Source organism: Simochromis diagramma, unplaced genomic scaffold (assembly GCF_900408965.1).
Source record: "Simochromis diagramma unplaced genomic scaffold, fSimDia1.1 OVJJ01000302.1, whole genome shotgun sequence".
Taxonomy (NCBI): Eukaryota; Metazoa; Chordata; class Actinopteri; order Cichliformes; family Cichlidae; genus Simochromis; species Simochromis diagramma.
This window is the reverse complement of record NW_024386792.1, coordinates 12029310-12092445: the sequence shown is the minus strand read 5'-3', so window position 1 is coordinate 12092445 and position 63136 is coordinate 12029310. Positions and strand designations below refer to the sequence as shown.

The window sequence follows — 63136 nt, the reverse complement described above, 5'->3', positions numbered from 1 at the left end:
GGTCATAGCTGTCGCCTCCACCATGCCCTCCAGGATGACCACAATCTCAAAGTCCTCCTTCTGCAAGTCATTGCGGTTCAGGTTATACAGAGGACTGTTCTTGTTGATCTCGTGGACCACCACCAGCGGCGACACCAGAAACAGCCGATCCAGTCCGTCATCATAGCCGACATCGATGTCCGTTTGCTCCAAGGGGAGGTATTCGCCCTCTGCAGTCACGTAGGGCTTTATGAGCTGAGCACGGACGTGGGCCTCTACAATGTGGCTTTTGCGCATGTTCCCCAGCCGCCACATGAGGCACAGCTTCCCGTCTCGCAGAGCGATGACAGCGTGATGCGAGAACAGCAAGGTCTGCGCCCGCTTTTTGGGCCGCACCATCTTTGCCATGATGGTCCCTATCATGAAGGAGTCAATAATGCAGCCCACAATGGACTGCACCACAACGGTCACCACTGCAAACGGACACTCTTCGGTGACACACCGGAAACCGTATCCAATGGTGGTCTGGGTCTCTATGGAGAAGAGGAATGCCCCAATGAAACCCTGGATGTGGAGAATACATGGCCGCCACTCGGTTTTTCCTTCCTCTGCGCTACTTCGAGCATCTCCGTCCTTATCAGGGATGCGAATGTCAAAGTCTCCATGAGCGTATGCCACTCCCCAGAAGATCAGGCCAAACAGCAGCCAAGACAGAAGGAAGGTGGTGGTGAAGATGAGCAGGAGGTAGCGCCAGCGTATGTCCACACAAGTGGTGAAGATGTCAGCCAGGTATCGTCGTGGTTTATCCTCCATGTTGTTGAAAACCACGTTGCACTGGCCGTTCTTCTTCACAAAGCGACTGCGCACACGCCCGAGGCCCAGATCCAGGCCCAGGCGGCATGAAGGTGAAGCTCGGCAGCTGTTGTGGACAATCGGATCATTTGTCACCCTCAGAGACAGAGCCCCTCTTCCGTCATCGCTTCCGGGACACTCTCCTCCTCCCCCTCCTCCTTCCTCACCTCGCATGCAGGCCCCGGATAGCGTTTGCTGGCTCAGAGGACTGTGTCCGTTGTGGAGGCCCAGGCTGGAGATCTTCAGGGCATCTTCATCTGTGGAAACGATGCTGTATCTGGAAGAAAAATGAAGGAAAGAATGAAAAAAAAAGAGTCAAACTAAATTCTTAATTAGTAGTTTATGGAGCCTAAAATGAAAACTGCTGTTTTAGATTTTATCATCCACCTGTATCAATAGTATGAATGGTTGCATCAAGCTAACTTTGACTGATAATGACTGATTACATTTGTTCGAACAAATATGAATAAACCCACATGACACAGACAGGAATTAAAAAACTCTCTGATGTGTCCAGAAAACTAGTACTCTCTGTAACTAGTATTCTCTGAGTTTCAGCTTAGCTCTAATTTTTTCAGAACTATAAATCCTTATGTGTATGTTGACATCTTCACTATCGGTATGGTATATAAGTGTGTGTGTGTTTATAATATTTTTTTCTAAGATATTATTTTCTATAAGCCAATCAAAAGCAAACCCTTTATATTTATCTTAATAATCTCCAAGCTGCCTCAACAAATCCTGACAGACCTGCAGCTCTAACAGCTCTATGTACTTGGGATTGAAATATGGCAACAAGTAAGTACAATTATTTTTCTTTTTTCTTTTTTAAAACTACTTTTTTAAATGTTACACTTTTTTAGGAATTTCACAAACAGTAACTCATTTGCAGATCAGTGATATAAAGAAGCACGTCGTGAGTTTTTAATAAGCTGTCAATCAGATATTAGTATGACTAGGTTATATAAAAGCAGATATAAATACAGGCTGTCAACTTTAATCTATATTCGGCAGCCGTACTAATCCTTGCATCATTAAGCCTCTGAGTTTCTTGGCCAAAGTTACATGTTTGCATGGCATCAGCGATGTCTTTTGTAATTATCTTTTGTTACTTGTTGTAAATATCAGTGCGTAGATGGAAAAAAATAAAGAAAGTTTTGGGGCTCACTAAAAACAATGTTCTAAAATCTGATAGCCCAGTGATCTAGTAAGACTCAGTTAAACTATAGTTAAATCCTGTAATTCAATTTTTTAAAACTTGGAGTAAAGCTGTGCATCTGTTTCAATCTAACGCTTTGATTTTGTGGTTTACTTTTAATATATCTATGTTTAAAAGGCTACTAATGAATGGACATACTTTGCCAAATTGAAAGGAAGAAGAAATGTTCTAAAAGCTGCATCCACTGACATAGTTTCAGTCCCATTGCCTCTTACCTGTTGACCCGCACCGCTCCCATGGCACCGGTGATCATCAGGCTGTATCTGCGGGGGCAGTAATGTAGGTTGGGGCGGGTAGTTCCAACCATTAACGTACTGTTGCTGAACAGGGAGGCAGTATGAGCTCAGGTGTGACTTGCGTTTGTTATCAGCACTGTGCTCTCTTGGTGCATTTTCTGTGAATGTAGAGGACAAAGAGGAGCCGTGCTAAAGTTTTTTAGAATATGAGAATACATCAAAATTTGAGCGTAGATCACAGCATATAAAATGCAACAACTTATGGAGGGGAAACTGAACATAGCTCATTCCTGGGAATTCCTAGGAATATGATAGCCCCCCGAGGGTCCAGGAATTAACCATCTTCAGTTTCCCCTCCATCATTTCCATCGTTATATATAGATATATAAAAGGCACTGATGTACAACACCTACACATCATACAACACATCAATAAATCCATAATTAATGATAGAATGATATTATTCACACGATTATGATTCCCACTGCCCCTTCCCATGTCATTCCATCACATTATAGAAAATTCTGTCAGCAGTAAAATGGACAGTCCTGTCTTCTTCAGTAACATTCATGAACATTATTGCAGATTATTCAGTTGATTTACTGTAAACCTTCTGCACCATTCCTCTGGCAAATCTAGAGGACTGCTGCATTACATTTTAATGGACCAATTTAAATTCCTGAGAATTTCTTTAACACTGAACATTCGGATAATTTTCACCTGTCTGTTTATCACTCGCAGTCTACATTATCACTCACTGGACACTTTATTAGGTACACCTGCATAGTTGGTCATTAAACAATGAACCAATCTCCAGCATCTTCAGTTCACAGCCAAATCCATGCCACGAAGAATAAGGGCAGATCCGGAGTCAAGTGAATATATATTCATTCACCACACAAATATGTTCTGATGTGATAAAATAAAGATTGAAAAAGCAGCAACATTAAAAATAACAATTTCGCTAGTTTAGACTTTTTAATGGAGAATAACAACCTAAAGCAATCTCAAAGACACTGAAGATAGTACGACTGATTCTCACTGGACCGTGAATATTTGTAATAAAGTAATGACATCTCGTCAAATGGGGGCTAACACACAAACAGAAGACAAGAATCTCCCACAGCCCACCATCCATAGATCCATAAAAAAGGTCAAAAATTCACAATCAAAAATCCCTCACAAACTTTGGCCTTTCCTAATGCATGGAGCAGACCAGACAGTTTTGTATAATGACAGCACATTGATTAGGTCCTTGCTAGTGATTAGCCTTAGGGACCTTCAGGCCAAACCAGGGGTGGAAAACCAGACAGGCTGTGGAAGGGACAAAGGTTTTAAGAGATGAATCAGTGGTAATCTACTGTTAGAGGAACAATTGATTCGCTGTTTTGGCCTGATGACAGGGTTATGTCAGCAAACCGGGAACCGGGATGAACAAAAACCACAGGGTTGCATAACCAGTAGAGGGCCAGTCACACGCAACACAACAGGGCGTTAGTGGTTTATGTTTTATTGTACATGAATCACTTTGGCTGATGTGAATTAGGCGACAGGCCTGCATTAATGAAAGAGCAGAAATGGATTGTCTTGGGAAAACTTTTGACAACTGTAGTTTAAAAGCCTCCGTTCGATATCGCCGTTACGTCAATAACAAGCACATGCCCCGCTACACATTTTAACACACATGAGCACACACACGCAAGCAGATTTTGATGGGATTGGATGTCGTGTAATGAACCCTTGTATGCAACGGTTCCACGCTCGTGTTACACCAAGGACAGATGTTACGAACTGGCTGCTCAGTGGCTGGATAAAGGATGATCTTCTATTGGATAATCCCAATAGGGCAGATGATTACATCATCTTAACTCTCACAGCTGGAGGAGGGAACCTTTACTTATGGAGTTCTTAAAGACGTCAGGCAGTATGCCATGCCACATGGGTCAGACCCGTGTGAGTGTCAACGAGTTCATTTGTTGGCTAAGGCGAGCAAGACACAGTTCACAGACTGGTCTGTTTGGCCTGCATTTATAATGGGAAAATTACTCTTTCTTGTTGCCCTGACTTATTGTAGATTTGTTATATTTTGACTAAATTTTGTTTAGAATTGTCAGCAGAAACATGTCATTAATAACGCTATTATATTTGCTTCTTTAGGCTTTGCAGTTTTACATGACATGCAGTTTTGTTTCGCTTCTCAAGATAAAGTTTGTTTTGTTTTTTGATGATTTACAGTTTTTCCAAATATCAATAATTTCATCTTAAATTGTAAATTGACTAGTACTGACATTCACACACACACACACAATGCCATACTGACATGATAACTTCACACAAATGCTGTTGATTTGTCGTTCATCTCTCATTCCAACACATCACAGAGGTGCTCTGTTGGTTTGAGCGGGCCATTTAAGTAAAGGGAACTCATTGCCATTTTCAAGAAACCAGTTTGAGGTGATTTAAACTTTGCGACATGGTGCGTTATCCTGCTGGAAGCAGCCAACAGAATGACATGGTCAGCAAAAATACTTAGGTAAGCTTTGCCATTTAAACGATGCTAAGTTTGTACTAAGACGCCTAAAGTGTCCCAGATATTCCCCCCACACCATTGATAGCAGCCTGAGCTACTGATGCAAGGCAAGACACAGCTATGTTGTTGACACCAAATTCTGACCTGCAATCTAAATTAAGACTCATTGGACGAGGCAACATTTTTCCAGACTTCTTCAGGTTTCATTTATTTTGTGTTCAGAGATGCTCTTCTGCATACCTTGATTTTAATGACTGTTATTTAACTTACTACCTTTCTTTCAGCTCAAAGCAGCCTGGCCATTCTCCTCTGACATCTGACATCAGCATAGCATTTTCAACCAGAGAACTGCCGCTCACCAGATATTTTCTCTTTTTTGAAACCAATGCTGTTCTCTCTTTTGAACAGCAGCCACAACCATACCATGCTGAACTTCTGCAGGGCATCTAGATCGTGTCTGCATACCCAAATGCAAGGACTTGCTGCCATGTATTTGGATGATTAGATATTTGGATTGAACAAGCACATGTAGTTAAATTATCTGTGAGTGCATATACCCTTGTGCTTTTCACATTTAAGCGAGCACTCAGAATGCTTTTAACTCCACACCACATTCATGAAGCATGTTATTCTATACGTTTAAGGATATTTCTTACTTTCATGCACACATTTACTCCGATGGATACATCAGGACTAATCTGGGGTTCAACATCTTGCCCAAGGACACCTTGAAAAACAAATTCACCCTTTCCACCTCCCTTATATTTGTGCTTCAGCCACATTCACAAAATCCATTTATTACTTCTGTTTTCTTGACTTCTTCGACAGCAGATTAAACTGAACTGCCTATCCTTAGTGGTTAAAGATTGTTTCTTTTTATTACAATGGTGGAAATTAAAATTATAAGTTTATTATGCTTTATTTCGTTTGTTTTTAAGTTTTAGTCAATGTCAGAAATAAAGAAGATTTTAGTTTTTAAAGAGCGGACAACACTACTCAAAAATATAAATAAATAATTAAAAATCAATTTACAACAAGGTTTGAAGATATGAATGGGCATGGATATAATAAAATAAAAAAAATGATAACTCTCAAACTATTAGCCCCCCAACAAAACTTTTTTTTTTTTTGTAGTTGTAGTTAAGCCTTTGAAGCCTATGTTGGCTGATCTGTTCGCTCACAGTGTCCAAAATAAGGGAAATACCTTGCAGTATTTATAGTACAGCACAGCAGTATAGTGTTGTTGCCATGGTGATCATCATTTTGACAAAGCCATAGACACATCTTTCAGTGAACGCAGTTAAATACAATTTAATGTATTTAATGATTATAGAAGTAGTGGTTTCACAAAATCAAGTTCACCTTCTAGGAGTGCAGGCGAAACTCCTGATGCTTCAGAAAATGCTGTCACTTTATTGGGCTGTTAGAAAAATATTCTGCTCTATGACAATAAAAACATAAAAGAACATTACAAGTTTCATAAAACAGGCTTTGTTCTTACTAAAACACGAACAAAACAGCTATGGAGGTAAACATCATGAAATACAGGCCCATTTTTGTTTCCACCAGTTACGAAATAAGTAAAAATAAAATAAGGTAGTTTGAACAACCCCTTTACTTTAAATACGAGCCTTTACCATCATGTAACACATGTTAAATTGCATCCATCAGCTACGAATATGAAACACTTCCTGTGTGGTGTCTCTTCAGGCTGCCTAAATGTGACACAAACTACTTAAAATTCCTTCCAGCTTTAGTCAAAATGCTGAACTGTGGTGCTAAAACCTGAACCTAAACCACATGTACATAAAATATACAGCATGTACATGTGGATTCAAATAATCCTAGCAATTTGAAATTCACTGCAATTCTTCGCTGAATTAATGTCTCCTCAAGGTATGTCCACATATCACTTCTCATGTATCGCTTTGAACCTGACCGTTTGTCACTAATGGACATTCAAGGCCCCTGTTGCCTAGGTAACCATCTATTACACTGCTATATGTCATTCAGTGGTTTGCTTCCCCTCGAAGTTGAGAAAAGTTGACCACAGACCCGCTCACTACCTTTTCCTGTGTCCTCTAAGTAAAACAACGAACTGTAGCGCGATGTCACTTTTGGATATTTGTACTTTCTCTTCTATTTTCTTATTCCTCATCATTAGTCAGTTACTGTTTTTTATGCATGCTGGTCCCTTTTCCCCAGCTGACAGTAGTCCAGGGAGAGAGCTACAGTAATTGATGATCATAGTTAGTGTATTAGCGGTCGCCATAGGAACATCTCTCCTCTCAAAGGGACTGACTTGCTGTGCTCTGTGTGTTTCTGTGTGATGATGATTTATCCTGTGAGACAGGACGAGATAAACTGACAGAGAGGAGAGAGCCATCCACAGAATCGCACCGAAACTCAACAGGGATACAGCACAGTGCATGACAAAGCTCTACAAGATTAATATTATTATTAAATACTGTGTCAAAGACTCTGAGAGGGATGCTCATGCGTGACGTAGCCAAACTTTCATATTCCAACATAATAATCCCATGCAGAGGAGAGGATGGAGGAAGCCCTCTTCAAATAACAGATTACTACTTCTCTTAATCCCTCGATCCAAACAACAATACGAGAGGTGGATGGCAGTAGCTTTATGACCTGGCTTAAGCCCTTTTGTGTAATCTGATCATGTAATCTGACATCTGATCATATGAGAAGAAGGGAATGAGAAAAAAGAAACACACAGATAAAGAAATAGGGAAAGAAACAAAGAAATAAAGGTTTACAGGTGCAAGGTCACTTGAGGTGGCCAAAGAGTGGGAAAAAATACAGATTAAGATGAAGAGATTATAACATCAGAGGATGTTACTATAAAGTGTAATGCCATTTGCATAAAATTAGAAGATTTACACACACACACACACACACACACACACACACACACACACACACACACACACACACGTGTATTCTGCACCCTGTTTTTGTATTTCTTCCTTCTGCCTGTGTAAAGGCTTTTTTATAAAGAAATGTGCGAGAGAACTGGCACACTTTTGGGTGTGACTTTTTTTTTTTGTTGTCCTCTATTTTTCTGTATTTCTGTACAAGATGTTCTTAAGTGAGAAGGACCTACATATCCCTGAGGACAGCACTGGCTCTACACTCTGTCCAAGTTAAAAAAAAATAGGATCTTGATCACTCAGCAGACCTGACCACACGCACACACACACACACACACACACACACACACACACACACACACACACACACACACACACACACACACACACACACACACACAAAAGAATTATAGTCTTCTACATATACAAGCCAGTGGATAAAGTAAGTGCTGGTAACAGCTGCTGGACTAGCATACTGCTAGTATTACATTGCCCAGCACCACTGTATGACCAAATACTGCACTTTCTACTTCACACAATTTATTGTAAAGATAATAAAAAATAATCAACAGCTCCAACACTAAAGTGATCAACAGCAATGAATCATTCATTATTATCCAATAAGAATATATATGTGATTTTGAAATGTGCAACATAATGAGTATGTTTGCTTTATTTAATTAAAATATTTTTGTTTGTATAACTTTTTGTGCACTATTAAGCGATTGAAGTACAGTGCAGAAAGTTCCATAAAAAAATCTGTATTATGAACCATCTTAAAGTGAAGGAATTTTCTGAATACAATTTTTCTGAATGTTTTTTTGTATTTTTAACCAGACCTTGAATTTGATTATTTACAGAGATGCACATAAACCTTAATAAATAGATCATGTCCCATCAGAAGATTATTAGGGTATTCTCCTTTTTCTTACTTTTGTTTTTGTTTTTTGTTTTTGTTTTTTAAACATATAGGAATATAACTTTTACTTAAATAAAAATGTACATACTTTTTTTTTTACACTTTTAAAACAATTACTGTGTCCAACATGCAAAAAAATAAAAACATCAACAGGACATGCAACATCAAACATCAACAGGCTGTGCATGAAGCAGAGAATCTTGCCCAGTTTTTCTACACTTACTTTTAAATCTCATTAAGTATTTGGATTTCCTGTGCCCCACCCCTGCCCCTGTTCCTCATGGCCCCGTGTGTCACCCCAATTGCAAAACCCTGGAAACGTCCCTGCACTTACCAGACTCATGGCTTTATGGACCTCACGATAATGAACACAGGCAAATCAGCTCAAGTAAATGAAAAAAAAGGGAAGAATGGTTTCCTTTCTAAGGATGCAGCTGCTGTGATAGTTGGTGGATGGTTGTTCAGTGTATCAGTAATCTGTATCATAAAAGCACTTTTATAATGGACACTATGTTGTGATTTTCACTGTTCAATTTGGAGAATGAACAATGAACAGTCTGTCTGTAAATTTTAATTACACGCAGTGGTGGAATCTAATCTTTATTTTTAAACTTCTGTTCTTTTCAGTTTCTGCTTCAATTTTGTACATTCCAGAAAAATATTACTCTTCTCACTTCACTTTTACTTCCCTTTAGAGTGCATTAGATAAACATACTGGTTTATATGACCTCACACCTGTATTTTTGCTCTGTAATAGAGATGTGGATGAAGCCAAACTCTAGTCATTAATCTTGAGACCTTTGACTTGACAGGAAAACAAAAACTGGCAACTGGACTTTGATTTTATTACCACTGACTTCTGACTTCACTTGAACATTTGCCTTTGATTGACTTGATATCCTGCTGATAATGAACAGGGACTGAAACTCAAGGGAATGAATTTTGCTGGTATTTGAGTGACAACTGAACTATGGCATCAGCACTTTCAATATTAAAAACATTAAAACATTAAAAACATATAAGATTAAGTTTCCATCTCTGCTCCATCCATCCCTGCAGGAGAAGGTCTAACAAGCCGATCAATGGTTCACACAGTGCACGCAAAAGTTATGACGGGGCAGTTTTCAAACAAAGCTGCAGCTATGACGTGTGTCCGTTTCATTGAGGCCACAGGAGCTGTCCAGTGCTGAAAATCAATCCAAAGCCTGCAGGAATAATTGACAGCTGGGAGGTGGAGGAGGAGGAGGGTGGTGAGAGCGGGATACTATCCTAACCTTGAAAATGATGTAGTCCTTTGAAATCTTTTCCTCTATCTGTTTGCCCTGCCCACATTTATTACAGTTGACTTATTCAGTAGCGTCAGGGTTTCGTTTAAGTATTGATTACATTTTCTCGGTAGTTAATTCGTTAGTTAGAACAGGGAAAGAAGAACTGCAGCAGAGCCTACGAAGGTGGCAGCTCCATATAATGCACTTTTAAAGAGATCTAGACTTGGGTGAGGAAAGGAAATACGCTGGGCTAAAAGCTTACATGTCATTGTTCCATCATTATAAACTTAAAACACTTCTTATGACTAAGTCCTTTCCTGTGGGGGAACAAACATAAAGATGGAGCTTTAAACACTCACCTTTGTGTTATTGCAGACTGAATTAGTAGTTTCATCCTCCAAAAAAAAAAAGAAACTTGAGTGGATTTACAGTCTCTGCCGCTCTCCCCTCTTTTTCTTCCTTGCTTCCCTTTAATAGAGAAACACCTATGTCATGAATACGCTCCAAGAGTTGTTTTGCACAAACTTGCACATGCCTCCATCCTGAGCTTGGGCTTGTTGCTCCATAGTAGCTGATGAGAGCCGCTCCAGCCTGGTGGTTGTGCATCTGCCCTGATCCCTGCTAGCATGAGTGTGTGGGAGAGAGGGAGAGAGAGAGAGAGAGAGAGAGAGGGAGAGAGAGAGCTCTGATTATGATCCTATTTATATGTGCTATTGTTTTCCCCAGAGAGTGGAGATGTGGACTGTATAATTTAGACTTTAGCCCACTCAGGCAGATACTGAGACTCACATCCAAAAAAAAAAAAAAGAAAACAAAAGATAAACACCAGTGAATACTTTTGTAATCCTGACAAAATCCTGTAGAAATAGAAGAAGTGTCTGTGAAGCATTTTAGTGTGTGTTTATATGGAATAAGGACACAACATGACTTTTCTTGTGTAATATCAAAGATATTCCTTAAATGCTTCAGTGGAAATCATCCCCACTTTAGATGCATGTTTGGAACATCTACAGTTTCATCTTCTTACTGGGAAAACTGATAAATTTATTCTGTATGATTACACTGATTTGCCTATTTATTAGGAACACATATCTATGGCTAATACATACGATAACACATACAATCAGTCCTGCTCAGGTTCTGTTTTGACCTGAGTGAAAACAAAAGAAAAGAAAATCACAAATTTTATGTGTAATATTGATTCTAATTACAAAAACCTTGTCAGAGATTATTTCCAATTAGGATATTAAGAAGCTCTGGTGTTGCCAGGACACTTTGTCTGCTTGATTGAAAGTATTATTATGCTCAATATGTCTTTCTGGTATGATAACCTGACTGAAAAAAAAGGAAGAGACCAGACAGGATTGTCAGAAGTGCAGAAATATTTATAGGTTCACAGCAAACCTTGATCTGTAATCATCTGTAGCATTGTGCCATTTTCAAGGAAGCCCATTGTTGCTAATCAAGGACACGTCTTTATTCTGATTTTGAATTAATACTCTAGAGGATGGCATTATAGGGTTAATAGCAGGACTGTCATATTACTCTGCATCACATATAACAAAGTGGTGTACATGCAAAGAGGAGCCCACGGTATTCTTCAGTTACACTGGTGTGGGTCTCAGTCGTCAATCTGGCTATTGAAAGGACAACAAAAAAAAAAGACTTGCAGCTTTACTTTGACATATGACATCTGGCTTAGCTGACTTCATGTTAATCAGGTTTCATATTAAAAAGAAAATCCTGCTATGGTTGATGGTAATGTTATGAGTTTTACTGAAATGTATTCATAAATCAGTTTGAGTCTGAAATTTTAATTAAAAAAAATCAGAGATTACTAAATTTAATGCAGCTTATGTTGAGGAAATATAAAGGTGTACTATTTTACTGGATGTGTGAAAATTTTCCTTTTTTTAATGCAGTCATTAGGATTCTCAGCTGCTAGAGCAAGAATAAGAATGCAGGGTACACAGTGGATAGCGCACCTATCACTGGAGGGGGACCAAAGTCTCTGCACAAAACTTTTTGGCCATTAAATCTCTGTGCGTGGACTCTCCATGCTCGCCTCTGCAGATAGCCTCTATGTCCAGGTTTTGGTTCTGCAGAGTTCTCGTGCTCTTCAAATCAGTGTTGTCACTTCATGCCAGCTTACAGTCAGCAATCGATGCCTCATATTAACACATGTGGATATAAAAAGTCTTCAGTAGTCAACAAAAATATACATAGCAACATGCTGGACGCTCAGCTATTTACAGGCATAGCACACCGACACACAGGATCTGACTGGTTTTGAATCATTTAAAGCTTCTTTAAAGGTAGACAACAAGAGGATACTGTAAATGGCACATGCTTTACAACCAAGTTGACACACAAAACGAATCTCTTCCATCTTTTTGTCTATTTTTGCAGGATACAAATGGCTTGCACTGTCAACCCTGATGACTGAACAACCAGTCTTTTGACAAGAAGAGTGGTGGAAGAGAGTAATCACTACAAACCTTCCACCGGTTCAGTTCTTCCTCCTCTAAGAATCCACCATAAATTATGTGAGACTAAATAAAATGGAACTTTTGTTGCTGCTCCCAACTCATTTGTATTTTTCATTTGATTAAGTGTTATTCAAGTGAGATTAACATCTGGTTTAACAGGTTACATAACAATGTTTGTGTCAACATCCTGGAAACTTCAACTGAAAAATTGGAAATAAAAATCTAAAGCCTCTAAGTTGCAGATAAATTAAACTCGACACTTAAAAGAAAATTGAGCTGCAGCTGTTATGACCACAGGATTTTTTTTTTTAATTTCTCACCAAATTTAAGACAAATCACATTTTGTCCATTCACGCACTTTCACATGCACGTTTGCATGTGTGTGTGTGGGTGAGGGGGGTGGGGGGTATGCTGAATAAACAGAGCACCTGTCTGCCAAAATAATCTCTCCTTCTTTGGTTTCTTATAAGCGTCCATCCCAGAAATAGACAGAACGGGCTGCTACAGTGGCCAAAACCATGTTGTGCTTGTTCTGCACAGATTGAACTATCAATCTGTGTAAATAAATAAAGCATTAATAATAAATCAAAACAAGCAGTGTTGATTGTACGTTGTCATTCATTTCCAAACGACTGCGCGAGGCCAGCTTTATGGCCTTTTATTTCAGACCTCTTTGAAGTGTTATTGCCAATTAGACACAATTCTTTAGTTTCCATGGAAACCTTATTTTTCCCTTCTTTCTTTTGCACATAAATACACAAACGCGCTCGCCACATGGTTTATTTTTAAAAACTCCTTACTTTCTAGTCATGAGACAGCAGGTGGGCGTTACATCGCATGAGGAGGTGTTGGGTTGCAGTGAAATAGGACTAAGTAGTGTAGGCACAGAGGTCAGAGGTCAGAGAATCAAGTAAGTGAGTACACAGAGGGACAAAGTGGGCCGACAATAACTCGAAGGAACAGCGTGTGCTGCCTCTAAGAAGTCTGAATGAAAGTAAACTTGTTATTACTGTTTTGCCCATTAAAGGCAGGAGTGTGATGATTCACAAAGTTTCACAATCAAAAACAAGGTGGCATTTACATTTGAATGTGGGTTACACATGAAAGCAGTATAATAATAATCACGTGACAGATCTTTATTGTACACTGTAAAAAATTTGTCTGTTAAATTTGCACTGAGAATGGCCAGAATTAATCTAGGAGGCTATACTATACTTAAGTACTCATGAAGAAGTTATTTAATGTATTGCAATTTGTATGATTTTGATTACATTTTGTGTTATGTTTCTGAGTTTCTTCTCTTCTTGCACTAAGGTGTGTTGCATTTCTCCTACCCACTTTAGATCATACTGTTAAGGGAATGTTACTCTACTTACCCATTCAGCCATGAATACACCTGACTAACATTCAAGTGACTGAGTCGGGTCATTTATGGGGTATATTTATTTTCCCCTTTTGTCATTTTTTATTTTTTATTGTCATTGGGGCGATCGTGGTTCAGGGGGTTGGGAAGCTCATCTTGTAACCGGAAGGTTGCCGGTTCGATCCCCAGCTCTGTCTGGCTTGGTCATTGTGTTCCTGGGCAAGACACTTCACCTACTTGTTGGCCAGAGGGGCCGATGGCGCGATATGGCAGCGTCCCAGCTGTCAGTAGCTGTGGCCACAAATTTAGCTTCCCTCCACAAGTGTGTGTGAGAGTGAATGAATAGTGGAATTGTAAAGTGCTTTGAGAGTCTTGAAAAGCGCTATATAAATGCAATCCATTATTATAAAACGTTTCCTAAATGTTCTCCTCCTAAATTTATTTATAGATTTTTTTTAAACGTTTGTATTAAGAAAATCCACTCAAAGTAATATATATATACGTATATATAGCTTGGTAGCTTTTGCAACCACAGCCCTTGCCCCTAGGTGGCCCTTACAAAGATGCAGGTTACAGTCACTTTATGCTGACTTTACTTTTTTCTGTTTTGGTTTTGCAGACACATGACCACTAGCCACACAACATTTACTAGTCCACAGTTTTTGGCTATGTGACAATCATTGTGACAACATTAAGTCACACACAGTGACCATCTGGCAACCATATGCTGCTGGGGGAAAAGTGTTTATGCCTAGCCAGCAATTAAAAACCTTTCTGTGATTGTTTTCTTCACTATCGCTACGGTCATAGTTTTGTTTTTGTTTTTTTTTTGAAGTGACAGACTTGTGTATCAGGGGCGATTCTAGGATCAGAGCTTTGGGGGTGATGAGCACCCAGAGAGCTGCCCAGCCAGGCAAGATAAACTTTACTTGTCACGATGAGACTTCTTCCCTGGCTCTGTCAGTCCCTGCATCCTTAAATGTCTCCAGTTGTCCCGAGTTCCCTGTGACTGTCTCCTTGGTGCATTTAAACCCCTGTTCCTCCCTGTCCTCATCGTCTTTTGTCTTCATCTCCGTTATCAGTCGTCATAATTTTACCATCTCTGTGCAAGTCTGCAAATTTCTTTATTAAATCATAAGATTCTTAAATTCATCAAGTCTCTCTGTGCCTGGGTCCTCGTCACAAAACATGACATCATTGTTTTGTACATTTTAACACAATTTAATCCCCACATTTGTGAAAGAAAAGCAAAACACTTTTTTAAAGTATGTAACAAAACCATCAAATCAGATAAAGGTTATTTAAATGCTGCAAATGAAGAATGGATTGGAATTAAAAAAAAAAAAACATATCCTAACCGTAATTACTGGGGGAAAATGATGCTAACAGTAAATGAGAAGTAAACTGAGTGCATTTTTTGGACAGAGATTCACTTTTAATGTGTATGTATAATACAATACAGATATATAAAAATACACTCCAAAAATAGAGTCCTTGAAATGTACAAATGTACAAAATATTGATAAACAAATATAAAAATGGAGGCAACTTTGCCTATGGTACAATGTATACTATGTATGAGAAGATCTTTACTGCAGATACTACTATGGCTCTGCAGATATTTTTATTTTATTTTAACCTATGTCACCTCACCTTGAGGTTGGCAAATCTGTCTATCACTTTTGGTGGTCAACTCTCTCAAGCAGTTTAACAGTTTCTGTTGTGCACGTCACTGTTCCCGGTCTGTTTTCTTACCTGGTTCTTCCTGACCTTGTACTTTCTCCTCACGTTCCCCTCTTTCCTCTCTCCCTCTTTGGACTGACAATCATACACAAATAGATTGTGTTCAATTAGATTAAAAAAAAAAATTTACATTAATATGAAAAAAAATATTATTAAGATCACTAATAAAAGTCCTCTCTCAGTGTACTTTCAACCAAAAGGCATATAACCAAATCACATGTACATCTAATAAAAGATATAAATATTGAAACACTGATCCAACATTATCCTTTATTGACGGATCATTTGTTCTTACACTTTTACCTGAATGTGGCTCCTGGGTTTAATATCGGCACATATGACAAAATAACCAGCTTCTCTCATTCCATTTCAAACAGGACAGTGGCAACAACAGTGGGCTACAGACAATTTTAAGTTTTAGATTTTAAATAGGCTGTATAAACTTCAATGGGAGCAACAGGACAGTCAAATGTCGCTGATTTTACTACAGAGCAGGACGGATTGTAGAGTAGCAAACATTGTCAGAAAACAAGTTTTCAACACTGCAGGTTACCTGGGTGTAATGTTTTTCAGCTAAAAAGAGTCATGGTCTGATAACTACCTAACAATATAGAGAGTAACTGAAGGTTAAATGCAGCTAATGTGTCCTGTTTTAAGCCAGGCACTTACACCTCTGCTCTGCTATGTCTCAGCCACCATCGCTCTGGCACCAAGGGTGCTAGAGCCAGAGTAGGGGAGAGGCGAGCTGGAACAAACCATTTTGGAAGGGGGGGGATCTGTACTTTTGTTGTTAAAATGTTACGTCTCAACCAAGTACTGTATGCTTTTTACATTTTTAGTAATGTGTCACACAAACAGCAAATATTTTCAGAGAAGTAAGAAATCTTTGGGGGTGCTTTGATTCATTTTGGGGGTGCTGAAGCACCCCTAAAAATGGGCTAAAATCGCCCCTGTTGTGTATAAATACTCACCAGCTACTCTCCAAACTTTAGAGAAACTGTGAAAAGTGTGACGCCTACTGGAAATGGAGACAAGTTGCCTTCAAAGTAAAAGTTCTGCCCTGCAGATGTTGCCTGCAGTTCTGACCCACAACTTTTACTTTGAAAGCGAGCATTCTCCATTTCCAGTTTGTGTTGAAGACCTTATTAAGACGTACTAGTACCTCCTAATTACTGGGCTAGTAGTTCACGAGTACATGAAAAACTGCAGGAAGCTGTGACAACCAAAGCATTCACTAAGAGCCTTTTGATGTTATATGTAAAGTTAGGGTATTAATAAAGACCTGGGTAGGGACAGAAATGATCTTGATCTTAAATCTTGTTTAAAACACAAGATTTAAGCTTTGGTTTCATGGTTGCCATGGTAATGTCTCTTAGCTTTCTCTCGACAAAATAGTGCTTCGTGCACAAAATATACTTCCTATTGAAATGCATTACTTACAAATTCATGCTTACTAACACACGTGAAAAAAGGGTGACAAGTTGCATTCATCAACACAAAATGGACATCACATCACAACAATCTAAAGACAAAATAACTAAAATAAACATCAAAGTATGTTTAAACAGATTCTTTTAGCTTAAATATAAAACTCTGTATTACACTAAAGTGTGTGGTAGGTTGCTGTTAATTATTTTTCTTTCTTTAGAGGACTAAGCATTCACAGTATTTAGTGGTTTTCACACTAAATTGTGCATTAAAGGACTTAATTTCTGGTATTTTACAGCAGTTTGTTACAGTGCAAAAGCCTGAAGCTGAAAACAGCTGGAGGATCCTCTTACAGCCATCCTATGAATACCAAATACTGTGTCTAACAGAAAGGCCTGTAATTAGTGAAGGGAAGACTGTCACTGCTGCCAACAGATCCACCTGTGTATAGATATAGCACCCATATAGGTGGCAGTGGGATATCAATTCATTTTAGTGACATGTTTTGCTGCAAGCAAGTCTCTGTTTCAGACATCACTTTTTCCCTTCAAAAGCACCCACACATTTTCCCACAGCAAACCTAATTGAGAAGGTCAACGATGGAAATTATCACCAAAAGCCCTCAACACCTTTTTAATAACTCATCTCTTTAGTCCTTTTTAAGTTTGATAAGCAGTTGATGGGAGCTATTTTCTGTAGTGCTGTTCGTCTCTGTGGCCCAGCTTGATGACTCCCCCTCGAATGCCACGAGAGCCAATTTACACAGAAGCAGGCGGCTGCCTCATTTCTCACTTTGAGAACCGATCCAGGTCAACATGTTTTTAGAAAAGCAGGCCGGGGGGGTGGGGGACAGGAGGCGGTTGAGGGCGGCCAGGATCGTTCCCAGTGCATGAATACATTTTATAAAAGGAAATTCCAAATAAGATCTGTACACAACGTTGTGATTAATAGCGGAAAAAGGCATTCACACGTCCCTGTTTAGCGTATTTTGTTTTCATCCGACTTCAAAACAAATTTAATGAGACTGAAACGAAAACAAGTACAAATAGAAACAAGTACTCTAAATCTCAGTCTCTCCAGTCTGTGATCTGTGAACTCAGTGGAGTCGAAAAGCTTTTTAGACTCTATTTTATTGTCTATTTCTTTTTTTGTTGGTTTTATTTGACGTGAAGCACTTTGTCTGAATTTGTATAAATTTACTTACTTACAAATGTAAATGTTATGTCAATGTTTCTCAAGCCCACTGTTTGCCCCCTTCCTGATTTCTTAATTTCTTTCCATATTTGTTACACACTAGTGTTTCAGATCATCAAACAAACCTTCCACACTCAGGCCTGACATCAACAGAGACATTTCTAAGCCCTCGGGTCTCCAGTAAACTGTGGCAAGAGGCATCTTCAACAAATGGAGAAACTTGGAACAGGAGTAAACCTTCCCAGTGGGAAGAGTGACCGACCTACCAAAATTACTCCAAGCACACACCAATGACTCATCCACAGTGTTGGGAAGGTTACTTTTAAAATGTATTCCACTACAGATTACAGAATACAAGCCCCAAAATGTATTTTGTAACGTATTCTGTTACGTTACTCAATGAGAGTAATGTATTCTGAATACTTTGGATTACTTAATATATTATAATTCCTTTTTACAACTACATGAATGTACTATTGCTTTGTGATTTATTACTATTACTGAAGGCTACTCGCCATACCAACACCAACTAGATTTTTAAATCTTAATATAAAATGAGTAACAGTAGGGTGGACATTAGGTAAGGCTGCACTTTTTGAGGCGATCTCACATATAGAAAACTATTCCACGTGTATATAAAACAGGTCTGCGGCTCCGAACCGTAGTAAAGGGACCTCTGGCTAATACATCGGGTTCCGTGTTGGGCTCGTAGCTGAAAACTAGCTTTACTTTGTTGTCTGGGTCAACTTTGCTAGCGAGAGACAGAGAGAGGCGTTGAAAGGCTGCTCCAACAGAACTTATTGTTTCGGAGGAAAACATGAACACGGTGTACAGTCGAGTCTTAATAGCTTACTTACAGCTGGGCTCGTCAGGCACTCTTTTCTCTTTGGCTGCAGTGGTTATTATTATATTTACATGCTTCCAGCCCCCGTTTCTGGTCAGTGACAGCTCGTACTTTTCGACTCTCCTTTTTCTCCCTCCCTGGCGCTCACGGACATAACGGGTATAGCAGTCCATCCTCCCTGCAGCACGGACTACACTACCCATCAGGCTACATTCTTTAGGGCAATGCCTGTAAGACTCTGCCTATTGCCTTGATATTAAATCATTTTTAAAAATATTTCTTCACGTCATTATAAGACACGAGATTGAGACACAGGCATTAGAGCCTCTTTTGTTTGGGTTTCCACCGGCATGGAATTACCAAAAATAGAGATAGCATAGCCTAAAATATGAAACAGGAAAAGACCGCCGTGTAATCCCTTTATTTCAACAAAGTAACTGTACTCTGAATACCACCTTTTTGAATGGTAACTGTTACTCATATTTTGTATTTTAAATACATAACGGCGGTGCATGTATTCTGTTACTCCCCAACACTGCTCATCCAGTAGATCGAAAAAGAACCCAGAACAACATCTAAAGAATTGCAGGCCTCGCTTAAGGTCAAGGTCAGAGTTCATGATTCAAAAATTAGAAAGAGACTGGGCAAAAATCGCATCCATGGGAGAATTGTACGGCCAAAATCACTGCTGATCAAAAAGAACTCAAAGGTTCGTCTAGCATTTGCCAAAAAAAAAAAAGATCTTGATGATCCCCAAGACTTTTATACTCTGTGGACTGACAAGAGAAAAAGTTTCACTCTTTGGAAGGTTTAAGTCAAGTTAAATCTGACATAAAAATAACAGAGCATTAAAAAAAAAAACTAAAAAAACATCATAGCAACAGTGAAACATGGTGGTGGTAGTGTGATGGTCTGAGGCTGCTTTGTATCTTCAGGACCTGGATGACTGCTGTAATTGATGGAACCATGAATTCTGCTAATACACCTATAAATGGTTCAATAAAGGAAAAAAAACAAATAAAGAACAAAACAAAGGTTTTAGAGAGGCCTAGTCCAGAATTTTGAAACACCTTAAACAGGATGTTCATGCTCGAAAACCTTCCAGTGCATTTGACAAAAGCATGAAGAGTTCCTCCACAGTGATTTCAGAAAAAATTATTTTACATAAACAGCTGGTAAATATGTTTTGACACATTGGACGGATTCATTGTTTTGCTTCATTATGAATAATATGGTATCCATGCAAGTATAGCGAGAGATATTAATTCATACACCAATTATGAATGTTAAACATAAGGGAAGAGTTAAAATGTGTTACAGTGTGAAGTAAATTATTGTTAAGGCTATTTATGAAGTATTTGCTATTTCACCATGGCAGATGGGTTTGGGAGACTAAAATAAAAGATAAAGTATTGAAAAAGGAGAAATTACAACCTTGGAGCTGCTTCATGTGTTAGACTTGTTGCTGCCCCATTGTTTTTAAAGATTTGTAAGACACCAGGGTAGCAGATGATGTCAACTAATGCCAGCAATGGTGCAGTAGAATAAGTTGGTAAATACTGTAGCATTTAAACTAAAGGTATGCAAGTCCAGCTGCTGTAAAACTCAAGCATGCGTGACGAACACCTAGACTGCTTTAAATAAAACATCAATTATAGATTTCTAAAATGTGTGGCCTTGTTGATCTGACAGTGAAAAAGAGGGTTAAAGTTGTTGAGTTCAGAAGGTTGTTCTGATCAGGAGCACTGGTCACGATCAATACTTGCCTTGGGTCAGGGATAGGATCCAGGATGAGAGCAATTTTTGCCCTCCATGCTGAGGTAATTAATGATGGTATGCAATTAATCATGTGTGATTGGTTACATTGTAACAGACTCTGCTGGAGAGGCCAGTTTCTTTGTCCATCATTTATTAGTGTTTTCACGTTGTTTCTGTTCTAACGGAGAGAGTGATGCAGAGATGCAGACCAAAGGAATCGATCACACGTGATGGCATTTGTAACTCTGACGTAAAAGCCACAATACTAAAAGCTGAGCACATGGCGAGTGGCCCCATGTCCAGAAGAGGGGTGAAGTAATGGAAACATTGACAAGTACAAAGCATGAAGCTGAAGTGAACACCAAGCAGTTCTTGGTCTGCTGTTAAAAGATAAGAGCCCAACATGCAAACAGTTGAACTACCCTTTAGATTGCATTTCTAGAGTAATGATTTAATTATTTATTTGAAATATGTCGCACCAGCAAATCACAACTACCATGCTGTACCCTGTGCTTGTCTGTTATGTGATGCAGGGAAAGTAGATCTTAACCCTGTCATATATGAATTATGACAACCACAATCAGGATTTTCAAGTATTTTTATTCATATTTAGGCATGAAAAGATGAATAAAAATACTTAAGAAAGAAATCCTGATTGAGGTTGTCATAATTCATGCATGACAAGGTTAAATTACAATAATTACAATGAAACACGTCATACATCTATAGTAACATTAAACAACCAGTGGGTGGAAGGGTATGGAGTGACACATCAGTGTCCAATGTAGTGATTTATGTGCAAGTATACCATCAACACTGACACAAATACAAGAAAACAGCCTTTGAATAGCTGTCCACTCTAGTGACCGCTATGCGTGAAAGGGTTGAACAATGTAATTTTTATTGTGAAAACTAGCTTTAAACTAACAATAAAAAAAAGTTTGTGTCCAAAATCACTTTCTATGTACTGTATAATGCTCTATTTGATCTCCAACACATGGAGTGTTACATTTATCCACCATACAGCTCCCAATCCATCAGTGAAAGGAAAAGGTGGACTTTAGAATAACAAATAATCAGGGAACTGAGTGATTTTCTTTTTACAGTGCTTTGTAAAAATAAGTATCACATAGTTCAATAGCCTGCATTAACAGCTTTTGCAGCAATAACTTGAAATAATCATTTTCTGTAAAACTTCATTGGTCTCTTATGTTGTTGCAAGCCCTCTATAGTTTTGCATTACTTGTTTATTCCATAAGATTTGAGGGCATTCTTTAGATTCCAGCACAGCATTTCAATCAGGTTGAGCTCTAGCTTTTGAATCGGCCATTCCAACAACTTGATTCTTTTGCTGCTGTGCTTGCTTTCATTGTCTATTTGCATTTTTAAGCCATGCAGAGAAGTTCATGGTCAACTCAGTGATGCTACACAGATGCTGTGGCTGTAAAACGAGCCCAAACTGCCACCCCTCCACCACCGTGCATGCTAGTATGAGTTTGTGCTGACATGTTGTGTTTTAATTAAGATAGTATGGTCAAACATTTCCACTTTGTTCTGTTATTTCTAAAGGACATTGTTCCAGGACAACTCTGCAAACTTGAGCAGTGCTGCCATGTTATTTTTATATAAAAGAGGCTTTCTCCTGGAAACTCTTCGAAACAAGCCATACGTTTTCAGCATTTTTCTAAATGTACAGTCATGTGTTTTAGCATTTAGCATGCTAACTGAGTCTGAGATGTAACTCATGAATTTTTGCATTTTCTCTGACCTTGTTAGGACATCCAAACCTAGAAAGCCTGACAGATAATGATAATGATTGATCAAGTGCATCTGAATATCAACACCTGGCTGGATGTACTTAGATGTACAACACCAGGAAAGGCGTACTTAGTTTTTCACAGGTCTGCAAAAATCTTAATTAAGGAGTCAATTCAGACCTTAGCTTCTAAGTGTGTTTATGAACAGTAGAGTCATCATCACTAATTATTCAGGAAAAACGGAACAATTGACAATCAGAGAGCACATCCCTCTCCACTGCCAAGGACACGTGCTTCTACTAACATTTGAAATGGATAGACCAACGTTGCAATTGTATAGTAGAAATGATCCAGATCCACACATTTTCCTTGCCTTTTTCTTTTTTCATGCTACACCTTTCCTCAAAGTTTATCAAAATTCAGTCAGCCAGTGTTTTTGAATAACCTTGCCAGAAAAAAAAACAGCAACAGAAAACCTGGACTACCTCAGTGCTCGACATGGGGGAGGAATAAAATCTCCATGTGGCCATGAAATAGCTTTAATCCAGTCATTAACATGTTTACCTTGGTGTTAGTTTTAACTTGTGTGAGGTGAACTTTTCCAACTGCATTTCCATGGATACTGGCTCCACTCTCTCATTACACCAACTGCTGCCAGAGCAGCTGAATGTAGCTACAGTACGCATGTGACACACAGCAAAGACAAAAATATCTCCCCTTAATTGTCATTTTACTTGCCAAAAATCTTTAATTATACTTCGTCTTGGGAGTTCATTTGATACCGCTGCTTGACAAAATGTAGGCTTACGAAACTGTAATTAATCATCACAAACTGTGAACATGTTCTAAAACGAGACACATGCGCACGCTCACAAGAAGCAAAGTGGGCCTGAGCGCTTCATTCTCAACTGTCATTTTATAACAAGAGGCAGATTAAAGTGCGTTTATAAATACACAGAACCTCTGCGGACGTTTGATGAGCAGTGTGGGGATCTACAAGCAGATGGTCCGTGGCCAGGCACTGTAGGGGGAGAAAACAGTAGAGAGTGATTGTGAGCATTTAATGTTTGTCCTCAGTTTGTGTACTGTACATCCCTGTTGAGACCAAAGGCCCCCTCTCGTGGCTTGCTCAAGCATAATAATCCCAGAAGAAAGCAGACTGAGTATTCCCGATAGAAATTAGCCAATGATGCCAGCAGCTCTCAGAGATTTGCTCACTTATAGGAGTTTGCTGCAAAAAAAATAAATGGCTGTGTTACTGAATTTGAATTAAATTAGTTGAGTTCATGTTCTGTATTACCTTAACTTTTTTTCTGTGGCCCATTTTGTTTAGGCTAACGTTGTTTGAATTCAATCCATCAAATAATTTGATATAAAGAAATATTAGATACACCATTAGAGATACAGGGCTGGGCCCCTTTTTGTCTTGAGAACTGTCTTAATATGAATATCACAGCAGAAACTTATACTCAGACCAGGCAATGTTTGAAGTATTGTGTCCGTTTGCTATTCTTAGCTGACAGGAGTGGCACCCGGTGTGGTCTTATGCTGCTGTTAAGGTGTTGTGCATTTAGATATGCTCTTCTGCATAGCTTGGTTGTATTTAAAGGTTATTTGAGTTACTGTTGCCTTCCTATGAGCTCAAAGCAGTGCAGCCATTCTCCTCTGACCTCTGGCATCAACAAGACATTTTTATCCATAGAACTGTTGCATTTTCATATATTTATTTGTTATGACTCAGGGAAAACATTTTCTTCTGCTTTTCCAATTCAGGGTTGTTGGGGACCAAGAGAGTACCCTGCAGAGAACCCACACAGACACAGGGAGAACAACCACCTTCTTGCTACAAAGCTGCTATGGCCTCCATCATTACAACTTTATAGACATTTAACACCCATATGAGCATCAGCGAGTAACACCACTAAGTGTTGCTAGATTAAAGTTTATGTACTGTGATTACCCTGGTATCAAGCCAATACTAATAACACAAAGGACTTATGGTGTTTATTTGCAGCCCCCATATTGTGTAGGTGCAGGAAAATGGCCTCAGACTCATCACTGAAATTTACTAAACTGTCTTATATACTTGATCATCTAAATGTGAGTGGACTGCATGTAAAAAATTACAAATCTGGAAACATTTTTACTCGATTGGCAGGCTTTAGGCAGAAAAATGAGAGGCCCTACAGTGTAAAACTGTGTGTTTGTTTTACTTTAATATAAAGACAGGAAATTGCAGTCAACCAGCAGACCAACCCTTGTGTGGAACTGCTGGTGTTCCCACTTGGTTAGTTATTTCCCAGTGTTACCAGTCTTTTTGCCAAGCTAAGCTATTAAGCTGCTTGATGTAGTTTCAGCGGTTTCAGCACCTGGCTTAAAGAACAAATATCCCAAAAAACGATTATTTGAAAGTTTTCAATGTTTAGTGTTTGTGGTGAATACACATGAATAAGACAAAGGTCAAGGACATACATCCACAATTTAATTTTTCCCTAATCTTACGAACAACATCAGTTTCTGTGTTTACTTTCTTGCACCCAGTGAAAATTATTATTCAAGATACAGTATGATTTGGTTATGTGTATCATGTTATGTTGGTTGTACTCACTGTCCAGTTATCTCTTTCCTTTGAGGCTTCAGGGTGAGGGCAACCATCTGTGCAGCAGCACATCATCAGCCATAAGACATCTGTTAAGAGGAGTTAGTGCTCAGTTTCATTTTCTAAAGGTGATGATACCTGATAGGACACAATTGCCATATTGGGGCCCTGTGAGAACCAATGAAAGTTTGCTTTCTGACAAAAGACCACAGTCTTTAACTCCTGCACGGTAGCACGAGATCATTTCCATTCTGATGTCAAGTTTTGCTGGAGGATTCTTTTTTGGATATAACCTCTGTAAACCATTGGATTACGTCACCAAGGTAAACAATTTTCTTATTTTCCATTAGAGATTTACAAGCCATTAATATATACTAGGGGGTTTCTTTTACAAGCAGGTGAGCAGGTGTAAAGGTATCCAAGCAGTAGTGGTGTGTATTTCACTTTAGTTCAGCATTACATACACAACATTGTAAGTGCTATGACTCAATGAGATCAATTTATAGCAACAGAGCAGCTGTTTTTTAAGAATCATGCTTCAGCTTATAAGCAATTCAGATATAAAAAGCTAGAAAATTAACCTTTAATCTCCTAAAGTCTGCTTAATTAGTATAATAAGTATTCAATTGTTTTGATTGTGTTTATGCTAATGAACTCCCACCAAGATCCCACCAAGAGCCTCCTGGGAAATAACAGCACTCCAGGTCCAATGAAACCAGTCAATCAAATGGAGTTAGAGCAGTAATGTGTCTGGAAATGTGCACCCTAAGCTTCGGAGGACAGGACAGGACCATGTCGCCCCCTGCTGAAGACTGTTACTGTTGCCAGTTCCAGCCCAACACCTTTGACCCCTCCCGCTGTAGCTCCTGCCTGCGGCCAGATCACATGCACGTCAGCGGCGCTCCTGCAGCAGATGCTGCACAACAGGATACTCTGCAGGAGCTGGTATGTAGCTACATCAGCTACTGTGCTTTCTGTATAGCCACCTGGGTATGTACAAAGTCTTTAAATTCAAGATAAAGCATCGTTCAGCTGATCATATAACTGATCACAAGGCCACTTACAAGTTTTTAAACCTAGAAGAGGGATTTGAGCATTTCCCAGGTCTTTTTGACCAGATCCCAAAAAACCAAATGTGGAGCAAGGGTCATGTTTGTGTTGCTAAAGGTACTAAAGAATGGAAACTAAAGGTTTTTATGGTCTCACAAAAAACCTTTAGTTTATTTTATTGCCTGTTTTATTTTCTCTTTTTAAATCTTTTTATGACTTGTAATCTTATGTGCAGCACTTTGTGATTCTGTCTTGAAAGGTGCTATATAAAAATTTATTTATTTATTATTATTATTAATACCCTTTATTACAGTGACCTAAAACTTGTAAGTCTTACTTTAGCTACTATCTGTCTGGTAATCCTCTGCTTCATTAAGGATGCATACATATATTGCCAGAGGTTTCTTCTTGTCAAAAGGGAGTTTTTCTTTTCCACTGTTGCCAAGTACTTGCTCAAAGGGGGTCGTTTGATTGTTGGGGTTTTCTCTGTGTTTTTCTAGAGTCTTTAATTTCATTTGATTTCATTTGATTTCATTTGATTTGGCACCATATAAATAAAATTGAATAAAATTGAAATTGCTTTGACTTGAACAAGCAGAGTCAAAGGTTGGAGGCAGATCGTTTGTTATGGTGAAGCAGCCAAAGAAAGAATTTTGATAAAACTTTGAACAATTTATTCACAAATTTGAAAATGATGAAGCTATGAATTCTTATATCCGAAAGGTAAAAGGTCAAGTTTGGATTAACACAGATGTAAAGAAGAACTTTCTGATTAGCACAGATATACCGCTTTACCCTTATGGTCTCTGACTGGAAGCCCTCATTGAGGTGATGAAAATTGTAGATCCATTCTTTTGTGATTTATTCAGTCCAACAGCTCAAAAACAATTCACAAGCGCAACATAATTTTGGTTTGTTTCCTAGGTAACCAGCCCATATTTATAATTCATATGATGGATGCAAAACAGGGTCAACATTGCACAGTTCTATATATTTGTGTACCAAAGGTTCAGGTGGGCTGCAAAACTACCCAGATGCTCAGATTCTTTGCTTATATGACAGTTTTATAAACATTTAAAATCAAATAAAATGACAATTTACAAGAATGATGTCAGCCTGTAATACAATTACCAAGTGATAAAATTGTGGAGGTGGGAGAAGGATGGTGGCATTTGATTCTGTATCATTAATTAATGAAAGCTCATTACCATCCTTAGGGAATAGGTTGTAATCTGATACGCCCATATTACACATGCAGGCACATATCCTCGTGCAACACCGGCCCACTTAACTTATTATTCAGAGCAATGTCATTGTGAAACTTATGTTAGTCAACATCATGACTCGAATGTAGATTTTATTTTCAAGTGAAAACAGAGAAAAACAGATGCATTTTATTTAGTCCTGCATCCAGGAAGCATCAGGAGCTAAAATGAGAAAAAAAAGTTTTGTGTTAATGAGAAGCTGACCAGAAGGAGAGATCAAGATAATGATAAGAAAGACAGTAAGTGGGCAGTTCTGGTGATGCAAAAGCACTGGAGCAATGAAATAATGATGAGCATGACCAGAGACTAGCTTGAGTTACGTCCTGTGCAGGCTAGATGTGTTGGCTTAGCTGGAACGACTGGAGAAGCAAAGACAGAAGTGGCTACACAGCTTTGACAGCAGATTTGCCTGAAGGTCAGTGATCAGTGACAGTAAGTGGAATTTGTGTTAATGCTCAGACTCAGCAAGTTAGTTTGTTTTTTACTTTTGTATAAAAATTCAGTTTGTTTTGCTGTGACTTGTTTGATTTTTAAAGTGAGTAGACACATGCCATCACATAGTTGCTGTATGAAGCTTTTAGTGGGTCATAATTAGATATAAGCATTGGCTGGTTTATTGTAAATCCAAATAACTGAGAAACCTGCACTTTTAGGAGGTTAAATATTTTTTAAGAATTGCAGAATAAGGCTGCAGTCGCTATGCCAAACTGACAATTTTGGTTCCCATAAATTTGTTGAATTCTGTCATTTTTTTGGTTTTAAATTGGTTGAATTATCCAAGTTAGGACTGCTAAACATGTTATTACTGAACTATTTTTTTTAAAAAAAAAAGCAGACATTGTTTCGACACTTTTACTTTGAGTTGAAATAGTTTTCAAAAATAGAGACAAAACATTCTGATTGACAGCATTTTTCTTAGTTTAAATATCTAATTTTCACTATTAATCCAAATGCTTAAGATATGTTTCTGCTCCCCACAAACCAGGATACAGATGATGATGATGACGACACATGTGCCCTGTCTGAGGTGACCACAAGTGCCAGTAGTGATGATGTCAGAGGCGGTTGGACCTACGAGTGGAGTCTAGAGCACAGTCTGAGTCCTGAGTGGGAACTTAATATCTGTGATACTGACATACAATCCAGGTGAGTGTATCCAGTGTCCCGTTTTTAAGAAACCACTTTTTACCAAGAACCTGCCTGTACTATATCACTGACCAGCCAGCTCAATAGCATCCATTAGCTCAATCATGGAGTTGTGATCATAAATATGTACACTCATCATGGGTGTGAATGTCATGGTAATTCTGGGGTTTTAATAATGTGAACTGTAATGTCCACTGTATAGATTTTTAAAAACAAGAGCTGGGTGCACAAGTTTTATGTCCAAAGTATACCCTCATTAATATTTGGTTAAATGTCCCTTAAAAAGTTGCACCTCAACCAAACTGTTTTGGTCGTTTCTGGCATAATTCTGGATACATATTTGATCACTTTTTATGGCAGTATTGGTAGAGTTCATTTACATTTGTGGTTTTCCTTACACAACTGTGGCTTCAGTCCTCAATAGGGTTGATGTCGGGGCTTTGAGACGACCATTCACAAAGCTTAATGTTAAGCGTGCTTTATCCATTCCTAACCCGTTTTGATGTGTGTTTGGGGTCATTGTCATGTTGGAACACCCAATTGCATCCCAGGATCAAGCCTCAAGACGTCAATGTGAGATGAAGTTGATGAATTTGGAGGAAGAATTTGGTCCTCCTTTTTTTTATTCACCATTTTTGTACAATGTCCCAGTACCACTGGCAGCAAACCACAAACCTCACTTGATCCCCTAGCTTCCAGAGTCTAAAGTGCTGATAGTTAAAAAAAAACAACATATATAGTTCTTGATATTTTAAATGTTCTTGCTTTGGTGAGCTCTAAACTTTTGAGGAAAAGGTTAAGACTAAGTGGGGCTTTCAGGAGGAAGAGGACCTGATTGACTGCTGATGGTGCTGGATGTTGTGGTGCCACAATAATGATAACTGATCTGTTTATTGATAGTGCAGACACAGTGAGCTTCTCTATCTGGAAATTCAGCATAGAAAGGGGTGCATAATTATCAACATAAAATGTAATAATTACATCAGTGTTTTATACACTTCATCTGTGTGGACATAAATCTGCTCTCATCATATTTCCATAATAACTACCGTAGCACTCAGGGCTTCTGTTCAAATCACTGAATATGCACTGTTCTCTCACAGTGCAGTGATCTCAGAGAGTCTCTGACTATAACTCAGGCTCTATATTCGGTACACTGAGTCTTTTCCTCTTATCACAGCTGCAGCAGCACCGGTGAGTCTCTACACACTCCTCTAGCATTTTATATTTATTTGAAAAATCTGTTGAAACTTGAAGATGGTCTTAAGAATACTTCTGCTTTTATAAATGGCATACTAAGAAGGAGTAATGATATATAAATGATGAATTAAGTACATGATAACACCTAACTAATACATTAATAATGCCAATAATTAAGTTGATTAAGCTAATAATTAAATTAATCTGTAACTTAATTGACGTATGAAAAAAATTAATGCTGTTTATAGAAATATATATTTTATATATAACCTACAGACAGTTCTAATCCATAAAATGAATACGTGATCAGTCTTAATCCTTCTGACCTGTAAGCCCGACCTCCAAAATTCTTGTACGTAAAATTAAATACCATGTGAGCAGGGGCTGTTTTGATGGTTTCCTCTGCTGATCATAATTAAGTTCTGAGTTTCTCTGAAAGTTCCTGTATGGAAAAAGAAGATTAACATTATTTTCCTTCTTTGTTTAATGCCAAGGGTTTAATGAAAGACAAAGCTGATGGAAATCTTAGACTGACAGCACAGCGGATGTGTAAAGATGTTCTTGAAGCACTTCTTCACTAACTTGAGCAAACACTTTAGATGCATTCAAATAACAATTTATCGCCCATTGACTGATTGTCTGCTACCTCTCCCAGCTCTCCAAATCAGTTGGATTCTTCAGAGAGGGGCCGATCCCCCAGCTTGGAGCGGTACTGTGTGGCTCAAAGAGAAATGACACGGCTGGACTCCTCTCCCCCACAAGGCACTGAAAGCTCCTGGATGGATGAGAGGAGAGGGAGAAACAGGTCCCGCCAGGCGTCAGGTCAGTCACAGGCATGCATCCCAGTTAGAACTAAACTCCATCATGAGCATTTTACAGAAAGATAATCCTCTCTGATAAGCTATTTACATTATTAAGGCAATGATCACAGATTTGTCTGATTTTCAGAGTCCTGGGGAGATAGGGGACAAGAGAGCGGTTACTTCTCTCCCGACAGAAGAGGTGATGGTGAGCAGCAGATTGAGGAGGACAAAAAACGTCAGTTTCGTTACTATGAGCGGGGGCATCCCCTTCCAAGCAACTATGTTCCCGAGCCCAAGGCCTGTGTCCCTTACAGGAACGTCAACCTGGGAGTGCCTTCCCAGCGAAGAAATCATGAGACGTATATGCAGGAAACTTGGAGAAGTGAATCCCCGCAGAGATACACATACCACTCAAACTTTAGACGAGGAGATTCCCTGACAAATTCTCCGACACGTCACAGCTCTATGAGTCCAGAACGCTACAAGCTCACCGAATCGCCTGTGGGAGCTCAGAGAGGGAGCTCCCTCTGTAGGAGTCAGACTCGGTCTCATACTTCATCTCACAGCTCTCCACAGCTTCCATCATATGGTCCTTCTTGCCATACATCAGGCTGGTCCAGTCCATCCTGCCGGAAGTTGTCCAATGCCTCTCGCACCGCGTCTCCCTCCAGGGCCACACCATCTCACAGGCGTGCAGGCTCTTTGCTCTCACAGAATGGTGAATATGATGCTAAAAAAGGATATAGTCGAGAGTCAGGAAGTCCATCACAAGCTTCGAACAGGCACAGTTTAGACTCTGAGAAGCTGTACAGAAATCTCGAGTCTATCTCCCGTCGTGGCTCGTCGGCTCTTCAGCAAAATTCATATGAGCTATCCCAACCATCCCCACGAATCAGAACAGCTGTCAACAGCTCGACCAACACTCGAACTCGGAACAGTCGTGACGTTTCACCATCCAGGAACGGCTACGGCACCAGCCACTCCCCACAAAGAGAACCCTGCTCCAGAGACAGCAGGCTGAGTCCACAATACTCATGGCAGGGGTCCGCACACTCTTTACTCAGCATCCCGGCCTCACCTGGATCCTCGTCATCGAGGCGGGGCACAGTCTCTCAAGTCTTTGGTGGATCACTGTCACAAGCTACAATTACAGGAACAGATGAAGCCGAGGAAGGAAAAAACAAAGTCATAGGTGACCGAAGCAGGAGCGCCATTAGACGAGGCATGGACACCCTGCTGATCTCTGAACCCAAAAAGGCTGCTGTAGATGCTGAGGAGGTAAATAAGTCATGTGAGCAGGAATTTGGCTGATTGTCAACCTTGAGTTGTTAGCCAATGAACATACTGTGAATAATGCTCCTTTCTGGCACTTAGAATGACTAAACCTATGAAAAAAGACTTAATCTTTAATTCACAACTAGCAAATGACACAATAAACTCATTAGGAAGTGTTTAAAGTGGTAAAGTAAATATTCCATTATGCCATATTAATGAAATGAAGATTTAAGGCACTCCTGCAATTGCTTCAGTTTTTAGAATTATCTATTTGCTTAACAAACACTATATAAAAATCAGTCTTGCCACATGCTAACATGCTAAATCTTTTCTAAATCTAAGGTGGGGATGACCATAGATGATTACATAGTGCTGGCTGATATTCCCAAGATCCAAGTGGAATCAGAAGAAGAGTTTCCAGGGCTGAGGTTGAGGAACCAGAGTCCCAGTCCATGCAGGGACCAGAGACTCAGGACATACAGGTTGGTGATGTGGCATTGTCTCACTACTGGTCTTGAGCACTTGCATCTGTTTAAACACCTAACTGGACCTTACCTAATTGCCAACCGAAATGTGGTTGGACACAGAAATATTCAGCTCATCCAAGACTGACAGAGGTTCTGAGATGCACACGCTAGCCAAAATAGGCTTTAGCAGTTATAGTTGAAGTTTTCTTACCACATTTTAAACCTTACAAATCTTCAGTTGTAATGTTGCAGGAACCAAAATCAACATTAACAGCACTTCATATTGCCTTTCACTACTTAACTGCTACCAAAAGAAACTAGTGGATAAAAGTCTTTTGTAGTCAGTGACTGCCTGAATTATCTCCTCTGAGATGCTCTGGTAGGTCTTCAGGGCAGCCACTGGCTGGCTGTTATTTGCTTTCTCCGCCTTCAGTTTTTGGCTTCAGTTAAAAAAAAATAAATTAAAAGGCATGCTCTGTTAGGTTGAGATCAGCTGACTCACTTGGCCATTGAATCTTTGCCTTGAGAAACTGAGATGTTTGTGCAGTATGTTTTGGGTCATTATCCATTTGCACTGTGAAGAGTTGTCCAATCAATTTTTCGGCATTTGGCAGAACCTGACCACAAAGTATAGCCCTGTAAATGCTCAATTCATCCTGCTACTTCTATGAGCAGTCACATCACCAGTAAACACCAGTGACCTTATTCCATTGCACTCTCTGATAATTGTATAAAAATGGCTGTAATCCATAAACAGTTAGTGCAATACTTTGGTTCAGTTGCTTCACTTAGTGTTTAAAATCTGGACTTGTGCACTACAATCTGCTGTGATCTGTGCGTCACTCCTTCACTAGCTGGAAAATTAGTGGGCAGAAAACTCTTTGAAGATATGTATTTATCTGATGTGGTAACTGATAGCATTAATTTATGGCCTGAGAAAATAAACATGCTCTTGAACCTTTTGCAGAGGTCTGCAAAAGTTCACTTTCAAAACATATTTCCTCTTTTCATTTCCTCTACACATTAACTTTAAGGTATCAAGATGAAATAGACAGATCGAGCCAGTTCTACAGTTCAAGGCTGGAGTCAGATGAGAGGGGGAGAGGCAGAGAGAGAGGGAGAGACAGACGGGAGAAATGTCGAGACTCTGAGAACGGACGATCGTCTCGGAGACGATCGGCAGCATCTCTTCATACACAGGTAAGATGCAGTCACTGCAGGCATGTTTATCACAAACAGCTGTGTTTAAAAAGGCAAGAACGTCCTGTCTGTTTAATCCATCAAAGACCTCAGAGAGCCAGAGTGGAAAACACAGATCCTCCAAGGTGAATGAGCGACCGGCTCCTCCTGAACGTCTGCAGACACAGGTGAGCACTGTCTCATGACTTCCTGCGTCTGTATATATCACACGAGCATTTGGAGGAAAATAGGTCATTCATGTATTTCAGCCCCTCGCAGAGACACACACTCGCAGGCAGAAGTCATTACATAGCACTCTGTGTTTTAGGGCAGCATGTTCATTCGATTTATCATCTTTATTAATAGGTTCCAGGACGGTTTCAGTTAACTGTTTCCTGTATTTGCAGTGTTGTGCTGTCATGACTAAAACAGCTGAGTCACTGTACACTGATGGATGACCACGAAATGAAACGTTCGACAATGTTTCTGTTTCACTGTTGAAAACTTTTTTTAGTAGTTCACACAGAATTTCCATATGTAGGCACCTCTGTATGTGTGAAACTTTTATGACATCCTCTTTACATATCACATCGGGCACTTCTTCCAACCTAATTCCTCTATTTCTCCTCCTCTTCATATTACGATAACAACGGATCACATTCGTCATACACGGTGAGTATTTTTCAGTTGGTACTATCGTTCTAATAATGTACCGTTGGTTCCCCTTTCCCTTCCTTTCTCCCTCTGACAGTTTGATGGTTCACAGAAACTACACATCTTCCTCTTTGAATGTTCCTGTTCAGTTGTATTTTTCTCTATCTGCACCTCGCCACATGCGTCGATCTGTATTAGTTATTTCAAGAGTGCAGTCGTCTGTTTCCGACAGTTTCCGCTTCCTCTAGTTTCACAATGAAGTGTGAGAGATAAACCACAAAGAGAGCTCTTTCATTCTGTTTGCTCGTATCGCTTTAATTGCAGATATTGTTTCTCAAAGGGGTGGATGTCCAGACTGGATGAACATGGCAAGGTAAAGGTATTCTTTTGAAAAACGTATTATATTTAACTAAGATGCTAATTCTAGCTTTAACCACATCCTCATAAAACCTGCCAGACAGGCTCAAAACACCACCAACGTGACTCATCATCGTGAAACATCTTGAAAAGAGTCTACATACTGTAGAAACATACATCTACATACTGTAGAAATGAATGCCAACGAATGGGTTTGATGGTCATGGCACCAGTTAGTTCATCGTTGTCCATATTTACTGTGCTTTCCGCAGTGGAGGAAACACTGGTTTGTTCTCGGTGACACCTCGCTAAGATACTACAGAGACTCAGAGGCTAAGGAGGTATGACACTAAAGCAGTTTCTGGTGTGCTGTTTTTGCACAATCAGGAAGACTTTATGAAGTTTGTTTTTTGATACCAGTAGGTCAGTTTCCTGAAAAATTAATTGTTTGGGGGAGAACTGTGACCTTATTTGACTCAGCTAAAGTTATGCTGCTCTTGTCGTGCTGCAGTCAGATGACCTGGATGGAGAGATCGACCTGACGTCCCGCGTGAATGTGTCAGATTGTGATGTGGACAAGAACTACGGACTCCAGATACAAGTATGTATTTACAGCTCTTTTGTTTTTTCTATATAAATAAAATTGAATTCAATTTCAATTATTAATGGTGTTGCTCAGTAGACGAAAAAACTGTCAATTAATGTCTGTGAAGGTTCTCAGTCATCCAGGTCAATTAATCACACCTCCACCCCCCCAACTCCCAGTTTCACAGCCAGACAAAAAGATGTTTGGCTGCTTCCTGTTTAACGCGTATATGTGTATGTGTGTGTGTGTGTGTGTGTGTGCGTGCGTGCGTACGTGCGTGCGTGCGTGCGTGTGTGTGTGTGCGCGTGCGGTTGTGTCTTTTGATCTGCCCCAGACAAAAGGAGCAGTGTTCACTCTCTCTGCTGTGACATCCAGAATTCGGAAAAATTGGTTGAAGTTACTGAAGCAGGCGATCCAGAACAACACACAGTGAGTCTGGCACTATGGTGGGAGGCAGTGAGACAGGAAGTGTTCAGATCCTTTACTGGGGACTTAAGGAACACATGAAAGTGTAAACATATTGTAATAATATTCAGAAAATAAATAATATCTGCAAAATGTGCCCAAATTCTTAGTGCACATAGAATATGTGATCAGTGTGTTTTGCTTTTACATATTACATTGTTTTATTACTATTATTAATGCATTAGGCTTAATGCAGCAGACTGTGACTGTTGTAGCTGCTGGAACTGGAGTTCATTTCAAGAACCATATACACTATTTATTACATACATACACTATTTAGTCATTTCATTTAACTTAGAACCTGATGCGTGTAAAGCAGTCTGGCTGGATTGTTTGTTGTACGTCATTTCCCTGATTTGTCTCTCTTCACTGAAACTGTCAAATAAAGGCGATTCTGGGTCGAGGTGGGTGCAAGCCGATGAGGCAGGTTACAGTCTGGACAGGTAGTTTGGGCTAACACAGAGAGGCAGACAACTATTCATGCTCACACTCACACGTACAGCCAATTTAGAATCACCAGTTAACTTAATCTCTCTGGATTGTGGGAGGAAGCTGGATTACCCACACATGCACAAGAAGAACATGAAAATTCCTTACAAAAGGCCCAGCCAGCCAAAAGAACCCCTTCTTGCTGTGAGGCATCATTGCAAAAGTTCTTTCTACTTTCTTATTTTTATAGTTTTATATTATTATTTTTTTCATAGAATTAACTAGCCCTGTACCTGCGCCCTTCATAGACTTTGTGCATTTCATTACCAAAGCAGTATAAAAAGCTGGAATCAAGTTAAAGTAAATGATCTTAAATTAAATTAAAATTACTGGTATCTCTTGATCTTAATTAGTGGCAGACAGAACAAAAACACTCTACATGGTGAATACTTGATGTTTATCATAGTGCTAAAATCCTCAGTCTCCAAAAACAAGATCTGAACATTTCTGTGGAGCACGGCTATGATTGGGTGGTCTGCCTGCAGCGGACCTTGTCTCTCTTATCTTTCTTTGAATGTGTAACTCTACTCTCCTGTATTTCCCTCATTCGGACCTCAGCCAATCAGACATCGGCAGCGAGAAAGAGAACCCCCTCTCCCGGAGACCGTCACCATGCCAACCCCCTGCTCAGTTCACCTGCAAGGATTCGGGCTATGAACCTGCCACTTGCACCTCCACCACTACAGCTGCAAACTCCTACCAGACCGAAATCCACCACCAAGCAGCAGACAGAGATCTGGGTGCGGACTTATCGTCAGCCAGTCAGTCAGAGGAAGGGGAGGGCTGGGACCGCGAGCAGTCAAAACGACTGGAGGAGAGGAACAAGTGGTTTGAGGAGGGGCTCCCCGTCAATGAGATGGGCAGCAGGTGGGAGTCCATGGAGCTGAAAAAGGGGAGTGTACCTGTGCCTGTTATTGAAACTATGGACTCTGAAGTTAACAGGAAGTGGGTAGAATTTGAGACAATGTCATTTCAGGACATGAGCTCACAGTCTCTCATAGGCACCCAGGCTTATCAGTCAAGCACCGCACAGGCATCTGCATCTCTACTTACTCCCCAGAGAGATCACTCACCACCTCAAGAGGTCAACCAGTCTGTCACCGGGTCACAAACCGATACATCAAACATGAAGGAGGCTCCTCCATCCATAAATGGCGCCCAGATCACAATGAATACAGCTGAAGCACTGCAAAAAGAGGTAGGAGAGAACTTTCAATTTAAAAAAAAGCGATGCAAAGAGTCAGGGCAAGAAAATTATACTATTATCCAACAGGGATCGGGATTTCAGTCTTTTTTTTTTCCCCTCCTCCCTCTCTACCCCTACACATTTTCTATAAAACAATCTTCCAGGCTGTTTTTCTTCGAAAGCAGGTGGAGAGCATTAAGAAGGAGCGTGCAGCCATGGGTATAGAGGTGGAGAGTCCCTGTGGCACTGGGGCACCTTGTAGGGCCAGACTGGAGGCCATGGAAGTAGCACACAGGAAAGCACTGCAGGAGCTGCAGGAGAAGCATGCCAAGGAGATAAAAAAGCTAGAAGAGGAAAAAGACAGGATGCTACAGGAGGAGAGCCAAGCAGCTGCTAAAGGTGAGTCACGGAGTATCAACAGTAACAGCAGCTTCAGCTAAACATGAGGATTTGCTTTTTGCTCTCTGCAGGGTGCAGTATTTATTTTAACTAAAATAAATAATTATGAATCTTAGCCCTTGGTCCCTTACATGCATGTTACACAGTCATATCATTTATCAAGATTGAATTCCTTCAGTCCTAAACCTCACAATAGTAGAGTAGATACTAGACTCCAATTTACTTTGAAAGTTAATCTTTTGAAACTAAAGATCTTGCTTTAGGTATGAGGGATCATTAATTTATGACCGTAAGGCAGTATGCAACTATCCATCCACTGTCTTAGCCAGTTAATCCAGTGAGGTTGTTTTCTACGAATTCCCTCTAACGGCTCAGACTAAATCCTGGAAAAGATTAAAGTTGTGCACAAATCATTTCAGCCATTATTAGACCTACCGAGGATGACAGTGCGAAACGACCGCACTGAAATGACTCTTCTTTATTCGTCATCTAAGTGAAGAAATTGATTAATTCATTCTTTCATCTAAACTTAAACTTTTTAGGGACCTGCACTAAAACGTATTTCATGCCAAAAAAGGCATTTATTGATTTGCAATTCAGTAAAATTAACATTTCTTGACTGATACATGAGAGTCAAGAAATCATCAGCTCACACATATGAGAAACCTATTAATACCAAGTGTGTACACAAAAAAGGTCTTGGAGTCATAGTGCAACAAAACAGTGGTGCAAAAATAGAATATATGGTATTTACTGTATACAGTACTACCTACTGATGCTGCTGTCACCTGCAAGCCTACTTTTGGTGTTCTTGTTTTAAGGTTTTTACGGAATGCATTAACTAGCTAACTTACTGTTCATCAAAAGCTATGGAGGCACTGAGAGCAGCTCACAGAGAGGAGCTGGAGAGACAAGTGGAGAAGGCCAGGAAGTCGTTCGCAGGAGCAGCACATGTGGATTCATCGTGCCGAGGGCAGGCGTAAGTGTACCATAGCCCTCCTCGCTGCAGGCTGAAGATGTTCTACACTTGACCACACGCCTGTTGTGATGCATTATAATTAAAACCTCACAAAAACCTCACAACTCGTGTGTTTGTGCATGCCAGGCTCCAGGCGGATGTCTTGCACTCTGAGTTAGATGTGCTGTCAGAGCGTTACTCTCAGAAGTGCCTGGAGCTGGACCGCGCTGAACACAGCAGTAAGAGCCGAGAGACAGAGCTCGGACGCAAGGAGAAGGAGCTGGAGCAGCTCAGAAGAGAGAACCAGGTTTCTGCACAGCCTTTGTTTGCAAATGTATTTGAATACAGAACAACATGATGTGTTAGAAAGTGAAACGATGACCTTCACATCCTCTTTATTTTATTCTTATATGTTTACATATTGAGGAAACATAATAAAGAAGCACATACATTGTAATACTTCTTATTTCTGAGCTACACATCTCTGTTACAGGATCTCAAGGGCAAACTGGCGGAAGAGATCAGCCGAATGCGGTATTTCATCACAGGTCAGAGGTCGGATGTGGTATCCCTTTGCAACACTGAGTGCGCTGCATCAGAATTAGAGGTATTGATTGGAGTTTCTTATATGAAAAGAGATAAGCTGAAAAATATATTTGCCCACACTCAAACCAACTTTATTTATAGCTTTGTGGAAATATTAAAGAACAAATGTTGACGTCACTGTCATCACTGGGAACCTCACAACAGCATCTGATCTATGTCTGTGGGATTTTGAACCCACTCCATAAAAACAAATGGATCAAAGTGTTTTCTTTTGCCTTGTATCCTGATTTAATGACCCCCTGTGGCGACTGTCACCTGTTTCTTGGCCTCATTTTTGTTGAGCATTCAGCTGCAGGACATATCGCCACCTACAGGCTGAAATAAAGTACATCATCATCCTGCGCATCTCTGGTGAATCAATCGACTGGTGAATCTAAGCACATCTAGGATGCATTTGAATCATTTCTTTTCCTCAGGTTCCCGCCTGTCAAATGTTTTCCATTTTTATTACACTGTAAAGTGATAATTCTGATGGAGATTCTTTATTATTCTCTACAAAATAATAAAGAACTCTTGATACATGGCAGGATGGATCCATGTTTTCATGTTGTTCACACCAAATTCTGACCCTTCCAACCAAATGTTGCAGAAACTCATCAGACCAGGCAATGTTTTTCAAATCTTCTTTTGTCTAGTTGTAGTGAGCCCAGGCTACAATTCACACAGTGTGGTCATCTGCTGCTGTAGCCCTTCTGCTTCAAGTTTCAATATATTGTGCTTTCAGACATACAGTGGGGCAAAAAAGTATTTAGTCAGCCACCGATTGTGCAAGTTCCCCCACCTAAAATGATGACAGAGGTCAGTAATTTGCACCAGAGGTACACTTCAACTGTGAGAGACAGAATGTGAAAAAAAAAAAAAAAAAAAAAAAAAAAAAAAAATCCATGAATCCACATGGTAGGATTTGTAAAGAATTTATTCGTAAATCAGGGTGGAAAATAAGTATTTGGTCAATAACAAAAATACAACTCAATACTTTGTAACATAACCTTTGTTGGCAATAACAGAGGTCAAACGTTTACTATAGGTCTTTACCAGGTTTGCACACACAGTAGCTGGTATTTTGGCCCATTCCTCCATGCAGATCTTCTCGAGAGCAGTGATGTTTTGGGGCTGTCGCCGAGCAACACGGACTTTCAACTCCCGCCACAGATTTTCTATGGGGTTGAGGTCTGGAGACTGGCTAGGCCACTCCAGGACTTTCAAATGCTTCTTACGGAGCCACTCCTTTGTTGCCCGGGCGGTGTGTTTTGGATCATTGTCATGTTGGAAGACCCAGCCTCGTTTCATCTTCAAAGTTCTCACTGATGGAAGGAGGTTTTGGCTCAAAATCTCACGATACATGGCCCCATTCATTCTGTCCTTAACACGGATCAGTCGTCCTGTCCCCTTGGCAGAAAAACAGCCCCATAGCATGATGTTTCCACCCCCATGCTTCACAGTAGGTATGGTGTTCTTGGGATGCAACTCAGTATTCTTCTTCCTCCAAACACGACGAGTTGAGTTTATACCAAAAAGTTCTACTTTGGTTTCATCTGACCACATGACATTCTCCCAATCCTCTGCTGTATCATCCATGTGCTCTCTGGCAAACTTCAGACGGGCCTGGACATGCACTGGCTTCAGCAGCGGAACACGTCTGGCACTGCGGGATTTGATTCCCTGCCGTTGTAGTGTGTTACTGATGGTGACCTTTGTTACTTTGGTCCCAGCTCTCTGCAGGTCATTCACCAGGTCCCCCCGTGTGGTTCTGGGATCTTTGCTCACCGTTCTCATGATCATTTTGACCCCACGGGATGAGATCTTGCGTGGAGCCCCAGATCGAGGGAGATTATCAGTGGTCTTGTATGTCTTCCATTTTCTGATGATTGCTCCCACAGTTGATTTTTTCACACCAAGCTGCTTGCCTATTGTAGATTCACTCTTCCCAGTCTGGTGCAGGTCTACAATACTTTTCCTGGTGTCCTTCGAAAGCTCTTTGGTCTTGGCCATGGCGGAGTTTGGAGTCTGACTGTTTGAGGCTGTGGACAGGTGCCTTTTATACAGATGATGAGTTCAAACAGGTGCCATTCATACAGGTAACGAGTGGGGGACAGAGAAGCTTCTTACAGAAGACGTTACAGGTCTGTGAGAGCCAGAGATTTTCCTTGTTTGAGGTGACCAAATACTTATTTTCCACCCTAATTTACGAATAAATTCTTTACAAATCCTACCATGTGAATTCATGGATTTTTTTTTCACATTCTGTCTCTCACAGTTGAAGTGTACCTCTGGTGCAAATTACTGACCTCTGTCATCATTTTAAGTGGGGGAACTTGCACAATCGGTGGCTGACTAAATACTTTTTTGCCCCACTGTACCTACATACCTTGGTTGTAATGAGTGGTTATTTCAGGTGACTTTGATTCCTATGATAATAAAGCAATCTAGCATCAACAAGGCATTTTTTCCCAGAGAAATGGCACTCACTCACTGTCTGTAAATCCTAGAGAGGGCCGTGCGGGAAACTTCCAGTAGATCAACAGTTATTTAAAGATACTCAGAAAATGCCAACAACTATACAGTGTTAAAAATCAGTAATCTTCTCCATTCTGATTCTCAGTTTGAAATTCAGCAGATCATCTTGACCATGCCTACATACCTTAATGCACTGAGTTGCTGGCATTTGATTGACACGTCAGATATTTGTGCTAACAAGCAGTTGAACAGGTGTGCTTAGTAAAGTGACTGGTGAGCACATTGAAATTTAAAGAACTGTGTAAACTCTGTTTTAAAAAATGACAATAGTCAAATGAATTAGATGAATATAGTAAGATAAGCTACTTTCAGCTGCTTCCTTATGAGTCACCATAGCAGGCAGCTCTGCATTTTTGATCTGGTGGGTTTTTTCACTCTTCTCCTCTTCCCTTTTCTGGGAGGCAGTGGGGAGGTAGAGCGTACAGCCCGATCCGGCGGGGAGGTGTGGGAAGCCAGATCGGGTGCCCCCATCCGGCTCTCCTCTCTGCTCTCTCCTATCTTGTCCCTCTTGTCTTACTTCTCTCTATCACCATTCTATCCCTTTGAAAAAGTGAGGCTCCATAAATGTTAAAGAGGTAAGTATTATGTTTTAGTTGCATTGAATAGACAGAAGAAAATAAACTGTAGAAAACTAAACAGAAGAAAGAGAAATAACAATTTAACATAAACATAAACCAGTGGCCTCCTTGGATGAGGGTGTCTAGTGATAATGGCCGAAACACCCGATGAATCCAAGGTCCACTACTGACAACGTGTCCCAAACTGGTAACGTTTCTGGGCTGCCTTTTCTCGTAACAGCCATCCCTCAAGATTTTCTCCATTTAAAGCAATGCATTATCAGGGATTGTAACATCTAGTCCTTTTACTGAATAAGAGGTTGTGTTTAATGTCTTACAGACTCTACTCAGAGCAAAAGAAAATGAAGTTCAGTATCTTAAAAAAGAAATCAGTTGTCTACAGAATGAAGTGCAATCTCTTACAAAGGTATGTTTTACAGTCTAATCTCTTTTATCACACAGAAATAATACACATTAAAAATTTAGAACAATTAAATGGCCTAACTATGCTTACCATGTCTGTCCTTATTCCAGGAGAAAGAAGTCGCTTATGAGCGTTTTAAGGAGGCATATGTAGAGCTAAGTGACACAAGGGGGCGTGGCCAGCTGGAGATGGGCTCACTCAATGAACACCTGAGACTGGCCAACGCTGCCCTTCAGGAGGGAGCAAGACAGACCTGACCTACGTGACCTACGAGGACACGCCTTAAAAAATGTACTTTGACAAAGAAAACCAGCCAATATTAAAAAAAAAGAAAAAAAAAGAAGAAAAAAAAAGCAATATATGTTATCATGACCTGATAAGCCTAAAATGAGCCAGAATTAAAAATTATGGGTGTTAAGATTAAATAACAACAAGTGTTTTCCACATAAGAGACTCTTTATTTATTAGTCACACACAAACATGCAAACAGGAGCGAGGCCAAAACTAGTAGTTGTGATAGCCTCGCATGATATGATATTTCTGATAAATTCTTGAAGGCAAAACAAGTTAAATATTAGAGAATAGGGAAAGGAAGAGGGTGGAGACAGAGGGGTTTATTTGGAAGACAAAGTGCCCCATCTTCCTTGTGCCGACTGGTATGCTTTCAGTCAATATTGCAAAGCACCCTGTGGATGTAAATGAAAAAAACAGAACACAGTTGTCATCACTGGAAAAATGTCACAGATTACTTCCTTTGACATGCAGCTGACACACCCTTTACACAGTAGAAGACCGTGACTAAAGGTCCCAGCCTCAATGCTTAAAGATTGCATAAGGTGTGGCTAATAAGCACTTGAACTTTACCATTTACTTTTCCAGAGTTAGGTCAATCGTCGTCATCGTCGTCTTCAGGGACAAAGATGTCGTGCTCCTCCAGGAGGGCGGCAAAGTTCTTGCTGATCAGATTTCCCACATAAAGGAAAGGCACCACCACTAATGTCATGCGGATGAGACCAAATGGTGTCTGCAAAAATCAAACAATGAGAAAAGTTATGGTTAAACCAAGAGGATGCAAGAACTATTCAGATCACTAAACATAACTAGGTTTTCTGCAGGTGTTGTGGCACAGCTGGATTCAGGGGAGATTGGTTGTAACAGAGCTGACGTTTTACGAATTTCCAGGTTAAAAAAAAAAAAAAAAAAAAAAAAAAAAAAACTGAGGCCAAACTGGCAGGAGTGTTTCAGAATATCTGAAACACAAAATGCTTTCACTAAAAGCACAACTGATGTCACCAGGTCATTACATCCTTACACTGAAGCTCTATTCTGAGTCATGGTGACTTGGCTCCGTAAAGCATGGTCGATGGGTATCTCCATATGAATACATGTATTTGAGTTAACAGCCCTCAGCCAGTCGTGAAGCAGATTCCAGCAGAGAATCATATACAAATGTCGAAGGCCCAAAAAGAGTGGACGACGTGTGTGTGGTTACAGAGCAGATCATTTTAGCCCTTGACCTCACGGCAGTTTCCGTCCATCGATCATTAAATATCAATTTCTCTTATTAACGTGTTTTTATTGCGACATGCGACATTTTATTGCGACCAACTGGACATGTCCTGCCCGAACATCGACGAGTTTAGGCTTCAAGTCTATAAATTACTCGCCAACATTAGCGGCTGTCCAGCGGACGTATTTTTTAACGACACAACACTACATTTCGCCAAATAAAACGAGTCTTTGAATAATAAATGATATTTAAATTTACTAGTGACTTATTTCCTTTAACAGCCTCTCCCTTTAACAAAACAAACGTTCATTTGCTGATTTAACAAGTCCGGTGCGTATCCTGTCTTTCTATTCGTCAAAGCTTCCGTCAAACCACCGCTGTCCCGCCCACTCGTAAACTCCGGTCGGTTACCTCTGTAAACTGAACGTTGGAAACTCACTTTTTCCGGCTTCGGTAGAATTGCTCCAGACGGCGTAGACACTGCGGTCCTGCTTTGAGTCGTCCTGGGTATATTTGAGGTCTTCAAGCCGGTATTACGGGTCATTATCCCCATATTTCTGGAGGAAAGTCGCAGCGGGAGCCGCAACATACTCGCCGCCATTTTTCCTGTATTTGTGACGGTAATGGGACGTTTCTAAGGGTTGGACCACATATGGGTGGGACTGGGATGCCTTGTATGGGCGTAGCTTGCGGTTTGACAGGTAAATGATGAGTAATTCCATCTTAATGTATTGTTATTATAGTTGAATGGTCTGCTACAGATAGATACATGTGGCCGTAAAATACACATAGCTGAAGTTAAGTCACTAAGGGCCTTTTAAACTTTATTTAAAATTTACGGAACTATTTACTATGTTCATATTTAACACAGTAAACCTTTGTACAAGCAACCAATCACAGTTATCAGCCTATCATAATATCAGGATTGAAACTGAAGAGAAATAACGTAAAATACTAGCCGATGGTTATAATTCTTTGCATCTTAAACTGGGGTAAAATCAGGACTTGCAGCCAGTTTATGTGTTTATGTTTATCACCTCTGTTTGGACAGAAACAACTTTTTAGACTCAATGAGACAAATGAGTATAAAAAGTATGAGAAAAAACAAATTAAATGATCTCCTTGTTTATCTTAAGGTGTCAAGAATTTTTTTTTCTTTTATATTGGCATACGTCACTCGTGACAGTTTGTTTAGAAACATGCACATTTGTGTAACCCTCTGGAGGTCACTGCTCCTCATGTTCCTCCTCAAACAAAGAAGAAAGTACTAGTCATTGCTGACGATGTCTGCTGTCCTAACTCTCCTTGTGTACTTGCCTGCCCCTTGAAATCTCTATGTCATAACATTACGGAGAGCTGAAGTGAAATTTGCAGATTTTGATGTGTCATCCTCTTGGAGGAGCTGTTCTACCTGTACAATCAGAATGAGCACCAAAGCAGGTGAAATGGAGAGTGATCTTTGACCACCAAAGTCTAATCCCCTCCTCACTGTATCAAAGGGGGAAAAAATCCTAAATGCTTTCAAGCCATGTCCTTTTTATGAGACTGAGGCAGACAGGTGGAGAAACTAAAAAACGTATGGAAAAAAGGAATGCACTGCCACAACTCTTTACAAGCTGATGCAGTAGGTAACACTCATGAGAAAACTATGGTTCAGCAGTGGTAGCGCATTGGCAGTATATGGGCAGCTAAGGACTGCCCATCTACCTGCAGAGTGCATCTGTTGTCAGGTGGGGGCAGTCTCAAATATCTGGTACAAGGAGTTGTTGCTGGTCCATCATCCAGCTGCAGAGAAGAGCAAAGTTGTAACATTACGAAGAGCTGAAGTGAAACTTATGTTAAAAAGCCACTGTCTGTGCTTTTAATAGTCTACTTTTTAAACTTTGATGTTTTTTTCGTGCTTTTCCCATTCCAGAAGAATGCTGCTGCCACTCCCTTTCCTTCATAGCATCCATGTTGATCATGTTTGGATTTTGGAGGACTGCAACAGACACAACGGTAGCATAAATTAAGAATGATGTACCAGCCTGACAGACTGTAAAATGAAGCTAATGCAGACGTGCCTAAAACTGCTGTTCTGAGAGTGGCCACTTGAGGCAGAGCCCAAAAGCAAGTCAGCCCACACAGACTTCATTGTTATAATGGCAGAACATTTGTTTACAGCCTGGTACCAAGAAAGGCCTCTATGGAGTGAAGTCTCAAAATATCATCCCCCTTATCACAGCTGGGAGTGGGCACTTGAGACTAGCCAATCCTTCTCATATTAAAAATCTTAACTTTCAATGTCTTATTCACAATGTTTATAACTTTAGGTAGTCTTTAGTGTTGTGCAATGAGTCTGCTCTAGAATCCCAATCATTTTGATATTCATATATGTGTGAATATCAAATTAGTTATTATACGTATTGGCCAGTGACAGTAGCACATATTTTCTAAATATGCTGAACATTTTAGCTTTGCAACCATGTTTCTATGTGTTATTTGTAAGATCAGAGACACTTTAAACACTTTATATGTTTGTGTGGGGGGACACCGAAAAACTAAGAAAAAAACAAAGCAGGATGATAATAATAATAATATTTGTTGGTGATATGTAACGTCACCAAACAAGCCCGCGAGGCTGACTGCAGCACTTCCTTCGCCGCTGCACTAGAGCGCGCTCCGCGGGGACGCGCATGGAGGGGGAATAGGAAGAAGGAAGAGAGGACGCTGAACAAACTTGATAACTTCTAGCTGACTCGCTAGAAATCTGTCTGTGTGACAGTGGAACTGGTTATTTATTTCTGTGTAGATTTTGTTAGCTAACAAAGGCCCCGTCTAAATTCAGTCACCGTTGTCTCAACTCACCACACGACCCGACCGGCGGACCCGGGCAGCAGTTTTCAAACAGACGTTGCACTTGCTCGGCCGACCCGAAGCCATCCAACGTCACAAAGTCACATTTATTTGCTTTTGTTGAAGTGCAGGGATAACCAGTACATTGAAGTAACGCTGTACACAAGCAGCTCGCTGGTTAAAGGCTCGGAGTCTTCCTCTTGGTGGGAAAACTTATCCGCGGTCGGTGCTGTTGGAGGAAGAGACGAGGCCTTGCAGTTGAGGAGGCTGCATGTGTTGAAGACCGCTGCTGGCGACGTTATCTGAGCACTCATAAACATGTCGGCCCAGGCACAGATGCGAGCGATGCTGGACCAGCTCATGGGGACGGGGAGAGACGGTGAGAGGGGCCTCGCTGTGTTTGAGATTGGTTACTTACAAAATCAGCAGCGTGTATGACTGTTGCTAGCATTAGCCGACAAGCTAACCAGCATACTTTGTGGTGACAGTGCGGCATGCTTTACAAATCATGCTAACTAGCCGGCTAGCTACCTGTTGTATTTAAGTTTGCTTGGCAAGTTAGGTTGTCGCACACATCTGTTACAAAACCAATCCAAAACAAACATCATGTCGGCATTTTATTTGGCTCATAGTCATGTGTTCGTTTTTTCTTCCCTCCATTTCCTCCCTAGTATTTTTTTATTATTATTTTTTAACCACGAGGAGTTTTATCGGACACGTTTACTGTACCTGGATGCTACAGTGGTTAGAGATGTATGACTTAATCCGTCACAGGTGCGGGCTAATAACCCAGTATGATAGTAAAATACTGTACTTTTCATGAACGCCTGCTTTTCTGGTTTCCTTCTTTTTTTGTAAAGGTGACACCATGCGGCAGAGAATCAAATTCACAGATGAGCGAGTCTGCAAAAGTCACCTCTTGGATTCATGTCCTCATGACATCCTCTCAGGCACCGTGAGTATCGTGTTTACGCACGCCTGAACACACAGAGGAGAGCTTTATCATATTTACACACAGCCGTATAATATATACAGTAAATACAGTCACACACACAAGGCTGACAGGAAATGTATGGAGAGCTTAGATGTGTTTGAGCTCTACTTCATTGTCAATGGGTTTGAAATGAAATAACTTTTATATATATATGGGAAATAAACACATATCCAAACATACTAATAAGCATTTCTATTTTTACTGATCCACTCTACTAGAACAGCTTTGCATAACACACTAGCTAGCGCACAGTTTCACTTTCTAAAACATGCTGCTTTATCTTCCTCACAAGGCCAACGACTCTGAGGTGAGCTTTTTCTCTGATTGGCTGCTGGAAAAAAAGGCCGGTTTGGTTTCATTTAAAACTGTACTTAAACATTCAAATGTATTAGTGGGGATGTGGCCTAAGAGTCATAGACTTTGTTTTAATTACAAATATGAGTTGGGATTAAAGCCAGATCGTGAGATAGATTCATTTTACCACTTCGATGATGTGTTGTTGCTTTTATTGATTGACTTATCCTCTTACTTTCTGTTCCTTAACCTCGACTGGACTGGACTCAAAAAGACTCTTCCGAAGTTGAACATCTACAAATTAAAACTGAGAGTCAATTTAATTCCTAGAGCACTGAATATAAACAGATAGTTTGAATAGTGTATATAGAAATCATCAGACCTGTGTAGCTTTGCTTCAAGTTAAAGGGTATCACATTTGGATTCTTTAGTGTGACATCAGCGAAAATTCTTGTGTCCAGGACATTTTATCTTGTAGCTGTTTTGTTCTTCTTCAGATTTTGGGCTAAAACGTACGAGTAAAATGAGGCAGTCAGCTAACATCATTGTCATTTTGATTCTTGTAGAGAATGGACCTGGGAGAGTGCATGAAAGTGCATGACTTGGCACTCCGAGCTGATTACGAGATTGCCTCTAAGGAGCAGGAATACTTCTTTGAACTTGATGTAAGTTGTACACACACACCCACAAAGATATTCTCTTGAATGTCTTGTTGAACTCACTACATCTACTTTGATTGCTGAGACTTTTCTTGAGAAAGTTAGTTTCAAGCTCTACCTAAAAGACTATTCAGAAACACACAGAAATACACACTACTAGTCAGAAGGTAGGACACACTCATTTGTTCATATGAGTGTAAGTTTGGACACACAGAAAAACTAATTCCGGTTGAAGAATAATTACGTATTTAATTTTAACTCAGGATCATCATAGTTTTTGATCAAGAGGGTTATTAGTGAAAGACGTTAATCAATATTTTTGCACACTTCAAATTTACTTTCCTTTACATTTGCAAAAAATGCCTCTAGCATTACCAGAGGTTCTTTAGAGGTTATTCATCAAATCACTCATAAAATATGGTTGTCTGGTCTATGTATTACAGACTCATGGACTTCAGAGTAACTGACAAGTTATGTCACTTAGGTTTTCATGCATTTATTGAACATAGGAACTCACTGAGTAAAGTTAAACCTTGAATTGTAACTCAAGCCTCTTTTAGCAGCACCAGTCACCATTGGTCTTTTGATGACTGTCTTGTTGTGTCACTCAGTCTTTGCTAAGCTTCAGGTCATGGTCTGCTGCCCTGACATTTCCCAGTAAAATTTCCTAATACCAATGTAAATGTATAGTTCCTCACTTGGTGCTCAAGCCCTGGTGTAGCAAAGCAGAATCAAACCACCATGCTCCACAATTTTGTAGTCTGCTGTCTTTAGCTTATCTTTTTTGTGGACTGATGTCCGACATAGCTTTTCCAGAAGTCATTAGCAAAAAGTTCACTTACTTTTCCCAGCACTGAAGTATATATTTTAAGTCACTGTGTTTTTTGTGGACATTAAAGTAAAACTTTGTGTTTTTGTCATTTTGACTTGGCTGAAGATGAAACCATATTTGAGTAATCGAATCAGTAATCCTGGTAATTCCAAAGGGTTGATAAGCTTCTTCTTTTTTCATTAACACAGTTCACAACATCCTTGCTTACAAGGCTACTTTGATGTCATAGAATAGCCTGGAAGGTGGTAAATTAGTCCAGACCACATTAAGATGTCAATGAGAAGGCATCCCTCTCTCCAGGCTTATCAAACGTATGGTGTAAGTGCTGCTATTAAGCTTTAAACAACTGCTTAAGATGAGAGCAGGAAATGTTTGGAAACTGAATGTTTTATAGCCGCGTTTATAAACTCACTTCATAGCAGGTACAGACTAATTAGTTCAGCCACTGTTAAATATTCTTGAGAATTCTGTAATATAATATTTCTTGGTTATTTCTGTATTTTTTCTCAGGCCGCTGAACACCTTCAGTCTTTCATTGCTGACTGTGACCGCAGAACTGAGCTGGCCAAGAAAAGACTAGCAGAAACACAGGATGAGATCAGCGCTGAAGTGGCTGCGAAGGTGACGCACTGTTGACATTTTTAGCTCTAATTATCAGAGGAAGAGTCTACACACTGCCTAAAAACTATGAGCTTAGCATTCTTTCTTTTTTCTTTTTGTTTCCTTTCGTGAAAAGGCTGAACGTGTCCACGAGCTTAACGAAGAGATCGGGAAGCTGCTGGCCCGGGCAGAGCAGCTGGGAGGCGAGGGGAATGTAGAAGAGGCCCAGCAGCTGCTGGAAAAAGTGGAGAAGACCCGGGCATTAAAGAAGGAAGCAGAGGTTAGAAATGTGTTACCTATCTAAGTGATAAGTGGTAAGATGTTTGCAGCCACATGAGAGGTGCAATTTCTGTTTACTGTTCTCGAACACATTTGCTCACCAGCCCCACTCACAGTTACTCTACTTATGTGTCCGTGCCTGAGTAAACACCAGTTTGTTTCGCCATCTCAACTCCTGTCACACCAGGTCTCTCTTTCATGCCATTTACTTGTGAAAGTTTTGTGATTTTTTTTATTTTATTTTATTTTATTTTTTTTAAAATGCTTTTTGTGGCACCGTTGGGGAAGTAAATGACACACTGTCCTCTCAGTTGTTAATTACTTAAGAAATAAAGTGGTTTTGGGATTGGGGATCTGTCCTGTGGCGATCACACTACATGTATACTGTGCCTGACTCCAACAGCACCGGACCAGGGCACAGTCACAGCAAACACACTAGTTAAGTGAACCAGACTCTGGGGATCGGATGCACTCGTAGGTGGAACAGATGGCCTAGTCTGTGTACACCATTGATGAAGGTTAAATGTGTGGTTTAATGACAGCGAGTTCATGGTTCATGCCAGTGTTAACCTGCCTGTATGAGTAGAGCAGCTTCACGCTCTTCACAAAGTAACAGAACTCATATCGGACACACATTTTATCAGCTCCCAATCTGCAGCTTGCATAATAGGTCCGAATAATGAGATACAGGTTGAACAATTTTTATTCTGCTCCTTATAACCATAACATTTGTGACTGCAGGATATTTACCGGAACTCAATGCCTGCCTCAAGCTTTCAACAGCAAAAACTGCGAGTGTGTGAGGTGTGCTCTGCCTACTTGGGTCTCCATGACAATGACCGTCGCCTGGCTGACCACTTTGGGGGGAAGCTGCACCTCGGTTTTATTGAAATCCGTGAGAAGCTTGAAAAGCTAAGGGTAAGGATGTCCTGGAGCAGGTCTATGCTACTATATGCATGAGTATTGATTAGTACCACAAATGTATCTGTACAGTGTTATACAAACTGCAGTTAAGGAGGCAGTATGCTCAGCTGTATCCAATTTAGTCATTTCATTTATACAACACTTTTCCAAATAAAGCTTCAAAGTGACAAGAAACACGTAAGGAATCAAATCGAAAACAAGAAGAATTAATTTGCACGTCAAACAAATTTGATCAGTTCAGAAAGTCATAAGATGTGAGGGATAAGAACAGATTCGGGGGTTTGTCTCCCTGTTAGGCCTGTTGACTTCATTCATTTATTTTTTTTAATCCAGAAAGCTGTTGTCGAGAAACAAGAAAGAATGCGCACGAGGCGGCGAGAGGAACGTGAAAGAGAAGATGAAAGAGAGCGACAGTGGGAGCTGGAGAGGGAGCGGGAGAAAGAACGGGAAAGGGAGCGAGAGAGAGAAAGACAGCGGGAACGAGAGCGAGAGTGGGAGAGAGAAAGGGACCGAAGGAGGTAAATGATCAGAATCTGTCGTTACTGTGAAAAGGTTTCAAGTCATCGGGAAACTGAAATGTCTGTCTTTTTTTTAAGGTCAAGATCTAGGAGTGGAGACCGATACAGGTATGCAAGCATCACTTGATAAGTTTGTTTTTCCCAGGTTGGCAAGGCGACTTGTAATTTCACACACTATAAAGCCGAATGGTGCGGTATCTGTAAATGCACGCAGTGGGGTTATTAATGCCATAACCACAAATACACAAATATGCCACAAAAATACTCAAACCTCTGCTTTCCTGGTAAAAGAGCAGAGAGGAAAACGGCAAATTCTTACGTATACTGACGTATACTTCTCGTGCAGGATGTCATTTACAAGACAAAATGCTTCCGAATTCCCACAAAGTCTTTATCTAAATTTATAGCACACATCAGTACAGCCAACCCCCTTTTTTTAGACATAAACAATATCCTTTTCTTCTTTTTTTTTTTCCCTTCTGAAAATGATTTATCCAGGGATGGAGGCAGTTCGTCCTCCCATCGTTCAAGGCGCCACCGCTCCTCTCATTCCAGAGAAGAAGGTGGGGAACGGGATCGTGAGAGGGAGAGGGAGAGGAAACATCGACACAAGGATAGACATCGCTCACGCTCCCACTCACACAGACGCAAAAAGAAAAGGTGCAGATTTTATTCATCACTGAAACTTGCAGAAATCTGCATCATGACCTGTGTGGCGTAACATTCATCTGAATTGAAACTATTTAAAATTGACCTTTTTAAGTGATTCTTTTAAATGAATACTACAAGTACTGGAGCTTTACACACTGTTGCACATATTTATAACATCTATTCATTATATATAGTAATATGTATATGGATATAAGGTGCTTTATCATTTTTCTTCTTGGATTATAGATCATTTTGACATTCAGAAACCATAGACTGTATTTAAAAGATGGACATAGCCACTGTAACGTCAACCAGTGGTTTGTCCTAGAAGTATGAGAATATTATCCTAGTTCCTATTGCATTTATTACCTGAGTAAACAAAAAGCTGATGAGTTTAAGGTCTCGGCTGCTAGTTTCAGTTCTTAAAGAATAGACAATGATGTGCATTTGGTAAAATATGATACCTATTAGTCATAAATATGGGAAAATGTGGTATATTCTGATCGACAAGTAGCTACTTTGTGCAAAACCTCTTGGTTTTGTGGTCACATGTGTAATAATTAGTTTAAAATTAAATGTAACCAGCCAAATATTACCAACCATCTTTCTAACCATGGACCTTTCTTCAGCATTTTCATTCCATAGCAGACGTCAGTGATTGTTTTGTTTTTTCTCTCTCTCACTTTTTCAGATCCTCCAAGGACAGATCATCTCACACCCGCGACAGAGAGCGCTCAGTGTCTCAGGAGAGATGGAGGGAGGGTGCAGGAGATGGATGGCGTGGCGACAGAGCAGATTACAGAGACTGGGAGGACAGGGAGAGGTCCACCTCTCCAGACATGGCCAGGGAAAAGGAACGAGAGAGATCCGTGTCGTGCGAACGGGACCGACGGTCCAGCTCGGAAGAGCGAGAGTCCGGGGAGATATGAACAGCAGGGGGCGCCTCCAAAGAGTTTAATTTGGATATATTATTTAGTAAAAAACATAATAAGAGCATGGAGAGATGTGAGCCTGCTGGTGCGAGTGTGCGCTTGTGTTGACTTTGTATACGTGTTCATGTTGAAAACAGGACATGTATATTAGGTGGGGTGGTGGTCGGTGGTGGTGGTCACAGAAACATGCAAACCAGTTTTATAAGAATGAGGCGAGGCTGATCTGGAAGCAGTGTAGTCGTCATTTTTCATGTCATGTCAATGGTCCTGTGTACAGTTACTTTCACACTGATGAGGGGAAGAGTGGTGAGAAGACGGCACCCCTGCTTTAAGTCCATTTTTATTTTACTCACACAAAGTGCTGTATTTTTTTATCCTTAGTTTAATGTTAATACTGTTTATCCCGTTCCCTTAGGAACCTCAGTTTCAGTAGCACGTTCGGTCTCGATAATGTGGCGTGGCCCTTGCAGTAATGCTTGAAATGAGGTGTGAATGACTGAAGGCACTTCTCATGGTTGTTTTACTAGCTGCCTTCAAGCCATGACAATCTCATTTCGCAGATTTGACATGCATCGGTTAAGATGCCGTGATGAGCTTGTACTTTGAATATAAACTCACTCACTCTCACCCACCCAAAAGATGTCATCTGAGTATTTCTCCCTAGACCAGGAGGTATATAAATTATGTGAATATTTGACTTTGACACTTTTCAGAGAGGGGGAGGGGGTCAACTTTGCTGTGCCACCATTAATTGAATGATTTTGTATTTATTTTATTTTTTTGGCTTCCATTCAAACAAAAAATGTTATCCAGATTTCTCTCTAACTTGTCTCCTGCTTTTTACAGCTGCATCAGATTAAACTCACCTTGGCAGCAAAAGTTGTGGTTGGAGTGCAACAGTTTTTTGTTATTTGTTTTTAAGCTTTAATGGGGGGGGGGTCAATTATAGTCAGACACATTTTTAACATTATACAAATAGGTTTCTATTTTTTTCCCTCCTATCATGGAATGAAAGAAATGTAGTTCAGTTCATCACAGCTTCCTGATGATGTTGCCTAAAGGTGAAGAAGGTTGTGGCAGAGCTGTTGTGTTGGTTTTCAGTGAAGTGTATTCCCATGTGTATAAAACAAATCACCCAAAAATGCTGTCTTCTTATATAGAGACATTACTGAAAACCACATACACACTCCACCCACTTCATTAGGTACACCTGTTCAGCTACTAATTAGTCAATCACAGCAGCAACTGGGTCCATTTAGACATAAAGACAGGTTCAAGCTGACCATCAAAATGGGCGGTGGTTTAAGTACATTGGGGATGGTTGTTGGTGTCAGATGGGCCGGTCTGTATATTTCAAAATATTTCACTGATGATTTAGTGGGATTTTCCACACTGCCATCTAGGGTTTACAGAGAATGGTCTGAAAAAGAGAAAATATCCAGTAAGTTGATGTTCTCTGGTTGGAAATGTTGTCTTGATACTAGATGTGAGAGGAGAACGGCTGATAGGAAGGCGCCAATAACTCAAATAACTCGTAACAACCAAGTTATGGAGGAGCTCATCTCTGAATTTGCAGTATGTTGAACCTTGAAGAAGATTGGCTGTGGCAGCAAAAGACCACACCCCACCCCACTCCTGTCAGCTAATAACAGGAAACTGGCTGCAATTTGCAGGAGAAACCATAAGATTGTAAAAATGCTGACTTCTCTATTGATTTTCATTTTCTGCTGTGAGATGTGGGTGGTAGGGTTGGAATTGGGCTTAAAACATGAAAGCATTGATCTAGTCTTGTCCATATGAAAGGTTCAGGATGCTGAGACTTGGGTGTTGCAATGGGGATATTTTCTTGGCACACCTGACCATCTGAACGTTGTTTAAACACCACATACTGAGTATTGCTGCTCAATTACACAGATTTTTTTTATGACCACAGTGTACCCGGCTTCTGATGGATATTTCAAATGGCCTCCACAGTCACCATCTGGCAAATTTGCAACAACTTTGTGATGATTTTCTGTTAATATGAATCAAAATCTGAGGAATCTTTCTGGCACTTTGTTGAATCTAGGCCTTGATGAATTCTGTGGGCAAAAGAGGGTCCAGCCTGGTGCTAGCAAGATTTACCTAATAAAGTTGTCAGTGATTATGCGGTAATGGTTATTAGAGGACAAAACATAATCATGCCTATGGATTCATGTAACACTGAGTATGAATCCATACAACTTCACACTCACCATGTCTAAACATTTGCCTGGTGCTGTTCGTAAAGATGGATGCCCTAGCTCCACTTCCTCGTGCAAAAGTGAAGCAAAAATTTTCAGGTAACAGGAGATGCTTTTGGTGGTGGAAAAGATAGCAGGAAGACGTTGGAAAAGTCTGAGCTTTACAGTTTTGATGATCTTTTCCGCAGGTTGTACTTAGACTGAAGGGTTTAAAGTAAGATATTAAAATATGAATAACTATGTAGATATATTTAAAAATGTACATATTACAGGTATGGAAGGTACACGTTTATCTTTCTGTCATGACGTTGCGTCCCGGGTACAAGTTATGAGGAAATTAAAATCAGAGTGAGAACTACATAAAATGCAAAAAAACAAGGTATTGTCTTCACTAAAACATTCATATACTGTTGCTGAATCAAAGCATGCTGTATATTCTCTTTGTTGTAAATACCTATATATTGTATATACGTATATATACTGTCAAGTTCGCGTTTATATGGGATGAATGTATGAATAGTAACCAGTTGTATAGTAACTGATCTAATCTGAATGTGAGGTAGGTCCACGCTTGCCAAAGGTGCATGACTCCCGGCGGCCTGTAGGTGGCAGAAGAAAACTGCCAATGAAGATTGGTATACGTCATGACGCCAGACGCACGTTTGGAAAAGAAGCGCGAGAGAAAGAAATGTCCGCCCCGGGTTTGTTTACAAAACTTTATCAAGTTTAGCGAGGATGTCGTTGTTGAAGCCTTTTAGTAAACTCCCTGGTCTCAACACAGCGAACATCTTGGTGAGTTGTTCACTTTAAGAAATAAAAATTTAAAAAGAAAAGGCAAATATCGAGCTGTGTGCTGTGACTGTTTTCAGGACGAGCTAACGGCTGACTGGATGTGTTTTTTATTGGGAGATACCTGGTCGTAAATATCCCAGATATATGGTCGTCAGCTTGGACTAGCAAAATCACATTTAAGCTTTAAATAAAGACAAATATGACTGTATCAGGAAGAGGTTTTTACACAGTCTAGCAGCTGTTTGGCGTCGTCGGTGTTGTGTGGATAAATCTTGTCTTTTCTGTAGATCTACCTAACAAACACTATCTCAACGTTTTTATAATACTTTTATTCTATGATAGCTCTATAACACCCACAACCAGAGGCGTTTCCAATTCAGTCCGAAGGAGGGTGGGATCCCAAGCCCAGATAAAAGGGGAGGGTTGTGTCAGGAAGCGTGCAAAATCTCGCCAACCCAAACAAACATGCGGGTCATCAAGAATGATCTTTCCATACCGGGATGACAGCGACTGCCTGTGGTGCTGGTGGAAATCGTGCTACTGTAAGACAAAGGAAAAGGAAAGGCGTGTTTAGAGACAGCAAGAAGGAAGGAAAGGCGTGAGAAGGACTTAAGGAAAAGAAGGATTGTGGATGTGGACAGGGTTGGTGTGACAGGGAGGATGCTAAGGATAGTGTGAGATGAGGGTGATGATCTGCTGTGGTGACCCCTGAAGTGAGCAGCAGAAGAAGAACTAGAGGCAGGATTTTTTTTGTTGTTATTTGTTTCAGGGGGAACCTTCAGAATATTTTCTCTTAAGTAAATACTAGGGGCAGGTGATATATAACCTCAAAATTCTATCGCAATATTTCAAGGAAATTTATTATAACGATATTGTTACAATATTGAAAAAAGTACTGAACAATATTTTATTTACTGCAGGCAAAAGATTTGTTAGCGCAAACAAATATGAAGGATATCTTACATCCACCTGGCAGACTACCTGGTTCAAGGTGTGAATCCATTGCCAGCAGCAACATAGAGTAATAGTGACACACAGCAGAAGTCAAATGTAAGCTCAAAAGTAGCCTAGGTAGTGTTTTCCCCGGAAATTTTAAGCAAACAAAACATTCTAACAACAGTTAAACTAAAATAACCCTTACAACACTGTCACATAAATAAAAATATATTCTCTCTGGAATATTGCATTTTATGCAGTTGCATAAACCTGTACTTTACCACTAATTTCCATCCAACACGTGCTCTTCGTGTCATATGGAGTGCAGTGCTCCAGCGATGCCCTTGTTTAAAAGTGGTCACACTTCACCAGCTGTTAGTATCTCCTCCTTGCGCACCTACATATCCCGGTTGTCCTCAATGGTGTGTTTGTGCCTGAAGAAACAATGTTGTAGCTTCCATCTTCAGCTAGAATAGTTTTTGTGCATATTTGGCAAATCATTGTGCTTTTGTTTTGTAGTATCTTTCACTAGGCCTTCACTAGAGGCATACATCTTGTTGTCCACATTAGGGAGGATAAACCCATGACATCACTATATCAGTGACATTTTTTTATATCATATGAAAATTTGTATTATAACAGACGATTTGATACACCACGTTCCCAATAAATACAGAGGAGAATATTGTTGCAGAAACATTGAGTATGATTTTCAGGCTGTTGCAGCAGCACACGTGCTATTAAAAATGGCACGACACAGGAGATGAAATATTTTTATACTGAAAATTGTTCAAATCTTACTCGTGCATTCGTATAAATGAACAAAAATATAATTGAGGGTACAAGTAGTCATTATACAGAAACTATCCAGCCATTCATTTTCTTTAACCACTTTAACCAACCCATCACTCCACTGTTATGTGTCTTTAAATACATTAAATTATTTTGTGGGGCTTTGCACATACCCCTTGCCACAACTCTAACAAAATGCAAAGAATCCATTCATATTTTCCAAAATAGAGCGTTTGCTTCCATTTTGGGGTTCAGGGCTGCTTCAGGAGGTCGGATGATTATTGTTAACGGGCTTTAAGTATCTGTCCTTGCAGCAGCTAAAAACAGATGTTGGATAAATTGCTAATGTCTGGCCAGTAGGTGGTGCAGAGGGTGGTCCTTTTATTTTCCATAGCCTCTCACTGTAACCACAGTCAAATTAGATCACAGTCTGTATAAATTAATATTTTTCAGAATGTTTTATTGCATTGTAATTTATGATTTTATCATCATAAATCTCTATATGAGCAAAAGCCGCAGGGAAAAAAAGAAAGCGGCAACATCTTTGAACCGTGACTGCGAAATGTTTCTTCTGACAGGTTTAAGAGATTTTTTTTTTTTTTTAACCTGTGTGATGGTGTAAAGTGGGATCATCAGGTTTTGTGCTGACTGGTAGTTTTTGTTTCCTGCAGCTGGTGGAGAGTGAGGAGCAATTTCAGCAGAGTTTAGCAGATGTTCTGGTGGAGGAGACCAGTGTCACTGTGAACGTGTGAGTAAAGCTCGCTTCATCCTGCAAACTGCTGAAGTCTGCTATCTGTCAGGGGAAAGTGGCTGCAGCACACAAATGGAAACCGAGTCTGCCATCCTCACAACGAAACAAGATTTGTTTTCTACCATCAGTCGCATTTATGTTTAAACAGTATGACTGTAAACGTTTATTTAGTAACAAAATATTTTTCATAATCAACAACAAACAAGTAGTTATGTACTTGGGAAAAGGACTTTTGTACTACTCAGACTGCAACGTCATAACAGGTTTCCAGCTGGTAATGTAATGTTGACTTTATGATTAAATAATTGTGCAATTCTGACTGGGGAACTCGTACGTGATGCTGCACTGTTATTCTGCAGCTGCAGCGAATTACTCAGTTATGCAATGACTTTGAGATGTGTGAAGACCACCTGAGGTGGATAAGAGTCCCATTATTGTCATCGCTCTTTGTACTTAACAGGAGACTAGCTAAGAGCCTTCCTTTGCCCATGGAGAATGATGAGAGCCGTCCCAGAATAGACTTGGTTGTGTTCATCATCAACCTAACCTCAGAGCTCAGGTAACTTTCAAATCCATCCGTCGATTTTCAGTTTATCCATTTCATGGTTGCGAGGGTGCTGGAGCCAATCCCAGCTGTCATGGGGTACACCCTCACCGGTCTGTTATAGGGCAAACACAGAGAGACAAAGAGCCATTCACACTCACACTTACCTAAGCCAGGACTGTGGGAAGAAGTCGGTGCAAACTCCACAGTCCGCGGAGGCCTGATCCAGGGGTACCCTCCTTTTGTCTGATTTCAGTGAGTGTCTATTGAAAAGGAACCTGGACTTGTTCCTAGTCACCAAGATGAAAAAATACATACATGTCCAGATGCAATTTGTTGTACTGGTCACCTGAACACACAGATTCTGCTTCATATAACAGCTTTGTTTTTGTTTTGTTCTTACTTAATTGTTATGAGAGTGAGATGTCATTTTTAAACCACACAAATTGCCACAAATCAGCCCAGAGACTTTATTTTTTTAATGTGTTCTAGAACTGCCCTGGTGCCTCCACAGTCACAGTCACCAGTAGGACTTGCCCAAAACGCCTCATCTAGGAGGTGCCCAGGTGGTTTGGGCATCCTAGGCAGATGCCATGATCACCATGGTGTTGATGATGACAATGATTCACTCTGACTATCAACAGCTCGTTCTGGTTCCACTCAGTCCTCTTCAATACAAGATCTCCAGTACTTAAAAATCCTTGAAGCGTCACCTTCACCCAAACTGAGCACGAAACCTCAGATTTTGATGTCATCATGCAGAAACAAGATCCCGATGCCTCTGACATACGTTGTCCAAAATATTTTATATTTTAAGTTAAAAACAAGTTCAAACATGATACGATGTAGCAGTGCTTCATTCTGTTTTGTTTTATTTTGTTGTAGTTTCCAGTCAGCAGAAGCGTCCCTGAAATATTTGGACCCGGGATATTTCCTTGGAAAAGTTTGCTTCATGGTTACGAATGGTAGGGCAACGGTTAAAATCCTTTTATGTGTTTTTCTTTTTGTCTTGTTTTGTTTTATGTTTTGTTTTTTCCCCAGTCCCTTGATTCACAGGAAGAAGGGAAAAAAATGAGCTGAGATTAAATCAAGGAGAAATTGTCTACCACTGTTTACATTTTACTTCACCGTTGAACACCACCCACAACACATATTGTTGTACTTTCAGCCTTTTTTGTGTCTGACCAGCTGACCTTTTATGCTTCTCTTTCTTGTAGCTCGGAACGCTTCCGCCCCCGCTGAGCGCCTGGATGCTGTCAGGAAGCTGGCTGCGTCGCTCCACTGTCCCCTGTTGTTTGCGGAGGATCAGGTTTGTAGCAGTCTGGGTCACAAACACTGAAGATGTTTTAAGTCATATGTGAAATCCAAATCTAGCCCTTCACACATTTTAATCTGAATGTATGTCAGTATATGTTCTCAGTAAAGTTTTGCCTTGCACACTGTTGCATGTTGTGTTTCTTGAACACATTTCTTGTTGAAATGTATGCAGAACAAAATTACAGCTTTGTTATCTTTGCATAAGGATTTATTTGGCTTTATTAAACATCCAGTACTTGTTGTAGTCATCGTTTTCAGGCCTGTGAAACAGCTTCTGGCTGTTTGTCTTTTTTTCTTTTTTCCTTCAGCAGTATGATGGCTAAGCAACTTTTTTGTTGACTGATTCATAAAGCTGAAGTTGCACAGAGGGAAAAGCCTGAAATTGAACTCAGAAGGGAAAGCTGTTTGTGTGCGTGTTGTGTAGCTCAGCATCGCTGTAGTTTAGAGGGTTCTGCGCTGTTGTTGACAATAAAACATCAAATGTCATTTTTGTGTCTTTTTGCGTTTCCTAAAAAGCCATCCTGCGTAATCTTTCCTTCCCTACAGACTCCAGATGGAGTGGCCAGTGCTACAGAGAGGCTGCTGACTATTCTCAAGGTGGCCGCCGGCCTCGTTCCCATTGCCACTGCTCTCTACGTGTCTAACCTGACTCGGTGCACGCTTCCCCTGGACATCGATCAGCCGAGCTTTGATTAGGTCCTCTGATTGATTCCTTTAAAGTGATAACTTCCTCTACTTTATCATGTTTATATTTATTTGTAGAAATTGTTAATGTCGACAATTACACGTCTTCTTTTTCAAATAAATGTTACCAGGTGTATTTAATTCTGATCCATTACATTATGTTTTACATGAACAGTGCTGTGAAAAACACTCCAAGTACACCCTACAATTCAATATCGTAGAACCACCTTGGCAGCAGGAACTAATTGCTTTTGATATGACTTTATCAACGTGTCACATCGTTGTGGACGACTTTCAGCCCACTCGTCTTTACAACGTTGTGACAGTTCACTGAAGTTTGCGGCATTTGTTTACAGCAGCTCTCTTAAAGTCCCGCCACAGCATGTCATTTCGGGTTGAGATCTGGACTTTGACTGGACCATTGCAACAGCTTGATTCTTTTCCAGACATTCTGTTGTAAATTTGCTACTGTCCACGACCCACTTCCAGCCAAGCTTTAGTTGTCAAACAGATGGCATCACATTTGACTCGACTTGATGTTCAAGGAAGTTCATGGTCAACTCAATGACTGCAAGATTCCAGGTTCCAAATCATCACCCCTCCTCCACCGTGCGGATTTGCTGCGTCTGGATTTCTCCCACCATGGTGCTGGTGCTGTGCATTATTGCCTAACATCACTACTTTGGTGTCATCTGTCCAAAGAACGTTGCTTGTGGTTTGTTCAGATGGAACTTTGCAAACCTAAACTGTGCAGCAAACTATGCTTATTCACCTTATTTCTAATTGTACCTTAACATTTAACATGCTAACTGAGGTCTGTTGAGTCTGAGATGTAGATGAGTTTTTGTTTATTTTTTCTGACCTTGGGCTGAATTTGCTGGGTTGTCCAATCCTGGGAAGATTGTTGTTAACAAACAGCTGAATACTCCAAATCTACAAAGTGCCAGAGCTTCTGCTTTTATAGTGGTGGTCACACTTGTTTATGATCTATTAATCAAGTGCACTCGTTTGGCTGCAAATTCCCCGTGATTCAGCACAGTTCTACTTAGTTTTTCACAGAGTACAAGATCCTGGGAAAACTTTTTCTGGTTCATGACCGTATATGAAGCAGTAAGCGTTAAAGTGTTGAACATAATTAAAAAAATTTTCAATGTAAATACACTTCAGTGGGCTTTATATGATTGTTTGGAGTTTCATTACATTAATACCATGTTTTTAATTAGGTTCTCAAAAAAAGTTGTGAACTGGAGGCAAAATTTGAATCTTTCCAGTGCACAAATAAATCCAACTAAAAATAAATAATGAATAAAACAGTCCAACAGTTTTAAATCAAGTAAAATCCACATCTCGTTTCTTCATATTTTGCTACAAATATGGCAAATAGGTGTAAATACAGAAAAAACGTCAAACAGAGTTTA

At 40.1% G+C, this 63136-nt stretch overlaps 5 protein-coding genes across 5 annotated transcripts in view; 3 read left to right on the top strand and 2 right to left on the bottom strand.

Moving 5' to 3' along the window:
- Positions 1–11103, bottom strand: part of LOC120729095 (inward rectifier potassium channel 4-like) — a 12102-nt gene extending 999 nt beyond the window's left edge. Inside the window, exons 1-3 of the mRNA XM_040024535.1 lie at positions 10254–11103; positions 2266–2444; positions 1–1108 (exon numbers count right to left, since the gene is read on the bottom strand). The exon at positions 1–1108 is cut by the window's left edge and continues 999 nt beyond it. Of these exons, the coding sequence (XP_039880469.1) occupies positions 1–1108; positions 2266–2357 (1200 nt within the window). The 5' untranslated portion in view covers positions 2358–2444; positions 10254–11103. The remainder of the gene's footprint in view (positions 1109–2265; positions 2445–10253) is intronic.
- Positions 11104–30442: 19339 nt separating this feature from the next.
- On the top strand, positions 30443–42988 carry LOC120729091 (myosin phosphatase Rho-interacting protein-like). The gene is made up of 16 exons (XM_040024530.1): positions 30443–30552; positions 30679–31811; positions 32151–32290; positions 33310–33475; positions 33562–33642; positions 34449–34481; positions 34738–34806; positions 34977–35066; positions 35386–35480; positions 36564–37203; positions 37356–37590; positions 38458–38569; positions 38696–38855; positions 39042–39155; positions 42569–42655; positions 42763–42988. Exons 1-16 carry the CDS (start codon positions 30462–30464, stop codon positions 42907–42909), a joined length of 3393 nt encoding a protein of 1130 aa, XP_039880464.1. The 5' UTR covers positions 30443–30461; the 3' UTR covers positions 42910–42988.
- A 101-nt stretch (positions 42989–43089) lies between these two features.
- Positions 43090–44794, bottom strand: smdt1b (single-pass membrane protein with aspartate-rich tail 1b). Its single transcript, XM_040024534.1, has 3 exons — positions 44602–44794; positions 43517–43676; positions 43090–43338 (listed from the first exon to the last, which is right to left on the bottom strand). The coding sequence occupies exons 1-2, from the start codon at positions 44761–44763 to the stop codon at positions 43539–43541; spliced, it is 300 nt and encodes a 99-aa protein (XP_039880468.1). The 5' UTR covers positions 44764–44794; the 3' UTR covers positions 43090–43338; positions 43517–43538.
- Positions 44795–46795: 2001 nt separating this feature from the next.
- zgc:158803 (LUC7 domain-containing protein) lies at positions 46796–54577 on the top strand. Its single transcript, XM_040024531.1, has 10 exons — positions 46796–47376; positions 47858–47952; positions 48852–48950; positions 50287–50397; positions 50513–50656; positions 51397–51573; positions 51913–52097; positions 52176–52205; positions 52596–52757; positions 53440–54577. Exons 1-10 carry the CDS (start codon positions 47316–47318, stop codon positions 53675–53677), a joined length of 1302 nt encoding a protein of 433 aa, XP_039880465.1. The 5' UTR covers positions 46796–47315; the 3' UTR covers positions 53678–54577.
- A 1902-nt stretch (positions 54578–56479) lies between these two features.
- On the top strand, positions 56480–62894 carry pane1 (proliferation associated nuclear element). Its single transcript, XM_040024533.1, has 6 exons — positions 56480–56694; positions 59094–59170; positions 59634–59732; positions 60603–60682; positions 60935–61026; positions 61581–62894. The coding sequence occupies exons 1-6, from the start codon at positions 56638–56640 to the stop codon at positions 61728–61730; spliced, it is 555 nt and encodes a 184-aa protein (XP_039880467.1). The 5' UTR covers positions 56480–56637; the 3' UTR covers positions 61731–62894.
- Positions 62895–63136: the final 242 nt, after the last annotated feature.

Bases quoted from the DNA above. Each gene is read 5' to 3' on its own strand.
- LOC120729091 (XM_040024530.1), top strand. From the start codon at position 30,462: ATGACACGGCTGGACTCCTCTCCCCCACAAGGCACTGAAAGCTCCTGG. The intron at 38,856-39,041 runs GTTTCTGCACAG...TCTCTGTTACAG, and splicing joins AGCTCAGAAGAGAGAACCAG to GATCTCAAGGGCAAACTGGC. The intron at 39,156-42,568 runs GTATTGATTGGA...AATGTCTTACAG, and splicing joins GCGCTGCATCAGAATTAGAG to ACTCTACTCAGAGCAAAAGA.
- smdt1b (XM_040024534.1), bottom strand. From the start codon at position 44,763: ATGGCGGCGAGTATGTTGCGGCTCCCGCTGCGACTTTCCTCCAGAAAT. The intron at 43,677-44,601 runs GTGAGTTTCCAA...TGATTTTTGCAG, and splicing joins TTCTACCGAAGCCGGAAAAA to ACACCATTTGGTCTCATCCG.
- zgc:158803 (XM_040024531.1), top strand. From the start codon at position 47,316: ATGTCGGCCCAGGCACAGATGCGAGCGATGCTGGACCAGCTCATGGGG. The intron at 50,398-50,512 runs GTGACGCACTGT...TTTCGTGAAAAG, and splicing joins GCGCTGAAGTGGCTGCGAAG to GCTGAACGTGTCCACGAGCT. The intron at 52,098-52,175 runs GTAAATGATCAG...CTTTTTTTTAAG, and splicing joins AGAGAAAGGGACCGAAGGAG to GTCAAGATCTAGGAGTGGAG.
- pane1 (XM_040024533.1), top strand. From the start codon at position 56,638: ATGTCGTTGTTGAAGCCTTTTAGTAAACTCCCTGGTCTCAACACAGCG. The intron at 59,171-59,633 runs GTGAGTAAAGCT...TGTACTTAACAG, and splicing joins ACCAGTGTCACTGTGAACGT to GAGACTAGCTAAGAGCCTTC. The intron at 61,027-61,580 runs GTTTGTAGCAGT...CCTTCCCTACAG, and splicing joins TGTTGTTTGCGGAGGATCAG to ACTCCAGATGGAGTGGCCAG.